The following is a 70,788-nucleotide window of genomic DNA, read 5'->3' as shown; positions in this document are numbered from 1 at the left end:
GCTGACTCTTGTGTATTCGAGCTTATGTATTCGAGCCCTCGAGGCCCCTGGCTTGTAATATAAGGATTGTATTATTTTAATTTGTGTCTAGAGTTGTGTTGTGATACCTTCCCGTGAGTCCTTGATCTTGATCGTACACATTTGCGTGTATGATTAGTGTATGATTGAATCAAGGGCGTCACACCCATCCCACCCATCAACCGCCGCCCTCCTCCATCACGCCGGAGTCGATACCCCGACGTCGTCGTCCACCGCAACCTCAACCGCAACACCCTCCACGGCTAGTAGTTGAAGCTGAGGCCGAGCCGTCCGTACCCAAGCCAGTTCAACCACGCCGTCCTGCGCCTCACCGCTGCCGCTCCAACTTCGCCACCCTCCACCGCACCGGAGTTATTCCTGCTACGCCGTCCTTCGCCGCCTCGGATCTGCTTCCCCTCCGCCAATATACGGCCACGGCAACACAGTCAACAATTTGGCCATGGGTTTGTCCAAGGATCCACTGTTCTCCAAAACATCGGTTCCCCGGGAGAAAAAAGAAGATCGCCGCAACATATGGAGGAGACCACACTGGCAACCGATAAGGGTACTCCTCTTCCCTTATTCGTGCAAATCTTACGTGTCTGCTTGCACGCTATTCATCCCACAGAAGACACTAGTTGACCGCTTCTTCTTGATACTAGATGTTCCTAGTAACTCGCGATGCACAAGGTTTCTCCTCATATACTATTTCACCTTAGCTAGAGGTCCGTCGCCCCCCTGAATTTCAATTCCTGGTCAGTTGATTCCCAATTAACAGAAGCATTCCCCGGCGTAACAGGCGCTAGTCCGCCTATTACGCCGGGGAAGCAGCGCCTTGGTGTTTATCTAAGGGGCGTGTGGGGCCTAGAGCTACTGGCGCCCGATCTGGAGGTCAGCCGGGATTAAAGGGATGGCATGGGGGCGCTGCCAAGCACGGCGGTGGTGTGAGGTCGAGGGGAGGGCGGGGCGGCGGAGGCAGGGGTCTGGGCCGGTGGTCGCTGGCGGTTCGAGAAAGATCGTCAACAGTGACTGGCGGGAGGTAGTCGAAGGCCATCTGCCCGTTCCTTATAGATCGGGCGGTTCATTAAAAAAATTGACTGACCTATTTCAGTCGACTGTTATCTTGATATGACCACATGTGGTGGTGTGCTGGAGGAGTACCTGCATTTCCTGTGCTCATATATTACAAAATCATACGGAGTAGAATCTAGTAATTTTGTTTGCCATGCAATGTTGTAGAGCTATCATATGTCTCCTGTCATTTATTTTTCAGCCACCTGCTATCTGCTACTTTTACAGTGCACTAGTTCTGCACGCACTTCACCCATACTCTCACTATTGTGTTTCTATGCAAGGGTATTTCAGAGTCTGCCTCGAGAGAAGCAGAAAAGAAAAGACAGAAGTTGCTCCAGCTTTCTACGCGGGTAAGCACGGCACGTTACAGCGCTATAAAGGGTGCAGTGTCAGCAGATGGAGACGATAAATGTAGCTCTGGAGTTGATGACCTCGCTCGCAATGAACCACCATCCCAGGTGTTTGCTTTAACTTCGCGGTGTCATATGTGGTTGCATGTTCCATATGGTGTCTAGCTTGTATTCGAAAGGCCGAAGTCGGTCTTTATTAAGATAAGGGAAGATATTTTTTACATGAACCACCATCCCGTGAGCACCAGAAGACAAATAGCTAGTCAGGGCACTGGCCAAGCCAGTGACAAGCCCAGCAAAGACAGGCATCACCTGGAAGCCAACTAAAAAGCCGCGATGATGGCGAAGCAGCCCGCCTCCCATCAGGCTCTCAGGTCCTAGATGATCATGCTCACCACTCCAGCCGGATGTCTAGCTTGTATTGCTTCCAATTTGGTTAAATTGCATCTGCTTAGCTTACACATTATACCTTTGAATATGACATGCCTTTCTGTTTTTGGTACATACTAGTACATCTGTGTATTAACCATGTTCTTACATCAAACTAATGTTCTTGTGTATCCCTCATCAATCACTTATGATGAGGTAGTCAGGAAAGTGGACTACTCCTCATTTAAAGAATGCAGCGTCAGCCTCCCGACATGATTCTCAAGAAACAGCAAGGCTAGATGAAGATAGTGAATGTAGCTCTGTAGTTGATTACCGCATTTCCCCTACACTAGCATCGCAGGTGCTTGCTCTAACTTGGCAGCGTGATATGTGGTTGCATGTTGCATATGGTGTCTAGATTGTAATTCTTCCAATCTGGTTAAACTGCATATGTTATTCTGATTAGCTTATACATTATACCTGTTAATGTGACATGCCTTCCTGTATTTAGTACATAGTACATCTGTCTATTAAGCATGTCCTTACATAAAACTATTGTTTTTTTTTGTATCCCGCATCAATCAATATGACGAGACACCTTTAGTATATGCAGTGCGATATTAGTTGCATCTTTCATATGATTTATAGCATGCGCTGCTTCTAATTTGTTGAAATTCCATTTATGATGGGACGCTTTTAACTTGGCAGAGTCATATTGGTTGCATCTTTCATGTGGTGTCTAGCTTGCATTGCTTCTTATTTGTTGGAATGGTTTCTGCTTAGTTTACACAAGCAGTTGTAAACATGCCACGCCGTCCTGTTTTTCGTACATATTCCATCCTGGTATCATGTGTTTGCCTTACATCAAAGTAGTGATTGTCAGTATCATGCATGAATGAGTTCTGAAGAGAGAATGTTATTGCTTTTTCTTGTCGGTTTTACTTGACAATTCAAAATCAATAAAGCGGAAGGAAGTTAGCAAGGCAGTGGATAAAGGTGCTCCTTCCAAACGGAGGGCCTCTATAGTTTCTACTCCTCCATCCCCCCAAGATGATTTCCAAGACAACACATGCATAGACACTCAACGTAGCTGTGTTTATCATGAGCGCGTCTCCCCTAGTGCACCATCACCGGTGCTCCCTCTAACTTGGCACTGTTATATGTGGTTGCATGTTATGTGTGATGTCTAGCTTGTATTGCTTCTAATTTTGTTGAATTCCATCTGCTTACTTTACACATTATACTTGAATAAGACATGTGTTCATGTTTCTAGAACATACAATATTTGTCTATCACACCATGTTCTTACATCAAATTACTACTGTTGTGTAACCTGCAACAATCACTTATCATAAGACACATTTGACTTCGGAGTGTGATATAGGTTACATCTCGCATTCTTTTCTAGCTTGTACTACTAATTTGTTGAAATGGCACTTATGACGAGACAGTTTTAACTTGGTAGAGTGATATTCGTTGCATCTTTCATATGGTTTCTAGCTTTCATTGCTTCTAATTTGTTAAAATGCCTTCTCCTTAGTTTACACATCATAAGCTGTGAATATGCAATGGCACTAATGACGAGAGACCTCTAACTTGGTAGTGTGATGTTCTTTGCATCTTGCATATGATTTATTTCTTGTACTGCTTCACATTTGTTTAAACACCATTTATGATGAGACACTGTTAACTTGGCAGAGCGATATTTGTAGCATCTTTCATATGGTGTCTACCTTCCATTGCATTGCTTCTAATTTAGTGAAATGTCTTCTGCTTAGTTTACACATCATAGTTCTGGTTATCTCTTCCATCCTATTTTTCGTACATATTACATCCTCCTATCATGTTGTTGTCTAACATCAAAGTTCAGTTCGTCTGTATCATGCATCAATTTGTTCTGAAGAACTAAATTGTTATTCGTTGTTCTTGTCGGCTTGACTTAACATGGCACAGAGAAAGAGGAAGAAACACAGAATGGCAGGGAATGGGAACCGGAAGAATCCTGCATATTCTGCTGGTACTGATGGTGCAATAGAAGGTCAAAGTCCAGCGGAAAATTCTACAAATAGGGTATCCCATGCTACACGAGCTGCAAAAAAGCCAAACAGAAACAAATAGCTGCCACCAAACAAGCAGAGACAGCCCTAGTTCTTGCAACACCTTCCACAATACTACCAACTTCACGAGTTAGTCGTGCGTCAACTGAGCTAGCAGCATGTTCCCAAGCTCCCTTGCCACCTGACACTACTTCCCAAGCACTCTTGACACAAGACGAGTTGGCAAGATCAGATGAACCTTGTGAGCTTCAACAGCAAGAAGGTAGTTGTTGGAGTCAAGTTACAGTTGCATGCTTCTTTATATGTAGTCTCATGGTTTGATGTACACTAACACTTCCTATGTTCGTTGTTGGACTAGCACCTAGGCGCAAGAGGAAACAAACATCAGGGATAATGCTCGATAGGTTAACTAATTCTAGAGGAGGAAGAATGGAGATCCGTTTTGAGGCAGGTTTAAAAAGGCCACGTGATGCTACAGAGTCAGCCAAGTTAGTATCAGAGGCAGCGGTTGCCGTTAGGTGTCATGTACGTATCCTCCGAACATGGATTCAGTACAGGAATGACAAAAACGAAACCCAGTTCAACACCTTCCTCGACCATTTATCTGTAAGTATGGTTATGTATGGAAACTAGTAATATCGTCTTGCTCTGTCCCATACTTTCTAGGTTGCTGATAATGAGACTCCCATAATTTTCAACAGATGAGGTTCAAGTTGGATAGCCAAGATGATGCAACCAGACAAGCTTGCACCCATGTTTTCAAGTCTGCTCTGCGACAGTATCGGTATAACTTGAGGAAAACTCACTTTGAAGGCAAGGCTAACAGTGAACTTTCCCAAACATCTCCAGTGGAAAATATATCGAATGAAGACTGGAGGGGCCTCGTTAAACACTGGTCTGATCCGAAGTATCAGGTACATTATATATATGTGATCAGATCACATGTTGAAGTCCTATTTACGCATGTGCCACACAAATCTATCTTCTTGTAGGTGAACTGTTCAAAGAACAAGGCCAACCGTACGAAAGTGAAATTCCAACAGACGACAGGATCTCGTAGCTATATTGCACACTGCGAGGCTATTGTAATTAGCTGTTGTTTCACTCTTTTCGATGTACCATATTATCAGATCTATATTGACTTGTTCCAAATGTAGAGGAAAGCCCGCAAGGACCAAAAAGTACCTGAACCAAATGTTGTGGAAATCTTCAAGGACTGTCACACCAGCAAGAAGAAGGGCATGACTACACCAGTCAAAGCCGTTGTTGTAAGTCCTTAATCTGCATGCCTTTTAACTACTACTTACTCTGACTTGTGCCTTGAACTGCATGGTTTGCAGCCAATGTCTATTACTCTTTTCAATTTTATACACAATTGTCTTAGCGTATCATTGCACCTTACAAGGTTTAAAAGAGAGGAGTGATGTTCCTTTGATCTTGACCTGTAATCTAGTTCCGTGCTGGACTTGCCCACACAACGTTACAATTGCCTGTTTGTCTGTTCTCAGTTGTTTTGTGATATGAATGATGTCATACTATGCTTACGGTATTATAAACTTCGTCTCTTTATCCTTAGCCCTCAATACAATGTGAAGAAATAAACAATACATTAGCGATGGTACATGGTCATATGTTTGGAACCTAGTTTTATTATGTACTTTGCAATAAAATACAACTAATATTTTACACGGGTTCACCAGAATAAGTTCTGTATATAGACCAAAGCTATTTTGTTTGGTTTTGCTGCCTCCTTAATATCTTCTGTTCTGGTACTACTAATGTAAAACCTCAACTTTTCAGCGAGCTATGGAAAAAATGCTGGAACCGCCACCTTCTGAAGGTGGCGAGGAAACTATAACCGCAATGTCAGCTCTTGCTGTAGTGGGTCAGTACCTGTCCACTAACAGTGCCAAAAGCACGTTCCTGCGTAATACTGGGTTGGTTGTTAAGGCAATCTCGTCCAAACTGCCTCATGATCAAGATATGCAAGCTCAAAACAATGTTGTATCTGCGCCAGACACAAGTCCATTCCCTAACAGAGACCCTTTGTGAAACAAGGAGAGACATTGTTCGATGTTGTCAAGATATGCATGGTTTTGAAACCAGACTATCAGACATTTGCTATGTTGTTCAGGAGCCTAGGATAACTGAAGGCAAAGGTTATGGTGCTCCATCGGACAATACAGCGTGAAAACGTAACAGTCAGGTCAAATGAACTGAGCTTCTGAACTTCTGGTGGTGCATTTATCTGCTAGACTGTTAACTTTTATGCCAACCTTCCTTTTGTTTTATAGTTGTAATTTGTTTTGGTGCGATACAAAATTTGTTCTTAACGTGCAGCCACCGGCTGAAGAAAACAGCAAGCCATTTTTGTATAGTGTAGGGTGTTCCCTATATTTGCACTGGTGGCGAACTTTGATGCCCAGTGGATGTAATATGTGTAATAGCCGTGATAGCCTAGCGTAAGTTGCTTGCTTATTTATTTCCTTATTGTCTTGTTTATTTGTTTTCTTGTAGTCAGTGCAGTTCTTTTTCCGCGGTTTGCTAGTGGCCGCAATAACCTATTTTTTAAAACTAGGCCACAATAACCATGGGCTACATATTTACTGTAGTTAACATGGGCCTCCTACGGGCCGTAGAAACAATGTGCCTTCTAAGGGCCATAGAAACAATGGGCCTTCTACGGGGCGTAGACACAATGGGCCTTCTATGGGTCGTATCATCAATGGGCCTTCTACGGGCCGTATGAGCGGTTGGCCAAACATGGGCCAATAACAGACCACATTATGGTCGTAAATGGACTAGAGTTGAAATCGTCCGTTCATGGGCCGACCATAACGGGTCGTCGTTAATCGGCCGTATTTGATGACGCTATGAAAACGGCCCAACGTATTAACGGGCCACAAACGGGCCGACTGTAACCACGGGCTGAATTTGGCCCACAAACAGAAAATGACAGTAACGGGCCGTAAGTAAACGAATGCTGGAAATGAGCCCAAGAATAAATGGGCCCTGAGAAGGCCGAAAGATAACATGGGCTGGAAACGGCCCAACCGAATAATGGGCCGTTAATGGGTATAAAGTGAAACACTGTTCATTACGGGCCAGTTTTACCACGGGCCGTTAATGGGCCGAGAGTTACTAAGGGCCTCATATGGGCCGAAAGACGTCATGGGTCATACATGGGCCGGAAGTTAAAACGGTTTGGAATTATATAGGACGGCCCAAATGACGCTACTGGGCCTAATTCGGATAGGCCGTAAACGGGCCCTGGGTTAGGGGGCTGTAAATAGGCTATATGCGAACAGGTCGTTAACAGGCTTGCCGTGGGCCGGCCCTCCACCTTTTTACCAAGTCAAACGGGCCGGCCTTTTCACAGGAATGGGCCTCTGTTGGGCCGTGCCACGTGTCGACGTATCATAGGCGCTTTGGGTCCAATGAGTGGATGACATCTGTCCCAACGGTGAGCCGACACGTGTTTCCTCCAGCCAATGATGATTTTACACGTGGAAAATGTTGGAAATATGCCCTAGAGGCAATAATAAATGGTTATTATTATATTTCTTTGTTCATGGTAATTGTCTATTATTCATGCTATAATTGTATTGTCCGGAAATCGTAATACATGTGTGAATACATAGACCACAACCTGTCCCTAGTAAGCCTCTAGTTGACTAGCTCGTTGATCAACAGATAGTCATGGTTTCCTGACTATGGACATTGGATGTCATTGATAACGGGATCACATCATTAGGAGAATGATGTGATGGACAAGACCCAACTTAAGCATAGCATAAAAGATCGTATAGTTTCGTTTGCTAGAGCTTTTCTAATGTCAAGTATCTTTTCCTTAGACCACGAGATCGTGCAACTCCCGGATACCGTAGGAGTGCTTTGGGTTGCATGTGATGTTTTCCAATGTCAAGTATCTTTTCCTTAGACCACGAGATCGCATGTCAAGTATCTTTTCCAATGTCACTATTTGATTGCATGTGATGTTTATCATGTTTTTGCATCTTATTTGCTTAGAACGACGGTAGCAAGTAGGATGATCCCTTATAATAATTTCAAGAAAGTGTCCACCCTAACTGTGCACCGTTGCGAAGGTTCGTCGTTTCGAAGCACCACGTGATGATCGGGTGTGATAGATTCTTACGTTCGAATACAACGGGTGTTGACGAGCCTAGCATGTACAGACATGGCCTCAGAACACACGCAATACACTTAGGTTGACTTGACGAGCCTAGCATGTACAGACATGGCCTCGGAACACGGAGGACCGAAAGGTCGAGCATGAGTCGTATAGAAGATACGATCAACATGGAGATGTTCACCGATCTTGACTAGTCCGTCTCACGTGATGATCGGACACGGCCTAGTTGAACTCGGATCATGTTTCACTTAGATGACTAGAGGGATGTCTATCTGAGTGGGAGTTCATAATCAGATGAACTTCATTATCATGAACATAGTCAAAAAGGTATTTGCAAATTATGTCATAGCTTGCGCTTTAGTTCTACTGGTTAAGATATGTTCCTAGAGAAAATTTAGTTGAAAGTTGGTAGTAGAAATTATGCGGACTGGGTCCGTAAACTGAGGATTGTCCTCATTGCTGCACAGAAGGCTTATGTCCTTAATGCACCGCTCGGTGTGCTGAACCTCAGCGTCGTCTGTAGATGTTACGAAACATCTGACATACACGTTTTGATGACTACGTGATAGTTCAGTGCGGTTTAGAATTGTGGCACCAAAGACGTTTTGAAACGTCGCAGAACATGTGAGATGTTCCGAAGACTGAAATTGGGATTTCAGACTAGTGCCCACGTCAAGAGGTATGAGACCTCTGACAAGTTTCTTAAGCCTGCAAACTAAGGGAGAAAAGCTCAATCGTTGAGCGTGTGCTCAGATAGTCTGAGTGCCACAATCGCTTGAATCGAGTGGGAGTTAATCTCCCAGATGAGATAGTGATAGTTCTCCATAGTCACTGCCACCAAGCTAGTAGAGCTTCGTGATGAACTATAACATATCAAGGATAATCATGATGATCCTTGAGCTATTCGCGATGTTTGACACCGCGAGAGTAGAAATCAAGAAGGAGCATCAATTGTTGATGGTTAGTAAAACCACTAGTTTAAGAAGGGCAAGGGCAAAAGGGATACTTCATGAAACAGCTAGTCGTTTGCTGCTCTAGTGAAGAATCCCAAGGTTGAACCCAAACCCGAGACTAAGTGCTTCTGTAATGAGGGGAACGGTCACTGAAGCGGAACTACCCTAGATACTTGGTAGATGAGAAGGCAGGCAAGGTCGACAGAAGTATATTGGATATACATTGTATGAATGTGTACTTTACTAGTACTCCTAGCAGCACCAGGGTATTAGATACCGGTTCGGTTGCTAAGTGTTAGTAACTCAAAATAAAAGCTGCGGAATAAACGGAGACTAGCTAAAGGTGAGATGACGATGTGCGTTGGAAGTGTTTCCAAGGTTGATCAAGCATCGCATGCTCCCTCTACTATCGAGATTTGGTGTTTGCGTTGAACATGATTGGATTATGTTTATCGCAAAACGGTTATTCATTTAAGGAGAATAATGGTTACTCTGTTTATTTGAATAATACCTTCAATGGTCTTGCACCTAAAATGAATCTCGATCGTAGTGATACACATGTTCATGCCAAAAAGATATAAGATAGTAATGATAGTACCACATACTTGTGGCACTGCCACTTGAGTCATATTGGTATAGAACGCATGAAGAAGCTCCATGTGGATGGATCTTTGGACTCACTCATTTTTGAAAAGATTGAGACATGCGTACCATGTCTATTGGTATATATGCATGAAGAAACACCATGCAGATGGATCGTTTGGACTCACTTGATTATGAATCACTTGAGACATGCAAATCATACCACATGGGCAAGATGACTAAAAGGCCTCGTTTTCAGTAAGATGGAACAAGAGAGCAACTTATTGGAAGTAATACATTTTGATGTATGCAGTCCAATGAGTGCTGAGGCATGCAGTGGACATCGTTATGTTCTTACTTCACAGATGATTTGAGTAGATGCTGAGTGTATTTACTTGATGAAACACTAGTCTGAATTATTGAAAGGTTCAAGTAATTTCAGAGTGAAGTTGAAGATCGTCGTGACAAGAGGATAAAATGTCTGTGATATGATCATAGAGATGAGTATCTGAGATACGAGTTTGGCACACAATTGAGACATTGTGGAAAGTGTTTCACAATTAATACCGCCTGGAACACCATAGTGTGATGGTGTGTCCGAACATCATAACTGCACCCTATTGGATATGGTGCATACCATGATGTTTCTTATCAAATTACCACTATCGTTTATGGGTTAGGCATTAGAGACAACCGCATTCACTTTAAAAGGGGCACCACACAATTCCGTTGAGACGACACCGTTTATAGAAACCTAAGTTGTCGTTTCTTAAAAGTTTGGGGCTGCGATGCTTATGTGAAAAAGTTTCAGGTGATAAGCTCGAACCCAAAGCGGATAAATGCATCTTCATAGAATACCCAAAAACAGTTGGGTATACCTCCTATTTCAGATCTGGAAGCAAAAGTAACTGCTTCTAGAAACGAGTCCTTTCTCAAGGAAAAGTTTCTCTCGAAAGAATTGAGTGGGAGGATGGTGGAGACTTGATAAGGTTATTGAACCGTCGCTTCAACTAGTGTGTAGCAGGGCACAGGAAGTTGTTCCTGTGGCACCTACACCAATTGAAGTGGAAGCTTATGATAGTGATCATGAAACTTCGGATCAAGTCACTACCAAACCTCGTAGGACGACGAGGATGCGCACTACTTCAGAGTAATGCGTGATCCTGTCTTGGAAGTCATGTTGCTAGACAACAATGAACCTACGAGCTATGGAGAAGCGATGGTGGGCCCATATTCCGACGAATGGCTCGAGGCCATGAAATCCGAGATAGAATCCATGTATCAGAACAAAGCATGGACTTTGGTGAACTTGCCCGATGATCGGCAAGCCATTGAGATAAATGGATCTTTAAGAAGAAGACGGACGTGGGCGGTAATGTTACCGTCTATGAAGCTCGACTTGTGGCAAAGAGTATTTTCACAAGTTCAAGGAGTTGACTACGATGAGTTTTTCTCATCCGTAGCGATGCTTAGGTCCGTCGGAATCACGTTAGCATTAGCTGCATTTATGAAATCTGGCAGATGGATGTCAAAACAAGTTTCCTTACCAGTTTTCGTAAGGAAAGGTTGTATGTGATACAATCAGAAAGGTTTTGTCGATCCTAAGGATGCTAAAAGGTATGCTAGCTCCAGCGATCCTTCGATGGATTAGAGCAAGCATCTCGGAGTCAGAATATATGCTTTGATGGGGTGATCAAAGTTTTTGGGTTTATACAAAGTTTGTTAGAAACTTGTATTTACAATAAAGTGAGTGGGAGCGCTACAACATTTCTGATAAGTATATGTGAATGACATATTGTTGATCCGAAATGATGTAAAATTTCTGGAAAGCATAAAGGGTTGTTTGAAAGGAGTTTTTCAAAGGAAGACCTGGATAAAGCTGCTTACATATTGGGCATCAATATCCATAGAGATAGATCAAGACGCCTGATGATACTTTCAAAAGACAGCACACCTTGACATGATTTTGAAAGAGTTCAAAATAGATCAGCAAAGAAGGAGTTCTTGGCTGTGTTACAAGGTGTGAGTATTGAGTAAGACTCAAGACCTGACCACAGCGGAAGATAGAGAAAGGACGAAGGTCGTCCCATATGCTTTAGACATAGGCTCTATAGTATGCTATGTTGTGTACCGCACATGTAGTGTGCCTTGAGTTGGTCAAGAGGGTACAATGGTGATCCGGGAAAGGATCTCATGACAGCGGTCGAACTTATCCTTAGTACCTAGTGGATTAAGGAATTTTCTCGATTATGGAGGTGGAAAGGAGTTCGTCGTAAAGGGTTACGTCGATGCGAACTTTGACACTAATCCGGATGACTCTGAGTAGTAAACAGGATTCGTATAGTAGAGCAATTATTTGAAATGGCTCCAAATAGCGTGTGGTAGCATCCACAAGATGACATAGATATTCGTAAAGCACACGGTTCTGAAAGGTTCAGACCCGTTGACTAATAACCTCTCTCACAAGCATAACATGACCAAACCAGAACACATTGAGTGATAATCACATAGTGATGTGAACTAGATCATTGACTCTAGTAAACTCTTTAGATGTTGGTCACATGGTGATGTGACCAGTGAGTGTTAATCACATGGTGATGTGAACTAGATTATTGACTCTAGTGCAAGTGGGAGACTGTTGGAAATATGCCCTAGAGGCAATAATAAATGGTTATTATTATATTTCTTTGTTCATGGTAATTGTCTATTATTCATGCTATAATTGTATTGTCCGGAAATCGTAATACATGTGTGAATACATAGACCACAACCTGTCCCTAGTAAGCCTCTAGTTGACTAGCTCGTTGATCAACAGATAGTCATGGTTTCCTGACTATGGACATTGGATGTCATTGATAATGGGATCACATCATTAGGAGAATGATGTGATGGACAAGACCCAACTTAAGCATAGCATAAAAGATCGTATAGTTTCGTTTGCTAGAGCTTTTCCAATGTCAAGTATCTTTTCCTTAGACAATGAGATCGTGCAACTCCCGGATACCGTAGGAGTGCTTTGGGTGTGCCAAACGTCACAACGTAACTGGGTGACTATAAAGGTGCATTACGGGTATCTCCGAAAGTGTCTGTTGGGTTGGCACGGATCGAGACTGGGATTTGTCACTCCGTGTGACGGAGAGGTATCTCTGGGCCCACTCGGTAATGCATCATCATAATGAGCTCAATGTGACTAAGGCGTTAGTCACGGGATCATGCATTGCGGTACGAGTAAAGAGACTTGCCGGTAACGAGATTGAACAAGGTATTGGGATACCGACGATCGAATCTCGGGCAAGTAACATACCGATTGACAAAGGGAATTGCATACGGATTGATTGAATCCTCGACACCGTGGTTCATCCGATGATATCATCGTGGAACATGTGGGAGCCAACATGGGTATCCAGATCCCGCTGTTGGTTATTGACCGGAGAGGCGTCTCGGTCATGTCTGCATGTCTCCCGAACCCGTAGGGTCTACACACTTAAGGTCCGGTGACGCTAGGGTTGTAGAGATATATGTATGCGGAAACCCGAAAGTTGTTCGGAGTCCCGGATGAGATCCCGGACGTCACGAGAGGTTCCGGAATGGTCCGGAGGTAAAGATTTATATATGGGAAGTCTTATTTTGGTCGCCGGAAAAGTTTCGCACTTTATCGGTATTGTACCGGGAGTGCCGAAAGGGGTCCGGGGGTCCACCAGCCCCGGGGGGCCACATGGGCTGTAAGGGGTGCGCCTTGGCCTATATGGGCCAAGGGCACCAGCCCCAAGAGGCCCATGCGCAAGAGATAAGAAAAAAGGGAGAGTCCTAAAGGGGGAAGGCACCTCCGAGGTGCCTTGGGGGGGAAGGACTCCCCCCTGGCCGCACCCTTCCTTGGAGGAAGGGGCAAGGCTGCGCCCCCCCCCCTCTCCCTTGGCCCTATATATAGTGGGGGGAAGGGAGGGTAGCAACATCTAAGCCTTGGGCGCCTCCCTCCTCCCCTGCAACACCTCTCTCTCTCGCAGAAGCTTGGCGAAGCCCTGCCGGAGACCTGCTACATCCACCACCACGCCGTCGTGCTGTTGGATCTCCATCAACCTCTCCTCCCCCCTTGCTGGATCAAGAAGGAGGAGACGTCGCTGCACCGTACGTGTGTTGAACGCGGAGGTGCCGTCCGTTCGGCACTCGGTCATCGGTGATTTGGATCACGGCGAGTACGACTCCGTCATCCACGTTCATTGGAACGCTTCCGCTCGCGATCTACAAGGGTATGTAGATGCACTCCTTTCCCCTCGTTGCTAGTAGACTCCATAGATGCATCTTGGTGAGCGTAGGAAAATTTTAAATTATGCTACGATTCCCAACAGAAAATCCCCATTGGTCGGGGCTGTTAACGGGTTATCGGATCCAAAACCAGACCCGATAGCTTACCGGCGTTCTGTTACGGTGGATGCCACATGTAGGTCACCCTTGACGAAAGCACTTCTGTGACGCGCGATTTATCGTCATGGAAGTGGACACTTCCGTGATGATAATTTTGTAATGTCATGGAACACTTCTATGACAGCACAGGTATGACTATCTTGATTCTGTCATAAAATTGTCATGGATGTACATGCATGACAGAAAACGTGACCTACTGTGACAAACACGCATCATCACGGAAGTGTATTTTTTTGTAGTGGCGGAAGCATACTCACCCCTATTGCACCCTTCCTACTTCCCCGTCCTTCTTCTCCTACCTCTCCTCCTCCCTGGATCCTCCTTTGTCTCTCTTTTCTACAAGAAAAATCGAAGCCCCGCCATGACCTTGAGCTCCCTCTGCCAACCATGGAGGCCCACCTCCACCTGAAGGACTTCGCGCTGCTGCGCCGGATCCGTCCTTCTTCTGCGCCCGCTGGATCCCGCGGCCGCAGTTCTTCATCGAGCAGATGTGTCATCCCCAGCTGCTCGAGCCGCCGCGTTGACCTGATCCAGAAGCTACTTTCGAGCGCCGAGGCGAGGGCGGCGAGCGGGCAGAGGTGCGGCTGCGGCGGTGGGCGCATTGAGGTCGGCCGTGGCGGCGAGCGGTGCGGCGGCTAGGGGGATTTGGCTCGGCCTGGGCGCGGGTCAGGGTCGAAGCAAGGAGGCAGATGCGTACAATTATTTTTTCCAGTGAACCGTTTTTCTGGCAGATTAATGATGGAACCCGACGAAAAAAACCGACGAAACTGGGAGGTGGGATCGTTACTGCGGGGGAATTGGGAGGTGGGAGGGAGGACGAAAAAAACAGGAGAGGTGGGACGAAAATTAACCGTGGAACGGAGATTACCAACTGAGACATTAGGAGTAGAGACTATTCACAATTAACTACAAGGAGATTGAAGAAGGAATACATGCATTAATTCATTTTATCAAAACATAAACCTACACAAATCATATGGAGAGCAATTGTACTAGAGGCCTGCCAGTTTAACGCAAAGGGCGGCTTGCTTCCCCATCGCTCATTAGAGGGGAACCACTGCCTGATGCTTCAGCTGGAGGGGAAGGGTCCCTACCCTGGACGAACCAAAGTTAGTTCTTGGGTAAGGGGACGACGGTGGCCGGCAAGAGGGCAAGACACCGGCTGTGTACGCGGTGATGCCTCGGCGGTGGCCTTCCTGGGACCCAAGCGGCGGCGGCCTCTCGTATTCTACATCTGCTCGATGATGGCGGACGTGTTGGCCGCCACCTCGTCGCCATCCGCGTAGCTGGCTACTTTCTCTGCGTGCATGGCGTGGCTACGCACGCGTCGGCATCGGATAGCGCGGTCGAAGGCCCTGGAGGCGTCGTCGACGGCGGTGATGATGCACGTGCCGCCGTGCTCCCCGCTGTGCCAGGATGGAGCAACTCGCCACTCCTCCGCGAGCTGGCTTCGAGCGGCGAGTTGTTGAACCACGCATCGGCTTGCGGTGGCAACTTCATCTGTTGGGCTAGGCGAGGGAGGTGAAGCAACGAGCTACCTTGCTCGTATCCGTCGGGCTCGGCGGGCCACTCAGCCGGCTTTTATGCCGGAGAACTGCTCTTCCAGCTCGTCGGATGCCATCGAAAGATTGGAGAAAATGGTGGAAGGAGGAGATGGAGAGAGGCGAAGTGGTGCGATTCTTGCCCGGCGTCTGCCCTTGTTTAAATAGAGGGCGGACGTGAGGAGCCTGCCCGACATTGTGTTTAATGCCAGCCCGCTCGTGAACGGACGTCTGGCCAGAGTAGATTTTTGGGCTTCCATGCAGGTTCAATAGAGGTGTTTAAATGCGGCGAGGAGGCGTGTTCAGCCGGGTATGCAGCAGGCGGCGCCCTCGGCCGGCGCGCCGCTTCAATGGCGGAGGCAGTGAGAGGTCGCATCCATCCTGAGCCGCCTACAATGTGGAGCGGCACGCTCTACGGCGGCATGAATGCGGGCAGCTGGACGACGGGTGGAAAGCATGAGCGGGCGGAGTGAGAGGTTTTTGGTGGGTCGGGGCGGTCAGAAGCGGGCGTGATAGTGATCCGGACTTCCGTAAACCTCCATGTTTCTCACCGGTTTGCGGAAAAAAACGTGTTCAAACCGTGTCGCGGACCGATACAGAATAGCGTTGGATGGCTTTCACGGTCCAACGGTTGCAGGAGGTTTGCGGGTCAGCGTTGGAGATGGCCTTAGAACAAGGTCTTTTATTGTAGCTCCAATGTTGTCTTTTAGGAAGATTATACAATTAGGAGGACTTATGCACTTTTCTCCTGCCCGGCGGCGCATCTGGCGTGGTTGGAGCTACAAGATGGAGCCTTTGACGATGTCGCGGTGTTAAAAAAAAGACCAACCCAAGGGCTAACCCTTGTTGGCATTTTTATAGGAGAAACTCCACGAGCTCCGCGTGTTCGAGCCAGGACTCGAACTTGGGTGGGCTCGCGGCAACCTTAGCTGCCCAACCAACGGGTCGACACCCCGTCCTCACGATGACGCAGTGTTAAGGGAGAAGAGCCGACCAGAGATGGGTTTGGGAGGTTTAAATCAGGTAAACATTTTTCCACAACAATATTACTATTAGCGACTATTTCAGCTCTCTACTTTCTCCATCCTCAAATTCACCGGTATTACAAAAATCAATATCTACTATCATTACTACGCTTTTATCATCATCTCTTCGCTGAACTAGTGCACATATATAAATTACCATTATATTTGATGTATTGGGGACACAAGAGACTCTGCCTTCAGTTCGCCCTCTCTGTGGTGCAACGATGTCTAGTAGTTCTCGGTCGTTAGATCGATCATCATTTTGAGTTACCGCTCTCCGGGTCAAAGTGGGGGAGGGGATGGGGCATAGGAAAGATGGGTTTCATTTGGATTCTACTAACAAAGCTTATCCAGCTCACTCCTGTGTTTGTGGTTTATGAATCTGATTGTAATTTTTTTTATGACAGGTCATGAATAGTAAGCAAAGAAATTAATAAAAAGGGATTCTGTTACAAATTATTCTTGCATTATCGGAGCTTGGGAGGTAAAAAAAATACCGATGTACACATGAACACTGCCTGATGCCTCAGGACCGAAAATGTTAGTTGTTAGAGCATCTACAACTGGACTTGACAAATCCGTCCCTCTATACGCATGCGGACTCGTTCGTGGATAATGACGGGTTGCATCTTTTAAGTTTTTCTTCGCACAACCGGACACCTTAGTTAGCAAACCTTAAATCCATACAAAACACATGCAATGTACGTAAACGATGCAACACACATCATCCGGTTATTACATCATGACATACCATCGAACTATCAAACTTTGGCATGTTCTACCTACATATTAGCTATGGAGAAGCTCATCCATGGTTGCCCTTGCCCTTCCCGGCGCCTTGCCATCTTTATCCCGGAAGTACCGGCCAAAGACGCCAATGGATCCAACCGGAGTTGAGTGATCCGTCGATGTCTTCCTTCTCAACTTTCGGGGGCAGTCCAGCCATGACACAGACCGCCCGGTTTTGCTCTCGGAGAACTTCCTCATATGTAGAGCGCGCGCCGCCGCATCTGCTGCCGCCATATCGACAGCGAGGCAAGCCTCGGGCTTATCCTCTTCTTCCAACGGCCCGGAGATGGGGAGGCTACCGGACCGCGAAGATCCTACCCCGGTAGATCGAGTGTCCTCTGCTTCGACACAATGGATTCGCACCGAAAAGATCCCCCGTCGGTCAGGCGCAGTCCTCCCAGGAGCGCCAAAGGGCAATGCGTACGGCCATAGCATCCTCCAACCCTCACTGGACGACACACCCTAGTCGACGGATCCAGACTACTTGAAGTCTGCTGGAGAAGGCCGGACGGGAGCTTGGGTGGCAAAGTGGAGTGGTTAGGTTTTGGTCTGGGAAGAGAACAGAGACAAATATATGTGTGGTTGAGGTGAGCCAGAGTAGACCGCCACTGATGTGGTCCCGAGCCACTCCATATTCGCACTAAATTTGGACTGAATACGAGGGATGCCAATCAGCCCCGAGCGTTTGAGGCAACCGTCTAGATCACTTTTTTTATTGGTCACTGACAGCGTAGGGTTGAGGCAGCCGACTGTAGATGCTCTTAGGAGGCCGCAGGGCGAACATGACAGGAAACAGTGACCTCTTTCTCTGCAAACGAGCCTGCGTACGTGCAACTTGTCCTGAGCACTATGCAGCATACGACTTGAGACACTCACAGATTCAGAGCCATGCCAAATAAAAATGCTGGAATAACCAGATATTCTCTTTCAAAGCACACTCTAAATAAGTCGAGAATTCAACAGAGGCAACCACCAAAATTTACTTGCATGACTCCAATATAACCAGAAACACGTTATAGTACAGTTGGCCAAAAAGGAACAGATCCCAACCCACAGAACAAGAGTAAAAAAGCACAAACAGGTCTTGAACAAGAAAAACGCCTCAGGGAGCCGCAAGCGTTCTTCTTATTCTCCGAGTGTCAAAATCAACCTCAAATAGATAAAGACATGTTCCCACGCAGTTCCAAGTGTCCAGGTGCCTCTGAAGGGAATACTGACCGCCGCAAACCCTAATCTCTGCTTTGCCTCAAAGGTATTACACGGAAGAGGCTATTCCCCTCCCAGCCAATCACATGAAGTCGAACTCGTCGGGGTCATCAAAAGATGCCCCCGGTCGGGCCACAAAGTCCTCCTCTCCTTTCTCTATATGGAGCTGCTTCTTTTTTGCTCCTGCAGATTTATGGCAAACATCAGCACAGAAGGCATATGATAGTAACAGCATTCCCATCATAGGGCTACATATTATGTTTGGCCAGAAACAGAAAGGGCCTAGATTAGGTCCAGGAATCTCACCTCCTTTCTTTTTGCCTGCTGCAGCTTCTTTCTCAGCTTTGATCTTCTCATTAGCAATTGCCGTGACGGAGGAGGATATTTCTTTCGCATCCGCACCTTTCAACGGTGTCATGGAAAGTCTCATGACATTCTTAAGTAGACCCATGTAGTGAAAGCTTTTCTGTATACATGAGCCAAGGATGTCAGTTTCTGAAGGAAAGGGAGTCCCAATACAAACCAAACAGAGAGCTCTGCAAAACGTTGAACAGACCTCATAGGGGCGAATTTTGTTTGCGATAAGCTCAGCATATTCCGCAAAGTCGCTCTCAGACTTCGGGATGAAAGTCTCTAGTGACTTTTCACTGCCGTCCTTCTTGGCAAAAAGCTCTGCTGTTGCCTTAAAGTCAGCTTCTTCCACTAGCCTGTAATAAGTAACGCATCAGAGTGAACAAACTGAATGGTAGGCACATCATACCAGAAGTCCACGGCAGGAAAAGAAATAGCAATACCTTTGTTGGCGAAGCTTCTCTGAAATAGGATCATCAAGAACATCATCGTCCACTACTTCAGTACTCGTTGAGGGCTGTTTGCCTTTTTTCACAGCAGCTTTAGCACTAGGTTTTGGAGCAGGCTTTTCTACAGGTTGTGGCTTAGGTTTCTGCATTGTATGTATTACAGAACCAGTGTTGAATCAATGACAATTCAATTAGTAGCACATATCCAAATAAAAGCTTACTACTGACAGCATAGCATAAACATGAAGTTTTGGTAATTAATTTGCACATCAGAACCAGTCATACACAAAAGAGCATATATGGTCACTGTTAAACAATTCACCAAACATATACTTGTTGAGGCAAAATGAATAGACCGCGCGAACAGACAGAACATAATGCAAGGACACAGCAGTTTGATTTGCTAGAGATTCATCTACATATTAAAGTGATATATTTGGAAATTCATGGCGACAATGAACACCAAGGATTACTTGGCGAATTTCCAGCACCAGTACAAAATCATTGGGGGTGGAATTAATGTTTGGCAAGTGGGCACATGCCACACATGTCCCTGATAACCCTCAGATTGGATGTTACTTTCTAGTTTCACATATTTTTTCTAGTTTCACATATTTGCAGTGTTAATAATGCCCAGAAATAAATGACAAATTCTGAAAATAACCAGGTGATTCCCTTTTTAAACTTTCCATAAAATGACGAGCTACAAAAATGTGGGCCAGGGGGAAAGGGGGGTTATGTGCACTAAAAAGTGTGCAAATCTTCCCAGTACCTCTTCCTCCTCTTCCCATGATTCTTTGACATCATCTTCATCCACATCTTCATCTTCCCAGTTACTTTTAAGAGGTTGAGCTTTCACAACAGGTGCGATTGGTTGAAAATCATCATTCTCTGTAAATACCAAAAAAAAAAATATTAAGTGTCAGAACAAACAAGCACCATAGATTCAATAAAAAAAAGTTACGATTTCAAGGCTTCCTACAACTTGTTCTGATAATGCACTAAAGCTGTCTTTAATAAAATGTTGCAAGCACCATCAGATACCACTCAACCTCCCAAAATAAATAAATTGTACAAACAGGAATTCGGCCAAATTCACCTGCAACATCGCATTAACCATCAAAATACTGTGTGTGCAATGATTTGGCTAACAAGTCCAAACTACACGGAACACATTTTGTAGCACAACTAAGAACAGCGCAGGCCATCGCAATAACACAACCTATCAATAGCTGTTCTAAGCAAGCATAGTTGCACATGCAAATTCAAATGTCTAGATTCTACGACGAAAATAAGAACCGCCCTAAATGCTCTACAGGTCTTCTAAATTACCGACCGATAAAAGCAGCACAAAATACTTCACCAAAGCGCGAAATCATTACATTGTACTAGTAGTACTGAAACAGAAACATGCAGAGGTCTAACTGATTAAGGGCGTGCCAGGGCTCAGAAAACAACACACAGCGTTCGCTTATGACTGATCCATGTACTCCACAGACCTTACAAACAAGTATATCGTATACAAATACCAAAAACCCAAATTCCTAGCGATTGCGCCCAGAATCCTAAACGCGCTGTGTTTTCAGCAGCAACGTGCCCCGATCTCACGCACAATCGCAGCGCCCAAAATTCGCGATTACCATCGCACGCAGGCGGCCCACTAGGCCCGCCAATCGCCCGACGGACTGGGCGCGCCGGCGAAACAACCGACGCCTAAGATTCGGCGGCTCGAGGGAGGTCCGTCGCAAAATCGAACTGCCCGCATCGGCTCCGGCGGACCGGAACCCACGCAGATCGGGAGGCGCGCGCCCGAGAGAGAGAGAGGAGGGAGGGAGGCGCTCACCCCAGTCCTCCATCGCGGGCGGAAGTCCTCGAGATCTGAAGCGGGTGGCGGTGGCGGCGGCGACGGGGCGGCGAACGGACGGGGCGGACGGGGGAGGGGTCTAGGGTTTCCGCGGCGAGGCGGCGGCGGCGGCTGGTGGCGGGGTAGGGGAGGGGAGGGGGCAGGAGGGTTCTGGAGGGGAAAGGATTGACGGGTCGGGCTCTGCCTAGCTGGCTCTGCGTGCTTGCCTGTTTGGGTCGCCTTCTCGGCCTGCGTGGCTCGTGGCTCGTGGCTCGTGCTGCGTTGGGGGAGGGGAGTGGCGGCTTTCGCACCGGGCGATGCGTAGCGTATATACGACGCGGGCGAGGAGACGAAACGGAACGGATGCGGTCACGAGGGACGTCTTTGGTTGCGGTAGTTATTTTTGCGTGCATTGTATGTCTCAACTGTGCCTGATTGAAAAAAAAAAATCACATTTGCATGTTGTTTGATTGCTTGTACATACTCTAGCCTGCCTAGGATGAAATGAAAGATATGCTGTTTGGTTGCCGAATATCCATTTCTGAGCCCAATCTCATTTGCACCCGTCAAGAGAAAATTCCAAAAAAAATACTTTTTCTTTTCCAAATAATCCTTTTTTTGCATGGCAGATAATTTGAAGCGTTAGGTGCGCTCTAAATTTCAGATCATTTGGTCATATGAGTAGCTTTTAGCAACAAGACACATTGGGTCAAACAATACATAAACGGTAAGCTTTTTATAGACTCCAAATTTGTCTTTTCTGCCAAGAGCTACTCAGATGTCCAAATGATCTGAAATTTGAAGCGCATCTCATGCACCAAATTATCTACCATATAATTTTTTTGGAATTTTTTTAGTATTTGTTTTGATTTGTTTTTCTTCATCGCAGGTGCAGATGAGCCTGGGCACCGAATCGTTGCTCTCGTTTGGTTGCCCGCTAGTTTAGACGGAAACACAAACCATGGTGTTTGGTTACATGCAACGCATGTTGTTTGGTAACCTCCTCGTGAAGGTGGTGTCGGTGTATAAAATTAGGGGCACTCCTTTTTACCCCTTTACTTGTACACGGACAGTCGGAGCCGCGCCCACGCCCACACTAAGCAGGGCAGAGGAGGGAAGCCGAAGGCACAAGACAAACAAGGCGACGCCAAGACCAGAAGTATAAAAGAGCAAAGGGGCGAGGTGGACTCCCCCGGCAAGACCCTTCCCGGGGCGGCCTCCGCGGCCCCGGCAAGAGCCTTGCCGGGGCAACTTGCCCAACACCAGCAGAGTGAGCCACCCTTAAGCCCACGGGTTCCAACACCACCAACTATCCACATTGGAACCAAGGCTCAGGAGGCGCCTCTGTGGTGGCATGCAGATCTTCGTCAAGATCATAAACATGTGAGATCAGATGAGGGCCAGAAGACGGCGACCCTCGGCGGGATCCTAGCCGAGGAGATCCACAAGACCCCCCGGCAAGACCCTTGCCGGGGACGACTGCAACGCCCCGGCAAGACCCTTGTCGGGCCCCCGGCAAGACCCTTGCCGAGGGCATCAGCGGGGCCACAGCCAGGCCCGCGACTGCCAAGACTCCACCGCCGTCCCCAAGCAGCTGCTAGCTCAACCAGCTGGGCAGGCACCTGCGTGGCGACGGATGGCCTCTACACCGACTCAGCAAGCACCTGCGTGGTGGCATGCAAATCTTCGTGAAGGCCCTGCCACCACGCCACCTCAGCAGCCTGCCTGCCTACATGGCGCTGCACACATCGCTGGCCTGGGCGCGTGTCGAAGCGAGGCAGAGCGGCGATGGACGGGACGGGCCTCGTTCCCGTCCCCGATAAAGCTAATGGACACCTAAGTAGCGCATTTAATGTGCTTTGTCCCGTAATGCCGGGCGATAAGCTCGCGCACTATACACCTTTCCACCTCCTGTGTGCCACTGTGAGAGCCCCTTTCTACTATAAAAGGAGGCCCGGGGCTATCAGGAGAAGGATTCGGCTCTTTTGAACTACACAGCCTCCATAGCTAGTTCGAGAGCTCAAGAACTCTCTCAAATACACACACTAGTAGAAAACGAAGCTTTATCACTGGTTCGTAAGGGCCTTTAGTGCCGGTTCTGCAACCGGCACTAAAGAGTGGAGACTAAAGCCCCCCCCCTTTAGTACAGGTTCGGCACGAACCACCACTAAAGGCCCACCACGTGGCGTGAGCTCGCGCTGTGGTATGGGGGACCTTTAGTACCGGTTGGTGTTACCAACCGGTACTAATTTTTTTTCGATTTTCAATTTTCTGAATTATTTGATGATTTAGTCTCTAATCACCCCTCTTAACTACTCAAGTGTGGATCACTCATTCCAAGTCTGCACTTGTTGTTTTCCTCACAAATGTAAGCTGACAATCCTATTAACCCTCAACAGTTTAGCTTGAGCATTAGGTCACACGTTTCACTGTTTGAGTTTGAAACTATTATTCTAAAAAGCAGTAATTATTTAGTAACACTAATATTTTTTGAATAAGTTTGACCACAGTTTAACCATAGTTTGACCACAGTTTGACCATAGTTTGACCAGATTTGACCAAAATTCAAAAAATTGAAATAATTATTTAGTAACACTAATATTCTTGAATAATTATGTAGTAACATTAATACTTCTTGAATAAGTAGTTTGACCAGATTTAACCAAAAAAACTGAAATTTGAGCATATCTTTTTTTCCTTTTGGAATTTGAGGATTCTAAAAAATTGCAAACAAGCCATAGGCTGTCAAAATCATATGCGGATTTTCGTGCTGAATTTTTTGATATATTATACGTCTTTTTCTGACATCGTATGCAAAAGTTATAGCCGTTTTACATTTTCCCTACACTTTTTGCAAAACATGTCCAAATTGAAGTTTTAAAATTTTCATAACTAGTAGGTGTAGTAATATAACTACCTCTCGAAGGATTTTATTTTTTGAAGTTTTTATCATTTTCTTTTGATTTTTTCAAAACTGAAATGGCGATACACTGGGGGGGTAGAGTTTGAAAATTGCCCTATAGTCACGGTTTGTGTGTCCAACCGGGACTATAGGTCAGACCCCTTTAGTCCCGGTTCATGGCACGAAGCGGTACTAAAGGTTAGCCCTTTAGTACCGGTTTGTGCCACGAACCGGTACTAAAGGTGATCGTGGGGCCCCGGCCTGACGCCAGCCTGCCACCACCCCTTTAGTACCGGTTCGTGGCACGAACCGGTACTAAAGGTTCAACACGAACCGGCATTAATGCATAGTCGTTCGAACCGGCACTAATGGTGTTGGAAATATGCCCTAGAGGCAATAATAAAATGGTTATTATTATATTTCCTTGTTCATGATAATTGTCTATTGTTCATGCTATAATTGTGTTATCCGGAAATCGTAATACATGTGTGAACACATAGACCACAACATGTCCCTAGTGAGCCTCTAGTTGACTAGCTCGTTGATCAACAGATAGTCATGGTTTCCTGACTATGGACATTGGATGTCATTGATAACGGGATCACATCATTAGGAGAATGATGTGATGGACAAGACCCAATCCTAAGCATAGCACAAAAGATCGTGTAGTTCATTTGCTAGAGCTTTTCCAATGTCAAGTATCATTTCTTTAGACCATGAGATCGTGCAACTCCCGGATACCGTAAGAGTGCTTTGGGTGTACCAAACGTCACAACGTAACTGGGTGACTATAAAGGTGCACTACGGGTATCTCCGAAAGTGTCTGTTGAGTTGGCACGGATCGAGACTGGGATTTGTCACTCCGTATGACAGAGAGGTATCTCTGGGCCCACTCGGTAATGCATCATCATAATGAGCTCAATGTGATTAAGGGGTTAGCCACGGGATCATGAATTACTGTACGAGTAAAGTGACTTACCGGTAACGAGATTGAACAAGGTATTGGGATACCGACGATCGAATCTCGGGCAAGTAACGTACCGATAACAAAGGGAATTGTATACGGGATTGATTGAATCCTTGACATCGTGGTTCATCCGATGAGATCATCGTGGAACATGTAGGAGCCAACATGGGTATCCAGATCCCGCTGTTGGTTATTGACCGGAGAGGCGTCTTGGTCATGTCTGCATGTCTCCCGAACCCGTAGGGTCTACACACTTAAGGTTCGGTGACGCTAGGGTTGTAGAGATATTAGTATGCGGAAACCCGAAAGTTGTTTGGAGTCCCGGATGAGATCCCGGACGTCACGAGGAGTTCCGGAATGGTCCGGAGGTAAAGAATTATATATAGGAAGTCCAGTTTCGGCCACCGGAAAAGTTTCGGGTGTTATCGGTATTGTACTGGGACCACCGGAAGAGTCCCGGGGGTCCACCGGGTGGGGCCACCTGTCCCGGAGGGCCCCATGGGCTGAAGTGGGAGGGGAACCAGCCCCTAGTGGGCTGGGGCGCCCCCCTTGGGCCTCCCCCTGCGCCTAGGGTTGGAAACTCTAGGGGTGGGGGGCGCCCCACTTGGCTTGGGGGGCAAGCCACCCCCCTTGTTCGCCGCCCCCCCCTCAGATGGGATCTCCAGGGGCCGGCGCCCCCCCCCCCAGGACCCCTATATATAGTGGGGGGAGGGAGGGCAGCAGGACCCTAGCCCCTGGCGCCTCCCTCTCCCTCCCGTGACACCTCTCCCTCCCGCTTGCGCTTGGCGAAGCCCTGCCGGGATCCCCGCTACTTCCACCACCACGCCGTCGTGCTGCTGGATCTCCATCAACCTCTCCTTCCCCCTTGCTGGATCAAGAAGGAGGAGACGTCGCTGCTCCGTACGTGTGTTGAACATGGAGGTGCCGTCCGTTCGGCGCTCGGTCATCGGTGATTTGGATCACGACGAGTACGACTCCATCAACCCCGTTCACTTGAACGCTTCCGCTCGCGATCTACAAGGGTATGTAGATGCACTCCTTCCTTCTCGTTGCTAGTAAACTCCATAGATGGATCTTGGTGATGCGTAGAAAATTTTAAAATTCTGCTACGATCCCCAACAGTGGCATCATGAGCCAGGCCTATGCGTAGTTACTATGCACGAGTAGAACACAAAGCAGTTGTGGGCGTAGATGTTGTCAATTTTTCTTGCCACTACTAGTCTTATCTTGTTTCGGCGGTATTGTGGGATGAAGCGGCCCGGACCGACCTTACACGTACGCTTACGTGAGACAGGTTCCACCGACTGACATGCACTAGTTGCATAAGGTGGCTAGCGGGTGTCTGTCTCTCCCACTTTAGTCGGAACGGATTCGATGAAAAGGGTCCTTATGAAGGGTAAATAGAAATTGGCATATCACGTTGTGGTTTTACGTAGGTAAGAAACGTTCTTGCTAGAAACCTATAGAAGCCACGTAAAAACATGCAACAACAATTAGAGGACGTCTAACTTGTTTTTGCAGCATGTGCCTTGTGATGTGATATGGCCAAAAGGATGTGATGAATGAGATATATGTGATGTATGAGATTGATCATGTTCATGTAATAGGAATCACGACTTGCATGTCGATGAGTATGACAACCAGCAGGAGCCATAGGAGTTGTCTTTATTTTTTGTATGACCTGCGTGTCATTGAATAACGCCATGTAAATTACTTTACTTTATTGCTAAACACGTTAGCCATAGAAGTAGAAGTAATCGTTGGCGTGACAACTTCATGAAGACACGATGATGGAGATCATGATGATGGAGATCATGGTGTCATGCCGGTGACGAAGATGATCATGGTGCCCCGAAGATGGAGATCAAAGGAGCAAAATGATATTGGCCATATCATGTCACTATTTGATTGCATGTGATGTTTATCATGTTTTACATCTTATTTGCTTAGAACGACGGTAGTAAGTAAGATGATCCCTTATAATAATTTCAAGAAAGTGTTCCCCCTAACTGTGCACCGTTGCAAAGGTTCGTTGTTTCGAAGCACCACGTGATGATCGGGTGTGATAGATTCTAACGTTCGCATACAACGGGTGTTGACGAGCCTAGCATGTACAGACATGGCCTCGGAACACACGCAATACACTTAGGTTGACTTGACGAGCCTAGCATGTACAGACATGGCCTCGGAACACGGAAGACCGAAAGGTCGAGCATGAGTCGTATAGAAGATACGATCAACATGAAGATGTTCACCGATCTTGACTAGTCCGTCTCACGTGATGATCGGACACGGCCTAGTTAACTCGGATCATGTTTCACTTAGATGACTAGAGGGATGTCTATCTGAGTGGGAGTTCATTGAATAATTTGATTAGATGAACTTAATTATCATGAACTTAGTCTAAAATCTTTACAATATGTCTTGTAGATCAAATGGCCCACGTTGCCCTCAACTTCAACGCGTTCCTAGAGAAAACCAAGCTGAAAGATGATGGCAGCAACTATACGGACTGGGTCCGGAACCTGAGGATCATCCTCATAGCCGCCAAGAAATATTATGTCCTAGAAGCACCGCTAGGTGAAGCACCCATCCCAGAGAACCAAGACATTATGAACGCTTGGCAACCACGTGCTGATGATTACTCCCTCGTTTAGTGCGGCATGCTTTACAGCTTAGAACCGGGGCTCCAAAAGCGTTTTGAGAAACACGGAGCATATGAGATGTTCGAAGAGATGAAAATGGTTTTCCAAGCTCATGCCCGGGTCGAGAGATATGAAGTCTCCGACAAGTTCTTCAGTTGTAAAATGGAGGAAAATAGTTCTGTCAGTGAGCACATACTCAAAATGTCTGGGTTACATAACCGCTTGTCTCAGCTGGGAGTCAATCTCCCGGATGACGTGGTCATTGACAGAATCCTTCAATCGCTTCCACCAAGCTACAAGAGCTTTGTGATGAACTTCAATATGCAGGGGATGGAAAAGACCATTCCTAAGGTATATTCAATGCTGAAATCAGAGGAGGTGGAGATCAAAAAGGAACATCAAGTGTTGATGGTGAATAAAACCACTAAGTTCAAGAAAGGCAAGGGTAAGAAGAACTTCAAGAAAGACGTCAAGGGAGTTGCCGCGCCCGGTAGGCCAGTTGTCGGGAAGAAGCCAAGGAATGGACCCAAGCCTGAGACTGAGTGCTTTTATTGCAAGGGAAGTGGTCACTGGAAGCGGAACTACCCCAAATACTTAGCGGACAAGAAGGCCGGCAACACCAAAGGTATATGTGATATACATGTAATTGATGTGTACCTTACCAGTACTCGTAGTAGCTCCTGGGTATTTGATACCGGTGCGGTTGCTCATATTTGTAACTCAAAACAGGAGCTGCGGAATAAGCGGAGACTGGCGAAGGACGAGGTGACGATGCGCGTCGGGAATGGTTCCAAGGTCGATGTGATCGCCGTCGGCACGCTACCTCTGCATTTACCTACGGGATTAGTTTTAAACCTCAGTAATTGTTATTTAGTGCCAGCTTTGAGCATGAACATTGTATCTGGATCTCGTTTAATTCGAGATGGCTACTCATTTAAATCCGAGAATAATGGTTGTTCTATTTATCTGAGAGATATGTTTTATGGTCATGCCCCGCTGGTCAATGGTTTATTCTTGATGAATCTCAAACGTGATGTTACACATATTCATAGTGTGAATACCAAAAGATGTAAAGTTGATAACGATAGTCCCACATACTTGTGGCACTGCCGCCTTGGTCACATTGGTGTCAAACGCATGAAGAAGCTCCATGCAGATGGACTTTTGGAGTCTCTTGATTACGAATCATTTGACACGTGCGAACCATGCCTCGTGGATAAGATGACCAAGACTCCGTTCTCCGGAACAATGGAGCGAGCAACCAACTTATTGGAAATCATACATACTGATGTGTGCGGTCCAATGAGTGTTGAGACTCGCGGTGGCTATCGTTATGTTCTCACTCTCACTGATGATTTAAGTAGATATGGGTATGTCTACCTAATGAGACACAAGTCTGAAACCTTTGAAAAGTTCAAGGAATTTCAGAGTGAGGTAGAGAATCAACGTGACAGGAAAATAAAGTTTCTGCGATCAGATCGTGGAGGGGAATATTTAAGTCACGAATTTGGCACACACTTAAGGAAATGTGGAATCGTTACACAACTCACGCCGCCTGGAACACCTCAGCGAAATGGTGTGTCCGAACGTCGTAATCGCACTCTATTGGATATGGTGCGATCTATGATGTCTCTTACCGATCTACCGCTCTCATTTTGGGGCTATGCTTTAGAGACTGCCGCATTCACTTTAAATAGGGCTCCGTCGAAATCCGTTGAGACGACACCGTATGAATTATGGTTTGGGAAGAAACCTAAGTTGTCGTTTCTAAAAGTTTGGGGATGCGATGCTTATGTGAAGAAACTTCAACCTGAAAAGCTCGAACCCAAGTCGGAAAAATGCGTCTTCATAGGATACCCTAAGGAAACCATTGGGTATACCTTCTACCTCAGATCCGAAGGCAAGATCTTTGTTGCCAAGAACGGGTCCTTTCTGGAGAAAGAGTTTCTCTCGAAAGAATTAAGTGGGAGGAAAGTGGAACTTGATGAGGTGATAGTCGCCCCTTCCGAACCGGAAAGTAGCGCAGCGCGGGAAGATGTTCCTATGGTGCCTACACCGACTGGGGAGGAAGTTAATGATGATGATCATGAAGCTTCGGATCAAGTTACTGCTGAACTTCGAAGGTCCACAAGGACACGTTCCGCACCAGAGTCTTACGGCAACCCTGTCCTGGAAATCATGTTGTTAGACAACGGTGAACCTTCGAACTATGAAGAAGCGATGGCGGGCCCGGATTCCGACAAATGGCTAGAAGCCATGAAATCCGAGATAGGATCCATGTATGAAAACGAAGTATGGACTTTGACTGACTTGCCCGATGATCGGCGAGCCATAGAAAATAAATGGATCTTTAAGAAGAAGACAGACGCGGATGGTAATGTGACCATCTATAAGGCTCGACTTGTCGCTAAGGGTTATCGACAAGTTCAAGGGGTTGACTACGATGAGACTTTCTCACCCGTAGCGAAGCTGAAGTCCGTCCGAATCATGTTAGCAATTGCCGCATTCTATGATTATGAGATATGGCAAATGGACGTCAAAACGGCATTCCTTAACGGCTTCCTGAAGGAAGAATTGTATATGATGCAGCCGGAAGGTTTTGTCGATCCTAAGAATGCTAACAAGGTATGCAAGCTCCAGCGCTCCATCTATGGGCTGGTGCAAGCATCTCGGAGTTGGAACATTCGATTTGATGAGATGATCAAAGCGTTTGGGTTTACACAGACTTATGGAGAAGCCTGTGTTTACAAGAAAGTGAGTGGGAGCTCTGTAGCATTTCTCATATTATATGTGGATGACATACTATTGATGGGAAATGATATAGAATTCTTGGAAAGTATAAAGGCCTACTTGAATAAGTGTTTTTCAATGAAGGACCTTGGAGAAGCTGCTTATATATTAGGCATCAAGATCTATAGAGATAGATCAAGACGCCTCATTGGTCTTTCACAGAGTACGTACCTTGACAAGATATTGAAGAAGTTCAATATGGATCAGTCCAAGAAGGGGTTCTTGCCTGTATTGCAAGGTGTGCAATTGAGCACGGCTCAATGCCCGACCACGGCAGAAGATAGAGAAAAGATGAGTGGCATCCCCTATGCCTCGGCCATAGGGTCTATTATGTATGCCATGCTGTGTACCAGACCTGATGTAAACCTTGCCGAGAGTTTGGTAGGAAGGTACCAAAGTAATCCCGGCATGGAACACTGGACAGCGGTCAAGAATATCCCGAAGTACCTGAAAAGGACTAAGGATATGTTTCTCGTATATGGAGGTGACGAAGATCTCGTCGTAAAGGGTTACGTCGACGCTAGCTTCGACACAGATCTGGATGACTCGAAGTCACAAACCGGATACGTGTATATTTTGAATGGAGGGGCAGTAAGCTGGTGCAGTTGCAAGCAAAGCATCGTGGCGGGATCTACATGTGAAGTGGAGTACATGGCGGCCTCAGAGGCAGCGCAAGAAGCAATCTGGATGAAGGAGTTCATTACTGACCTAGGGGTGATTCCCAAGGCGTCGGGCCCGATGACTCTCTTCTGTGACAACATTGGAGCTATTGCCCTTGCCAAGGAGCCCAGGTTTCACAGGAAGACCAGGCATATCAAGCGTCGCTTCAACTCCATTCGTGAAAGTGTTTAGAATGGAGACATAGATATTTGTAAAGTACATACGGACCTGAATGTAGCAGATCTGTTGACTAAACCTCTCCCTAGAGCAAAACATGATAAACACCAGAACTCTATGGGTGTTCGATTCATCACAATGTAACTAGATTATTGACTCTAGTGCAAGTGGGAGACTGTTGGAAATATGCCCTAGAGGCAATAATAAAATGGTTATTATTATATTTCCTTGTTCATGATAATTGTCTATTGTTCATGCTATAATTGTGTTGTCCGGAAATTGTAATACATGTGTGAACACATAGACCACAACATGTCCCTAGTGAGCCTCTAGTTGACTAGCTCGTTGATCAACAGATAGTCGTGGTTTCCTGACTATGGACATTGGATGTCATTGATAACGGGATCACATCATTAGGAGAATGATGTTATGGACAAGACCCAATCCTAAGCATAGCACAAAAGATCGTGTAGTTCATTTTCTAGAGCTTTTCCAATGTCAAGTATCATTTCCTTAGACCATGAGATCATGCAACTCCCTGATACCGTAGGAGTGCTTTGGGTGTACCAAACGTCACAACGTAACTGGGTGACTATAAAGGTGCACTACGGGTATCTCCGAAAGTGTCTGTTGAGTTGGCACGGATCGAGACTGGGATTTGTCACTCCGTATGACGGAGAGGTATCTCTGGGCCCACTCAATAATGCATCATCATAATGAGCTCAATGTGACTAAGGGGTTAGCCACGGGATCATGCATTACGGTACGAGTAAAGTGACTTACCGGTAACGAGATTGAACAAGGTATTGGGATACCGACGATCGAATCTCGGGCAAGTAACGTACCGATTGACAAAGGGAATTGTATACGGGATTGATTGAATCCTCGACATCGTGGTTCATCCGATGAGATCATCGTGGAACATGTAGGAGCCAACATGGGTATCCAGATCCCGCTGTTGGTTATTGACCGGAGAGGCGTCTCGGTCATGTCTGCATGTCTCCCGAACCCGTAGGGTCTACACACTTAAGGTTCGGTGATGCTAGGGTTGTAGAGATATTAGTATGCGGAAACTAGAAAGTTGTTCGGAGTCCCGGATGAGATCCCGGACGTCACGAGGAGTTCCGAAATGGTCCGGAGGTAAAGAATTATATATAGGAAGTCCAGTTTCGGCCACCGGGAAAGTTTCGGGGGTTATCGGTATTGTACCGGGACCACCGGAAGGGTCCCGGGGGTCCACTGGGTGGGGCCACCTGTCCCGGAGGGCCCCATGGGCTGAAGTGGGAGGGGAACCAGCCCCTAGTGGGCTGGGGCGCCCCCCTTGGGCCTCCCCCTGCGCCTAGGGTTGGAAACCCTAGGGGTGGGGGGCGCCCCACTTGGCTTGGGGGGCAAGCCACCCCCCTTGGCCGCCCCCCCCCCTCAGATGGGATCTCCAGGGGGCCGGCGCCCCCCCCAGGACCCCTATATATAGTGGGGGGGAGGGAGGGCAGCAGGACCCTAGCCCCTGGCGCCTCCCTCTCCCTCCCGTGACACCTCTCCCTCCCGCTTGCGCTTGGCGAAGCCCTGCCGGGATCCCCGCTACTTCCACCACCACGCCGTCGTGCTGCTGGATCTCCATCAACCTCTCCTTCCCCCTTGCTGGATCAAGAAGGAGGAGACGTCGCTGCTCCGTACGTGTGTTGAACGTCGAGGTGCCGTCCGTTCGGCGCTCGGTCATCGATGATTTGGATCACGACGAGTACGACTCCATCAACCCCGTTCACTTGAACGCTTCCGCTCACGATCTACAAGGGTATGCAGATGCACTCCTTCCTTCTCGTTGCTAGTAAACTCCATAGATGGATCTTGGTGATGCGTAGAAAATTTTAAAATTCTGCTACGATCCCCAACAAATGGCACCATTAGTACCGGGCCAAAATCAAACCGGGACTAATGTGTCTCACATTAGGTCCTTTTTCTACTAGTGACACCAAAGCAGGACTATGGTATTACGCATCCTTGCGGCCCGAACCTGGGTAAACGATCTTTGTGCTAGCTCTTAAACCTGCTCTTCTCTCAACCCCGCGCCCGCCAACCGTAGAAGGGATTCCAGTGATCCTATAGGTGTCGTTTCCCCGACAGGTGGTGAGGTTAACGGCACACTAGGTAGACAAAACAAACCAAAAACACACAAATAGATAGCATATACACATAGTTTTAAACCAAATCAAGCAGTTTTCAACATAGTACGACACTTAAACCAATCAATATGGACGACGGCGAGGATGACAAGACGATGCAATGCATTCTACGGTCGAGCTGGAAGACAACTACAAGGCCAAGGGCCCCCGCACCTCCAAGCGCCTCCAGGGTCGTCGCGACTAGATTTTACCGCTACTTCGTAAGATTAGCCCCAAATTCTTATTCCCCTTGTACTCAATTCCGATCGGAACCCTAAAATCCAACTCTACTTGGTACTCATGAAGAAGCGCTGATCAATAGTATGACTATTTACCCCGGTTTTCCATTCCCCTAGAACGCTAATCGAATACGCGGATTGAATCTAAACGCAGATCGAATACAAAATTGTAAGCGAAGAGGTGAAAATAGGGCTTACCACCATTGCAGAAGTGTTGCTGGTGAATGTTGGTGATATCGGTGTTGTTGTTTCTTTGATCCATTGATCGTCGTCGCCGGTGTGAGAGTGGGAGAGATGAGAGAGGGGAGAGAGAGCAGCGAGGGAAGGTGTGGGTAATTATTACGGTATTACTTGTTAGTTCTTTATATAGAATTTCGAATTATATATTCCAAATCAATATCCCAGCTGTTTGGAAGATCACTGTCCCTCCTATGATTCATGTTTTCATCTGGCTGTTAGCTCATAACAAGCTACTCCCTCCGTTCCTAAATATAAGTCTTTGTATAGATTCCACTATAAACTACATACGGATGTATATAGATGTATTTTAAGTGTGAATTCATTCATTTTGCTCCGTATGTAGTCCACCTAGTGGAATCTCTACAAAGAGTTGCATTTAGAAACGGAGGGAGTACTTACTAAAGACAATCTTTGTAAAAGACAAAATGTTGCTGATACGTACTCCCTCAGTTCCAAATTACTCGTCGTGGTTTTAGTTCAAATTTAAACTAAAACCACGACGAGTAATTGGGAACGGAGGGAGTACATGACTTGGGTGGAGCTAGCTTTGTTCTAGATTGATTCTTTGACACGTTCTTCACGTCGTTGCCATTGTGCCGTACGTCGTGGACGCCCCATCCGCCAAACTCTGCGGGGGCTGAGTGCGTGCGCGCTGGCGAGGAGGCGAGTGGAGCTCGGGGGCGGGGGGGGGGGGGGGGGGCAGCGATGCTCGCGGCGACGGTGGCCGGGCTCGTTGCTACCCGTGGACAAGACAACGAATGACCTGCATTTCCGTTTATATGTATGGCAGGATAAGGAAATACAACTATTCTTAACTTTTCTCTGAAAAGGGGACATGGGCAGTTGGATTTAATCGACTGAGCGGGGAGCACGGATGGGAGCACTGGGAGAAAGCAGACAAGCCCCGTCCTTAAACCAGTGGGAAACCCTGCTAAATGCAGACCGAAAGGCCAAGTTGGGACGTTGGATGATGTGGTGGAAAATTTGGAAGCACCAGCTCGCAAGCCGCCCTTGTTGCTTTGGCCGGACCCCGGCTAAACAGGTGTGTGGTGAACTCTAGCAAGACATGTATATTATATTATTGAAAACTATATTCAAATACTAATCCAATGATATAATTTTTGTTGACATGAATTAATATTTTATTAGTTGAATGTTTGGTTAAGATTTGGGGCAAAGGGGACCAATAAACCCGGACGGAGGTAGTCTGATGTGGCCCCCTTTACTACGTAGTATCTGTCCAGGTTTATTGGTCCCATTCGTATTTTGTTTTAACCGTAGATTTGACTAACAAATTATAAGTTTTTGTCACAAAACTTATATTGTTGGATTCATGTTTGAAAGATGTTTTCAATGATACTATATTAGGGTATATAACTTATTTTTTTATAGTTAAACCAAAGGTCAAAGTTTGACCCAAACTACAAGAAGGACTAATAAATCAGGATGGAGGTAGTAGTATGGAGTAATATCGTTGTTAGGTGCTCTGGGACTTCGAATTTGATCTATAGGCCTCTGTACTTTTGGTATTAGTCTCGGGTTGAATGTTTTAGCTGGTCCCAACGCTTGGCTGGCTCCTGCGTGCTATAAATCAGGTGGGATGATGTTGATTTCAGGCAATGCAATGGAATCGGGGCGAGGCCCTTCTGGTCTAAAAAAGATGCGATGTATTTTGAGTACATGACGCGTCTTGGCGTGATAATCTCTTTGTGCGACTCACTTCGCCATTGTAACATAGTAGTTCTTTTGACTAATGATATTCAGGTAGGGAACAACTCCTCCACTCTCCTATGATTGCCTCAAAAGAGCTTGGAAATTTTGGTGGTATCAATAATTACACTTGTCAACAACCCCATTGAATTCAAGAGGGTATATGCCATTGCAATCTAGTGAATTGTTTTTCGTATTGTCATACTAGGGGCATAGCCCCGTGGCTTCTTCAATCGATCAAATGCATAAAAATACTAGGAGGAGATGATTCGATTCCAAAAAAAGAATTACTAGGGTGAGGTGCAAAGCAACAGTGCAAAGCTCACTATTCCTAACATAACATGACATATAAAATCCTTTGTCATGCCATTCTTGTGATCATAGCTAGGAATAGTGCCGCCTTCATCACCACATGCAGGAGGATTGCGTGCATTCAGACATAACATAGCAAGAAAAATCTCAAGCACAGAAGAAGAACCAAGATGATTTCATCTGCAAATCTAGCACTATGTTTCTCTTTATCTCCAAGGATCTAGCCTAGCACCAACAATCCAAATACAACACAAGAAAAATAAAGCTCTTCGTCGATCACATCAGACTAACGCAACTATCGGTCTTCCAAACTAAAAAGGGCCTAGACTGCCTGCTTATTTACACACCCCCAAAAGAAAACTGGAAGGAATTAACAAACTTAATGAGGTTACCGCACACCAACTACCCTAAGACGACTTGAGGACCGCGCCTTCCGTTATCTTCCACCCTCCTAGTCCGGTGAAGGTCATCTCATACCGGGTGGTGTACTTCGTGTCGTACGAGTCGTTGTTCTTGGGGTCGGTTGCGTCGATGAGCTGGCCTGCCTCCTCGATCGTTGCCTCCACGGTCGCCCGCCGTCCGTCCAGGGAGACCGTGATGCTGTCGATCGCCACGTCAGACAGTGTGTAGTCCCAGAACCAGCCTTTGCGCCCGATCTCCGCTGCTCGGTCCGTCCATACCTTCAGCATGTTGCCATCAAGAACCTGTGGGCATCAGGAAATGCCGGTTTTCAGTTAGCATCGTAAGGGAGATAAGTTGGCAGTGGAAATAACTCTCGAGAAATTATGCTGAAACAATAGAAGTGTTAAATGCAAACCCAGATAAGCAGGGCAAGTATACTTATGAACAGTGAACCTATTTGACTATCTAAAAGTGCCTATGACTGCATAAGGTATCTCGTGAGTGGAAGTACAGACCAGCAACAGAGGACAGTCGGCCAAAGTTTTGAACCTCACCTCTTGCAATGATTCCACAGAATGATCTGATCCCAAGGCCTTGGTTTTGATACTCTGCCACTTGCGAACAATATCTTCTGCCAGCTTCGCATCCATTCTAGGAATCTGTATTGGCTCATCTGGAGCATCATCTTCAATAAACAAATATGTAAGGATTTTATTGGGTATGACGTGAATTATAAAATTAATACTCCCTCCATTTCAAAATATAATATAAGGTGTATTAGTTTTTTCCAAAGTCAAACTTGTGCATGTTTGACCAAGTTTTTAGAAATAAATATCAGTATCTACAATACCAAATCTGTATCCTTTTTTTCAAAACGGAGGCATCAGATTTGCCTCATCTATTAATTAAGAAGAGAATATAGTTTGTGATACACGATCCCTCGATACGAAAAGTTATACTCTCCCATTATTATTTTCCCTAATTTATTTGCGCCGCGGTAACCCAGAGCCTTGCCTCGAGCTTTATGATCTTGAGAAAGATTGGAGGTGGAGTACTCTTGTGACAGATACCCTGGCAGTTCCTCTCGTTCCAAATAGTCCAACTGATGAGCATGGTTAGGGATGCCATCACTTTTCTATTGGCCACACACTTGGCGGAGAGGCTAACCCACCAGTCCTTAATTGAGAGCTGCAGTTGCCAAGAGGTGGTGTCCAATTGCCCAAGGTGAACCCATTCATTCGCCAGGTTCGGTGAAGTGGCATTTGAAGAAAAGATGCATCCCGGACTCTTGTTCTCTTTTACATACAGGACAAAGGCCATAATTTGGCCAACCACACTTAGCCAAACTATCAGCGGTCCAAATTCGGTCTTGAATGGCCAACAACGGGAAGAATTTAACTACAGGTGGCGCCCAAGCCTTCCAAGCCATGTGCTCCATGGGGGAGTAAATGATTCCCAAGAATTGCGCCGAGTAGGCGGAGGGAGCCATGTAGTGGCCATTAGTCGTGTGCTTCCATGTGATGTCGTCTTGGGCCTTTTCTTCAAGATGGAAGTCGCCAATGAGCGCCCAAAGAGCAATTAATTGCTGGAAGTGAGCTATGGAGAGCATGCCAGACATCTTGATTTTGGAAACCCTAGTGTTCCCATGTAGCACCTCCCGCATCTTCCAATTCTTGCATGTTGATGCCTCATAAATGAGCGGTGCAATCTCCTTGGGCTTACGGTCTTGGTGCATCCCAGAAAGGGGTTCTCGCACCATCGCCAACTGTGATAATTGTGGAGGCATAGAAAAGGTCAAGATCCATCTCATCACAAGGATTGCTCATTCCAACCAACGATTTGGTCGGATCTTTCCATTCGTACCATGCCCACCGCAATCTTAGTGTCCTAGCAAACTTGTCGGTGTTGAGCACCCCAACGCCTCCACGGTATCCCAATTAACCTTGCACTTGGCCCCAGCGTCTTGTTAAATCCGATCCATAGCAACACCCTTTCGAGCTTGTTTGTGTTGTGGAGGGTGCTTGGAGGAACAATGAGGGGAGCGATGTTGTAAACCGCTTGGGCGGAGAGCACGACTTGACAAGGGTAATGCGGCCGATGGTAGTGATGTTGTTTCCATCGCAAGGAACTAATTTGGCCGCCACCTTGTCCTCAAGGAATTGAAGGTTCATATACTAGGGGTTTTTACTTGAGTTGCAATACCAAAAGCGGAGGACCCAAATGGGGACCACCGAGCTCGGAAAGGAAGCTCCCATGGCTGACAAATTTTGAAGCATAGGCTCAAGGTTGAGAAGACCGCACCAAATGGGGACCACCGAGCTCTTGTTGAAATTGGTAGCAAGGCCCCAAAGTATCTCAAGATGGTGGAGAGATTATTAATGTCTCTCTTGATGGGTGTCATAAGCACCGCCGCATCATCCGCATAGAGAGAAGTTTGCATCATGGCTCCCCGACTCCTAATCTTGAGGAGAAGCCCTTTCCTAGTTGCCAATTCGAGGAGTTGTTGGAGGGGGTCGATAGCAATGACGAAGAGGAGTGGAGATAAAGGGTCTCCTTGCTAACGACCTCAATCGTGCTTAATGTGTGAGCTAGCCACACCATTCAAAAGAATCCTGGACGAGGAGGTGCAAAGCAAGGCGGTGATCCAGTCACGGAACTTGCTCAAGAACCCTCTTTTTTGGAGGTCAATGATGTATTCCCACTTCGCCGAATCGAAAGCTTTACGGATATCAAGCTTGAAAAGGAGGGACGATATCTTGCTCTTGTGAAGTTTACGCGTGAGATTCCGAACATACATGAAGTTGTCGTGTATACTTCTCTTTATGAAAGCGCTTTGGGCGTTGGAGATGAGGTCATTCATGTGAGGACCAAGTCGAGTAGCAAGCACTTCTGGAATAATTTTTGCAACCGCATGGATGAGGCTTATAGGTCGATAGTCCGAGATGCCCTCCGCCCCTTCCTTCAATGGCAATAGCAACATTAGTCGCATTGAGCCAATGAAAGTTGGCATTGTGCAAGTTGCCAAAAAGGTGGATGACCCTCATGATGTCATGCTTGACGATGCCAAACACTTCTTGAAAAGAAAAACCTGTGACGCAATCTGGGTCGGGGGCCTTGTCGCATGGCATATCATCAATGGCCGCCTTCACCTCCTCCTCGGTGATCAGCTCCTCCAAGCGACTCAAAGTCATGCGCCTCAAAGTTGAGCTCCTCCCAATTAAAATCCTTCGCACTTGGGCTCCCTTTTCCCATGACCTCGTGAAGTAGTCATGAATTATATCTTTTTTCATGCTCGGTGACCTAACCATGCTTGTGTTTGAGCCTACGGATGTGGGTTTTTTTCTTCTTCTAGCATTTAACCGCTGGTAGGAAAATTTGGTGTTAGCATCACCATCCTTTAAGTTGGACATTCTTGCACATTATTTTTTCCTTGTCCTCTCAAGAATCGATAAGCTTATGACCCTTCTTTTGAGACTCGCAAGAAGGTCATGCTCCTCATCGGAGAGTTGGCTATCTTCTTGGGCAATGTCAAGATGGAGGATGACAAGGAGGGCGGCGTGAAGATGGACTTTTGCCTTGGAGAAGAGCACTCGATTCCATTCGGAGAGCCTAGTCCCGGTCAACTTGAGCTTGTGGTGCAACACTTGGTAAGGCTCAACATGGTTGGAGGGTTCATTCCACGCTTTGTGCACGGCCTCTTGAAAGCCCGGAAGCGAAGCCCAAAACTTTTCAAACTTGAAAGTCCGCGGTCTTCTAGGATCCGTATCATCGGCGAGCAAGAGGGGACGATGGTGGGAGGGCGAGGTTGAAAAGGCATGAAGGACATGAGTGTTGAATTGAGCATCCCACTCGGAGTTGCAGAAGAAAGTATCAAGCTTGCACAGAGTAGGGTTGACCCTCTCGTTGCTCCAAGTGAAGCGCCGGTTTTGAAGGTGAATTTTGAACAACTCGCAATCATGAAGAGCAGCCCGAAAATGATTGATGCGGCTTCTATTGATGTTTCTTTTGTTTTGTCCCACGCACAGTGTATTTGGTTGAAATCGGCTAAGACGAGCCACATGACCCTGCATGGCGGTTTTTGGCCAACAAGCTAGGCAAAAAAGCGTCTTTGCAAGAAGGATCAGTAGGCCCATAGACCGAAGTGAGCTTGTAACATACGCCAGTGCCACGAACGTGTTGTTAAGCTTCATGCACTAGCCAACGCAACCAAAAGTTTGAACTGATGGAAAGGGCTAGGCAATCCACATATAAACTTCAACACCCCCTCTCACGTGTGACGCGGGAAGTCAACACTTGAATAGACTCAGAGTTATGGCTCAAGAGGCATATACGTGGACACATAGGGGGGCAGCAGCAATTTTTTGATAGATTGCGAAAGCCAGGACTTGAACTCAAGACCTTAACCTCTAATACCATGTTAAGCTTCATGCCCAAGCCAACGCAACTAAAAGCCCGAACTAATGGAAAGGGCTAGGCAATCCACATATACACTTCAACGTTGTAACATGGTCGAGAGACCGTAAGAGGTGGTGCTGATGTCCGAGACATCCACCAGTATTTTCATATTTTATCTATTAGGTATTACAGATGTTGATATTTTACTCCACAATCTTGGTCAAACATACAAATGTTTGACTTTCATGAAAATTGATGCACTTTATATTCTAGAAGGGAAGGAGTATATAAGTACTATGATTCCAGAAATAACTCTGTATATGGATCAAACAGTTGGTACAGCTTTGTTGAAAACGTCAATCCAAAGCTGCTATATCGAAAATGTAATGTCATTAGATATCACGCATGCCCAGTAGTAAACACATGATCAGAGCTTTTTCCTTTTTTTTTACTAGTTGGAAGTAAAAGAGTGTCTACTTACCATCAACTGAGTCAACAACATTAGCAACTGTCATGGACTCATGCTCGCTTCTGATAGCAGGGAGCACCTTGTTACGAGGCAAGTACTTCAGGCCTATTACTGTCAACAGAGCAAATAATGCACTGGCACAGACAATCTTCAGGGCAGCGTTTTTGGAATCGTGGATATCAAATCCCATAATATTTTTCTGGTCAAATTTACTGACAGGTTCCTCAAGGCCATCATTAGGATTCTCCATGGCTGATCGATCTAGCTGTTCTATCAATGGAAAAATCTTGTTGAATGCTTGGACAGCACTTGATTTCACGGTACCGAGAGCAGCTGTAGCTTGAGCACCGAGTTTTGCTATAGCAGCAGCAGCAGCCAAATGAGAAGCACCACCACCTTCCATCATTTCTAGGTAGCTTAAAACCTTCGGATCATCATAGTAGTCTCCAAGTGTAAACTGCATGCCTCGAGTATCTCTACTCCTAGGGAAAACCTCTGAGACAAGCCATGTCTCCAAAAGCTTACACAGGCCTGGAAGAAGATCATTCTCCTGCTGGTCGATGGTAGAGTTGTTCACAATAAACTCTACAATTTTGGGGTCTCTATGTGCTGAGGATTCATTATCAATCGCAAGCCAAATTCTGCAGTTGCTAATGTCTCCCACAAGTAATGAGCAAAGTGCCCTTTCCAGCGCAAGATCCATCTCATTATCATAAGCATATTGAGAACCTATATTGAACTTCTGGAGCTGTTCGAAAAGATCATCTGCCATCATGATGAGCTCTGGCCTTTTACTTACAATTGCTTGAGCAACATTTGCAAGTGCCACGCTATAGATTTCAAACCATTCAGGCGGTATGCTATTCGGTGTTTTTGAAAAGAAATCCATCTGTGATTTGTAATACAAATGAATCAACACATTCTCAAAATATGTGCTACAGCAACATGAAAAGGCTACTGCCTCATGAAAACTGGTGATAATTACAAACCTGCTCCGCTGATGTCATCTGCAGGAAGGCTTCATTCATGTAGGCTTCACGCGAAAATCCTCCTCCAACAGTAGCAATACCTCCTCTACCAACACTCCACAAAATGTTTCTCACACCACGAAGACCTTCTTGGCGTTCAATCTGATGTTTTTCATCAAGAGGAAGGGCAAGAAGCTCCAAAACACAACGAGGTGTGATCTCCTCCAGAGTTTCATCAATTTGTGAAAGCAGACCAGGTGCAAGGTTGATTGCCCCATCCTCCTAAAGAATAACATATATCTTAGTACTGCTTCCAGAAGATCTTTCTTAGCAACATACAGCACATGCATTCATGCTGGTCTTCACATATTTATCTAAATCTATCCAATTCGAATATCGTCCCAGTGAAAATATAAATGCAAAGACCATTGTTTATTGGAGTCGCCTTTTATACATTTATCTTGTATAGCTAGACTTGTACATTTTATTATACTACTTATAAAACTTTGTTAGTAGGATCTGTCCCTGCTATTAGACATGGAAGCAGAAGTTTGACACTACATCTTAACTAAAAGAAATCACATACGGCAATACTAAAGGAAAAGGAGCTGCATCTTAGGTTTACCATAAGGGGACTTACTTAGCCAAATGAAATCATAATTAATACTCAGCATTAATACCAATTAGATCAATCAAGACTACATAGTATATTCAGCAGTAAAAGAAGAAGAAGAAAATGTTTTAACCTAAGTCAACATGTAACACTTGGATTAATAAATAGGTGTTTGTGTAAAGTCACCATACACATGTTAAATCTGCAATACTGTCTGATGGTAAAAACAGCTGACCTGCAAGAGCTTGAGAGCCCTTTCAAGCACCTCACAGCAGCGGATTACATCTGGAGGGCTAGCCGCCATTGCATCCCTTGATATGTCCACATAAGCGAGCGCCATTGCCAGCACCACATCCTGCTTGAACCGCTTGGGCGGGCGGTCCTCCAGTAAGTGCTCTCCAATTGCAAGCACTGCCTGTGCCTCCCCAGCCTCCTGAAGGGCACATAGCACACCCGGAACCTGCTTGGCAAGACATCCAATAGAGACAATAAGTACATGCCAGTGCTATCTGAAATCCTACAGGATCCAAGTGCACCGTTTACTGCCCCTACAGCCTTACCTTGTCCCAAGCAACATCCAGTGTGAGCGCCGCGTCACGGTCCTCAGAGAGCGCGCGGTCATACTCGGTGCGGGAGCTCTGGTTTGTGAGAGTATCATGTGCAAGCTGCAGTATTTGCCGACGGCCAACAAGGGTATCTGTGCTGTAGCCGTACTGCGGTGGCTTGGCCGCCCGCGCCTCGAATGCCCGCCTGACACCGTCGCTGAGGAAATGCGGCTCTGCCCCGAGAACCTGAGCAGAGCAAGCCAAGCAATCATTTACCACACTAATAGAAACATCACATCCCCAGTTCACTTCTCAGATAAAACAGGTCATACTTTCATGGCATGGCAAGCCAAGCCAAGCAATCATATTCCAAACAAATCAAATGTTCCAGAAAATTCATCCGTAGTTCATTCATCAGGTAAAAATGGGAATTGTTTTTGTGGGATTGACTTGAGTATAGACTAGAGAAAATTCTTTAAAATGGACACCCTAAGCACAATGCTGGATGATACAGGTGTTGTACGACAAAGTATGGTAACATTTCAAGGACAATGCATTTCCCCTCTGTCAGATGGATATTGCTAGGTTCAGTTAAATCACGCGAGATACGTACCTTGTAGAAGTCGACCTGGACGGGAAGGGACCGGTCGGCGGCGTCGGGGAAGAGCGGGACGCAGGGCGCCGCGGAAACGCCGGCTGGGGCCGCGGCCGGCGGGTCGGGCGCGGCGGCGGCGGCGGGGAGGAGGTGGAAGTCGGCGAAGAGGCGGTCGGCCCAGCGGCTGGCGGCGCGGCAGGCGAGGGCGGAGGCGGGCGGAGGCGGCCTGCGGCGCGGGCGCGGGAGGGAGAAGGCGAGTGGCGCGGAGTTGGGGCGCGCGAGGAGGTTGTGGAGGCCCTCCATTGCCGGCGGCGGCGGCGGGGCCGCGGGGAGAGAGGGGGTTTAGAAGGGGAGAGACAGCGGCGTGCGCCCCGCGGCCTGCCTGTGTCGTTGTCTTGTGCCTGTCCTTGTTGGGTAGCACCACACCGTAGTTCGGATCCACTGAGGTGACTGATATTGAAGGCCCTGAGCTCTTTTTACACATTGCAAGGCTCACGTGAAATAGCTGTGGAACTGAGGCTAAACGCGCGCTTCGTCACGCCGTTCTTCATTTCTAGGATTAATCTTTTGTCTCTACTAGTAGTAGATTATTGCGATCGGTTGTATCACTTTGGCTTTATCTACACTGGCTTGAGTTTTAATTATGTTCATTCCCATATCATGATGGACATTTTTTTAGGCAATTTGCATCAAAACATGTTGGGCTGCCGTTGAGGACGATATCTGTTAGAGCATCTTCAATAGCAGCCCTATTTGTTAGTACGCAAAGTTAGTGAAGTATAAAAAAGTTAGACATGAAAACTGAATTTATTTTTTTGGCACGGACAAAAGAAATTCAACTTCAAATCCGCAGGTGAAATTAAAATGCAAGTCGTAATCATAGTGATAACCAACATAAATAAATGTGCATAAGACCAACATAGAGAAAAGAAACATGGTCTCTCAACCGCTTGACGCCACCTCCTCGAGGCTTGGGGGTGGCAGTAGTGGGCTTCTTCGACCGGCCGCCTTCCTTTCTGGCTGCGGTAGCCGGTCAGGGGGCTTCAAACCCAATACTGCGGCCATGGGTGGCGGCGATGGCAGATGGAGCTTTGGTGACGGCGGCATTGGGCTACTTCGGCCGGCCGCCTTCTTTTTCGGCTGTGGTAGCCGGTCAGGGGGCTTCAAACCCCGCACTGCAGCCGTGGGCGGCAAAGGCAGGGCCTCCGCCGGCCGTCGAGAGGAGGGCGGGAGCGGCGGCAAGCGTATCGGGGTCGACGGCGGGGTCATAGGAGCCGGCCATGGCGCGTGCGGCCGGTCGACAAATGATCCCAGGGTTTCCGGCTTCGGGCAGGAGACAAAGACCCGCGCGCGTCCGGATGCAGCCTCGCATTTTTGCGGCAGCCGCCCGGCTGCCCTATATTTGCTACACTTGGAGCCCCTTTTTGGGGTTGCCCAATTTTTTCCTCAAATTTTTAGAATTGGGCAGTTGTTGAGGCTGATTTTTGTCATGTCGTGCCTAAAATAGGGTTGCTATTGGAAATGATCTAACAAGGAGAGTGAAGTTATTAGGTGTGTGGTTGCGGAGTTCTTGCACGTTTTGGCTTCGGTGTCAGCATGTGGTGATTGTGTGAGATCTTATTTCAGGTTGAAACCATGAAATTGTTGTTATAACGCTCATTTGTGCTGGTCCATGAAACTCTCGCTGGCTCAGCTCAGCTCCTGCTTCGCTTGCTCGCTTAGCTTTTCCTTGCTCGCTCCATTGCTAGCTTAGAAAAAACCGACCATTTGTATTATTATTTGAAGAAATTTATTAAATAAAAAAGCTCATGGATTTTTAAAATCTTGTATTTTAAAAAATGTTCTGAATTAAAAAACATGAAATAAAAAAACTTTAAGAATTTAAAATTATTTTTGGATTTCAAATTAAAAAATGTTCATGAATTAAAAAAATATAAATCTAAAGAATGTGTATAGCCTTTTAAAATGTTCATTGCTTTTAATAAACATTCATGAATTAGCATGTGAAACAATAAAATGAAAAGAGAAGAAAAAGAGAAAACAAACAGAGAAAGAAAAAGCATGAAAAAAGCAAAAAAAAATATTAAAACATTGGACAACACATTAAGAAATCAAGGAATACCTTCCCACACCGGAAAAAACGACCGACCCAATGACACACACGGTTACAGACGGGTCATAGTGCATGATTTAGTACAGTTATTTTGAATACATTTTTGTAATCGACAAGTGCATGATTTAGTACAGTTATTTTGAATATAGTTTCGTAATCCACAGGTGCATGATTTCGTACAATACTAGCTCCTGTGCGGCAATCCATAGCTCCGGAAAATACGAGAATCTGCAAAGCATCTGTTTGTCCACTCCATTATTTTTAATTGCAACTCGACCTGCTCCGAGAGTGGAGTCTTGGAGTGGAGGGACTCCGAACAGGCCCTAGGACCTGATGATTTAGCCAGCGCATCTAACTTATGAGCCACCGTGTTACTTCCTCTACCTGTGAACTAGAACATCTAATTCACAACAGGACACAATCCCTCATCCCGTCCTCGTGGAGAATTAAATGCATAGAACCATTACTTTCTTGTCACGATTAGTGTAAAATCATCACTTTGCATTTCGTGACATTTTGCACCGAACAGAAAATTTGACAGTGGCCAAAAACACTGGGCCATTTTTTTAGTACGTTTTGACGTGTCTGATCCCTCGCGGTCCGACAGCGGTGACGGCGTGCCGTCAACGGCCGTTAATGGCTCTGTCCGAATTGACTGGGCCGGCCGAACCCGAATGCTCCCTCGCTCTCCTCCCTTGCTCTCCCTCCCTCTCCTCTCTCTATCGTGGGCATGGTTACGGGGGCGGCTCCAGATCCATCGGCGAAGGAGTGGTGGGGACAAGGCGTGGTGGGCAGAGCCGGTCACCATGGCTGGCCGGCATGGCAGGGGCGCCCGCCACGAGGAGGAAGATTGATGCACCCACAACATATTCATTTCAGAGTATTTCATCGTCGCCATCTGCCGCCGCGCCCTCACGGTGGTGGTCGAGCCCCTAGGCAAGCTGCCTGCTTCTCTCTATTAGCAAATGTCGTTGGTGGAATTCTAGGGTTCCAGATTTAGAAACTAGGGTTTGCTGGAATTCTAGCAAATTTCGTTGCTGGACCTAGTTAACTGAATCTTGCTGTTGTTGTTTGTGATTGAAGGTTCATATCACGTTTCCCTGAATTTCATGACTCTGAATTAACTGAATATTCATGTCCTATTTGACTGAATTTTAGGACTCTGAATTAACTAAAACCTATCATGTTTGAGTGAATTTTAGGGTTCTAAAATGGAGTTTCAGTCTAAAACTAGAGTACTCATCTAACTGGATGCCCTCAAATGGTTAATTATTCTAGGGTTAGTTACTTTGCAGTGATATAGTTTGCATTTGAATTTGAATTATCCTTGTGCACTGAATGCAACTGACACTAAATGTCACTACTGAAATTTGAGGGGTGTTGTGCCGTGGATACATGAGTGAAATTTGGTTTGAGTGATGCAGTGAACAAGTTGACCACAGAAGGAGTGAGTCAGTGTACATGGTTTTAAGTGATTTGACTAATGTGAAGTGTTAATATGTGTGCTCAATTTAATGTTCAAACTGGTTTCAAAGTTGTGTTGATTAAAGGCAACAAGTGTACCTAACTAGGAGATAACTTGCAAAAGTCAGACTGCAATGTTCAGACTTTATTCAATCAAACTATATTACAAAATAGAAGAATTCTATGTTTCATAACATTTTATCTTTGCATTAACACCTAGAGCACACCTATAGTTCCATAGTAAGCTGACTGGAAAAAAAATCTAGACATGTTCTTTGCATTGAAACCTAGAGCACCAAAGTTTGACACTTAGATAATATGAGCACCAAAGTTTGACATTTATAATGGATAATATGAGCAACGATGTTCAGTTAATATGAGCAATGTCATTCAGATAATACGAGCACAAACATTCAGATAGATAGATAAATAGATATCATAAATAGATGAGTTCCCTAGATAGATAGATGCACCATTTAGATAGAAATCACACATAGTTCTTCAGGCACAAGCGCACTATTAAGTTTAGAAACTAACTGAACCCATATATTGGCTCAGATTTTGCAGAAACTAACTAAGACCTAGGCGCTGTATCAAACTCACTCTTGCTGCAGCTTCAGAACAAGAGTGATTGACGAACTGGGCCCATGATGCGGAGCTGCTTCTCTTCCTCCTGGTGCTTGTGCCAGTCTCTACCTCCATCTGCTGCTGCTCCACCTGCTGCTCCATCCGCGACAGCTCCATCTTCATCAGAGCGATGGGCAGCACTGGCACCACCCTATCGAGCTCGTAGTCCAGGCAGAGTTGGCCGCGGTTCTGGTACATGTACCGGCATGACCGCTAGAATGGATCCGGCGAATCCCCGACCTCCTTCTCCGCCTAGACCAAGTTCTCGGTTGATGAGTGGGCGGTAGAGGTCTGGCATTAGTGACCTCTCCTCATCCGTGGCGCTGGCCCTCACCGCGCGCATGATTCTTTAGGATTGCAACGCTGTTGTAACGGGTGCTCACCTCAGACGCGTAGGAGAGCTCGGTGATGACGCCGTCGAAGATCTCCTGCAGAGCCAGGTCCCATCAACAACAAACGGCATGGCGCGATGGAGGTTTTCTTGTTGGTTGTGATTTCTGTGGAAGAGGGAAGTTGGATGGAGAGCCCGGTGGTTATCTGTGCGAGAGGAGGGTGAATGAATGCAACGTGAAGAGTGGTGTTTTATGGAAGGAGAAACCGAACGGGCGCGGTCAATTGATCGAACGACTGCTTGATTTTTTTTAGAAGAATTGAACGAGCAGAGCGAACGCGCCGACCCAGTTTACAAACAACCCATCCCAGTAAACGGAAACGAGCGAACGCGCCGGTCCCGACCTAGCAGCTTTGTCCAGTGCTGTCATCACTGCCCGCTTGCTCGCGATCAGCCACGTCAAAACGAGCTCAATTTTTTGGCTCAATGTTGTTTTGCCACTGTCAAATTTTTGATTCAGTGTAAAATGTCGTGAAACATATAGTGGTGGTTTTCGGATGTCGCGTGGTGGTTCTGTGCATTTAACACGCTGGTATAAGATGGAGCTCTGAGCAATAGCTATTTCGTTTTGCCGGCAAATGAACACAAAAACCCTGCAAATTCGTTTTTTATTTACTCGTGACAGCAAAACTTCACACTCCAAAGTCAGCTACGATCTTATGGACAGAGAGAGACGAATCAGACAACCCAGAGCTCGAAGACCTTACGACGATCATGGCCTGCTTAGGTGGAGCTCATGGCCAGTTGGTGAACTCGAAGACCTTGCCGACGATCTCGAGCCCCGTGGGGATCTGCCAGATGAAGAGCAGGACGTTGATGGTGTTGAGCGCGATGTGCAGGCTCCTGGCCGTCTCGTTCCCCTTCTGCATCGCCGGCACCAGCGCCGCGGCCGCCGCCCAGAGCACGGTGATGGCCGCCCCCGCGAACAGGTGCGGGCCCGGGAAGAGCTTGCCGGTGCGGAGCCAGGTGTTGAGCGCGCCGCCGACGGACTCCGTCACGCCCAGGCCCAGCAGGATCGACCCCGCGTTGAAGTGCCGGTCCCGGAACCCGCCCTTCACCAGCTTCTTCCTCTCCTGCGTTCGCCGGAGCAGAGCACATCAGAGCAATCAAATAGCTAACCCACATGGCGCCATTGCGAGAATGACAAGTCGAAGGAGATGAGCTGGAAGGCGATTGTTATGCTGGTCACTTACCTCGGTGAGCTCGTTGATCTTGATCTCGGTGGGGGACTTGGCGGCGGGGGGCGGGGGCGGGGCGGAGTCCCCGGCGCCGACCGCGGCCGGGGTGGCGGCGGCGGCGGGGCGGACCTGCTTCTTGAGCTCGGTGATCTCGTCCTGGACGGTGCGGACGCGGCGCCACTGCCAGCCGAGGTAGCCCGCCCAGAGCGTGTAGGCGAAGAGGCCGCCCATGATGGCCGGGTGCAGCAGCGCGACGGTGCGGCCCTCGATGATCCCCAGCTCGCCGCCCACCGCCATCGCGTCCGGCGGCGGGAGCGCCGCCAGCAGCGGCACCGCCCCCGCCAACGCCACCGCCGTGGACCTCAGCGACGGCACAGCAGGCGGCGAAGACGACGACGACGACGACTGCTTGGGGTTCTTGGCAGAGGAGGAGGAGGCGGAGCAGGAGACGGGGTGGACGCGGGCGGCGCGGGCGACGGCCGTGAGCGGCGAGGCCATGGGCGCGGCCATGGGCGTTCGAGCTGCGTGCGTGCGTGCGTCCTGGACTGGTGGTGGGGGTGGAGGGTGGAGGAGCAGGAGAGGAGATAAGGAAACGAACGGACGGACGAGCTGGCGAGAGCTGAGCGAGCGTGAGCTCGGTGTTGGTTGGGGGAGAGAGACGACAGGCGGCGTGGCGTCCACGCGCGCGGCAAGCGCTTTTGGCTGGGCCTGGTTTCCGGCGTCTTCCGGGCCGACGGCGACGGGTATCGTCGTATCAAGGCGTCGCTGTCCGTTGGGCTTTTCGGGGCCGATCGAGCCGACGGGGAAGCGAGTGGTGCGTGGGACTGACACGTTTTAGGACTGGTCGGTCTACAGTCTACGGCGCCATGGTGCTCGCCCAGCTCAGTCGCGCGAATCCCTTCCTTAGACGCTCCTCTTCGTTCCTTTTTGAGTTTCGCCTCGCTGTCTCACCCTTCTACACCAATTTGGTATTAGTAGTATGAACATTGTATGATATAAAGAGTACGTCAGTGATCTAAACGTTCTTATAATTTTTATGGAGGGAGTAGATTTTATGGATACAGAATGAAGCATCAAAGGATATAGACAGTCATAATAGGCCGACACTAGGCGCCAGTTGACCGATGCAAGCGGCCTCAAGAGCCGTATGATTGCCTTGCACGCAAACCATTCGATTCACCCGGATCCATCATTGTCATCAACCTCTCTACCGGCTGATGACGTAACGCTAACTGGATTCTAGCGATGAGACTTGAGAGAGTCGAGGGCTCTTCCACACCGCTGGAGAAACCATCGGATGCACGTTGAGGACCATACCATGACTTCTAGAATCTCCAAACCCATGTGAAATTATTCGTTAGCTAGGGGGTATTCTCCTGAAATCCAAGGGAAACAAAGATTTCCCCATCATCCTAGGGCAAATCCCCTGGAGTATACAATAGGGAAATCTTGCCCACTAGGGTTTTGTAGTGAAAATCCATAGCTAGACACGAGAATATCTAAAAATAAAATAATAGTAAAAAATCTGAAAATTTTATACATCGAAGATGAACAAGTTTTCTGTGGGCGTGCAAAGTTTCATGGCAATGTGACATGGGAGGTGCTCGGCGAAAAAACAAAATTAGTGCACCAAATCAAGAAAATTGAACCTTTCTCAATACTATGTTTTTTTTGTCCTGAGCTCCTATGATGTCATATCGCCACCATTTTTTGCATACACCTAGAAAACTTGTGCAACTTTTGTGCCAAAAAATTTCGAAATGTTTTAAATATTTTTCTATTTCTCTTGATTTTACTGTTCATCAGCAGGATCCGAGCTCCCCAACACTAAACGCCTTCCTCGGTTTTTAGCCTTTTCCTTAGGGTATCTGGCCACAAAAATTGCCAATATAGCTTGTATTTAAAATACAATTTTCGACAGTGCAGAAGAAATTGAACTTTTTTTTGTACATACACAAATACATATATAACACATTTGATTTTTTTGCAATATAAGTTCATACGTAGCCTAGACAAAAAGTCAAATACATACATGAAAATGGGCCAACTTTTTTTTGTTGTTGGGCCAGGATCTTTTTCCATAGCTTGCAAATCATAACATTTTCTGACAAAAAATTGCAAATCCGTCGCGAATATGTAGTATAACTTTTCACAGGATTTTTTATTTTTAAAAAACTTGGAAATATCATTTGACATTTTTTTTGAAATAAGTTCACTCTCTATCTGGCCATGGCTCCTTGCAGTGCTGCTTCCGGTCACTACTTCGAGCAATATTACGATGTAGATCTATGCATTCTTTTCTAACAGTTTTGCACTCTAAATGTTAGATAAAAGTATTGAACATTTTGTGGGGGTTGGACATGCTACAGCTTGACTGTTTGTCAAATAAAAAAGGCATAAGTTGTGATGCTTTTGGGTGAAAATTGGATGTGTTCATGTCATAACAGTACCCACAGCTACTATTCTTTTGTTAACAGTTTCAAAAAAACTTCAGAAGCCCTCAACTCAATGTTCCGCAGATGGAATAGCTTTCTTCCTCAATCAATCACTGAATTAATTCTGACAAGTCAACCCATCTAACCTGTTTAAGGGCGCAGATCCGTGAAGCACCTTATCTTTTGGACTAGTGATAAATAGTTGCTGACAATATGGGAGCAAGAGAGAGATAATTCTCCTATCCACGTCTGCTGTACTCCATCAGTAAAAGATATCGCCAGGGACATAAACATGTATCAAAGCTACCAATTGGTATCTTTATCAACGTATCGTATATTTTCGCTTCACTTTGTTCTCCTGATGAGCTTTTGAGCAAGGTCTTTGAGTGCTTGTCTCGACACCAGTGCAACTTTGTTCCCAACCTCAGGAAGCGCATCGATCGCGCGCGCTGCCAGTTTTGCGTGTTCAGTAGCAAGCAACCTTGTCCTCTCGATTCCCTGGCTTTTCGCAAGGTATTCAAGGGCCTGAAATGTAAAAGTGAGCACTCCTGGCATTGATCATTTCAGAGCCAAATGTCTTCATTGAAAGAAAAAAAAAGGAGTTTTAACACTGACAGTAGCAACATCTGAAGGGTCATTGAATCCATGCTCTACACTCCCACGTAGCTCAGGGAACTCTTCCATTGCGAACAACACAGGAGCGGTCACGATTCCCTGTACATATAAAGGCATATCTATCATCTTTTGCATGTTCATATCTGGAAAAAAACATCCTAAAAAGGAGACATCTGAAATTCAAAACTCGAAACAGTTGGCAGTTTCGTTTGTGCTAACTAAACAATAATGCTTTGAGGAACACCAGCAAAACAGCTCAAGACCTGTGCTTCCATGAGCCCACTCTAGTAATAACATGATAGCTCAGGTGGAATAGTCACTCAGTAATTAGAAAGTTAAGCAAATTTCAGTGTGGAAGTGGCCAAGAGAAATGCTGTTACTTGATGGATATCAGACAAGGAGCCTTTGCCTAGTGAAGCGGATGTGCCCGTGAAATCAAGGATGTCGTCGATCAGCTGATATGCTATACCCTGTCAGAGTGACAGGGGATAGTAGTCAGCTGATATGCTATACCCTGACAGTGACGGGATGGTAGAAGATAGGTTGACTTAGTAGCTCATGGTTAGCAAGCAAGATAAAGTATTCCGGGCACCGAAAATTCAACTAACCAAGTGCCTGCCATACTGATAAGCAAGGCCTGCAACCTCTGCTGTTTGGCCAGAAAGAACTGCAACGGCTTTGCAGCTATTTGAAATGAGTGCAGCTGTCTTGTAGTATGTCTTCTGCAAATAGTAATCCATGCTGTGCGTGCAGGTGAACAAGACGTCAGGTGTCAAATTAACTAAGAGACCAGATATGAGTGTTGGATGGACCCAACTTAAGTAAATACTTTAGCACCAGTGATCCATTTAAAATATGAATGTTACAGGTATGAGAAATTATTCCACTCTCTTTTGAATTTGCTTGTGTCTGATACATATAGATAATACTACAAAGAAGTTAGGCACTCATATTGACGTTTGGCGTTCATAAGCAGCGTTCTCATTCTTGCTAGAAAAACAGCTCTTAAGGAATATGTTGATGCTAGATAACAAATAAAATTGGACTGGGCAGCTACCTGCAGCGTTGTGCTGGAGTTACGGTCATCTGCATAAGCTCACCTGTCACAAGGTTATTTAGAGCTGTTGCTAGTAAAGATACAACCTGCAGCGTAAAAAAAGAGGAAGATCATAGGTATTATAATTCTATGAAGCTTTGAAATATCCATTGTGAAAAACAACTGATAAAGTCTGTTGTTGAAACTCGGTAGAGGTGGAGAAAGTCACAGGATGTCATGAGAGGTGACATGCTAAAAGAAAACTTCCTTTTCTCCTTTGTGGATGTCCTTGATTGCATTAGCATTCACAGTTCACTTTATCCTATCTAACATCGTTAACAGAATTAAGCAAGGAATTATTGGGATATGAAAAAAATGGATAAACATCACACCTCTGTATTCTCTAGAGATCCGGCAGCAGAAAATGCCCTGAAAAGTAGGAAATCACCAGCCAATGCCGCAAGCTGCAAGATAGCATCAGTTTTCCTAATTGTTTGGAAGGCACCGTAGATATGAGAAATAAACATAATTTCAGTTGCAGGCCACAAAGTAGACAGGCTGGCTCTGTATCGTTCAAATAGTATATTTAAGCACAGAGTCTGTATTTATGAACATAAGCTGAACATATGTAAGACTAAAAGAGATTGCTACAATGTTTTTGTATTTTGAGAACTGCTAGGTAGCTAAAATGAAGTAGTTCAATCAAAGCTACTGAACATCAGCCTTATCAAGTTTAATTCCCACGGTCCCACCTGATTACTCGCCCATAATAAGGCAACTTTCAGATTTCTTACTCCTTTGAACAACAGCAAAAAGTAGCCGATTTATTGCCATACCATTCCCGGTAAAACTTGATCGGAATATCTATAGACCATACGGCGAGTACGTGTTTTATAGGAGACAAATTGCTCGACCCATGGAGCAGAGTGACGATACAATGAATGATAGTGCATTATTTTTCTTCTATCCCACAGCTCCGTGGCAACGCACGGGCACCTTACTAATAATACATAAAATGCTTGGTTACCTTGTTTCCCACCGCAGAGTTCAGGGAGTCCATACCACGTCTGGTATCAGCAGCATCCAGAACATCATCATGGATAAGGCTTGCTACCTAAAATGGGAAAGAAGAAGACAAGTCACTGAAATAAATAATCATGTTATCTTATAGAGAGCTCAAGGAAATAAGAAAGGATTATGATGTGTACATGAATCATTTCAGTTATCTCAGCAATGCGCATCTGTCTTGCACGAAGCTCGTTCCTTGAACCGACAACCGAGTCAGGAGTGTCTGTTCTTATAGCCGAGGCCATCAATAGTAGAACCTGACATGACAATTATCAATAACTTAAGATGATGCAATAAGGACAGGTACATACATCATATATACTCCAAGAAATGAGCAACACGTGTCTTGATGTAATGACAGGATATTCAATACCACCCTGAGGTCTGGACTTACAGTGGGGCATGTTCTTTTCCCTTCAGCTCCAGCTCTGAAGAAATATCAAGCTGCTGCTGTCAATTCAGGTACCTGCAGCCACAAATATATGTTAAGGTTAACAAAGCACAAAACACACACGGTGTAATTCAGGATAAGGGTGCAGTTTAGGGCATGCACCTCCGATACCACCGTCAAACGCAGTCAGTTCGAGACTTCGGACACTTCATCTTTAACCAGTGCAAAGGGATCTAGCATCTCCTCTTATGCAGAAAAAGAAGAGGTTTCTGTTAGGAGAACAGAGTTTTGTGAAAATATGCATGAACTGTCTTCATGTTCATAATAATGCTCAATAGGATAAAAATCCTTCATATTTCAATCCAAGAGTTTGTTTATCTCTACCTTAGCCGTTGACCCTGCTCCTCCACAAGTCTGATGCCTAATGCTGTCAGAATAACATGAACTTGAAAGGAACCTTTCTCTGACATTCTGTGAAGCAAGAAGGCGATTTCAGCGCATTATGCTATACACGGAGTTAATGATTTTTGTGACACCTAGAAACATCATTACACCTAGAAAGAAATCCAAGAGTGCACGCATACATGTGAGTAGATTCAAGCACGAAATCAAAGGGCATTGTGAAGAAAACGAATCACAAGTTAACAGCAGCGTGATCTGCAGCACAGAAGTGACAAATTCTAGAGGCATAGTTTAATAAGCAGAAAAGCAGGTCTAGAACTAGGTAGCAAATAACAGGTTTAATTTCACATTAAAAACAGCATAGTGCTAGGTAGCAACCGGAACTGCAGATCCAGATCGTTCAGCATGATGAACAGATGAAAGGTTGACCAAATCATGAGCTATGAGGAGCAGTATCGTCTCACCTCTGCCCTTGGGTAAACGGTGGAGGAGGTGGAGATTGAGCGCAGGAGGCTGACGGCGAGAAGACGCCTCGGAAGCATCACGGCCGCAACCTTGGGGCACCGCCGCCGCCGTCGAGATGTGTTAACTGGAGCTGGACTGGCGGAGCGGATCGGTCTGAGGAAGCTGAGCCAGTGGCAATTTCAGAAAGAGAAAAATTCACTAAAGGTCCATTTACTTGCGTGGCGTTAGCTTTAGTCCCTGTGGTTACAAATACCCGAAATACAGTCACTCAACTTGCTCTAGGGGGTCATCTACGGTTCATTATATGGTTTTGTGTACGTATGCGATGAGCTGGCTCGAGTCAACCGATGCCGAGTGTGCATTGACTGCCACATGTGCCCGGCTCGCTCGAATACGCATGCACGCAGGTTTTTTTTTGTTGCAAAACTGGCAGTTATGAAAAGATCCCCCACCTGGTCGGATCGAGCCACCTGGTCGGATCGAGCCCACCCGCTCCGACCGAGCCCACCCGCTGCCGAACCGAGCCACTCCCTGCTTCTCCCTTCTCCCCTGGTTCGTCGTCGCTGCTGAGGTGGTTCATCGTCTCCGGCGTCGGCAAGCGTGGCGACGACACCATGAGCTCGTCGTCGGACGCTGCGCCGCCGCCTTCCGCGCCATTTGGGAGGGGCCTGCGTGACGTCCCTCTCGCACCGTCGCGTCGTGACGACCATGCCTCGTCGCCCCTCTATGGTACGTCACCGTCGCCGGCAGGTTCTGTGCTCGATCTGTCCATGAAAGCTCCGGGGAAGAGCTTGCGTGCGAGTCAATTGCACACAGGTGCTAGGGTTTGGGCTATTTCTCTCCCTTTTTGCCACGGATGGTGTAGGGTTTAGGGTTTTAGCAGGGGACGTTTAGCAGGGCCACAGATCAAAGCTAGGGTTTCTAATGTGCTATGGATCTTGTATTTAGAGATGGTCTAGGGTTTGCATAGCAAAATTAGGGTTTGATTTTGGAGCATGTTAGGGGGAGGCCATGCTCGCTTCTCCCCTGTTTCTTTGCTTTATATGGCCTGGTTGTTGATCATGATATGAGATGATCGTTTTGCGCATGAGATGATCATTTTGCCCATGAAAGATCATATATTTGGTCAGTGGAGGCCATGAATTCGTGCTTTGTTTCTGCAACATGTATGAAATTTGCTCTGTAAGATAACCGAATTTATATGTGTTAACCTGTCTGAATATTGAAATGTCTGAACTTGATTTAGTACAATAACTGAACATTGACACTGAGCATTGCCACTTTGCTTGTTTTGGTCCAATTACATTACTTTACTGCTTGCTCAGTACCCTTGGTTAGGTCCTGCTTAATCAGTTAACTGAGCTACTGGTGGTTTGATACAATAACTGAACTTTTGGAGTTAACTGAATATTTTCAGCTTGACTGAACATTCATAAATGTCTCTGTTTATCTTGTCTGAACATTGCAACTTTGAATGTTTTGCAGGACCCCTAAGCAACCATTTCTCTGTTGAGATCATACATGGTGGCTATTTCCTTTGTGCAGGCAAGCATAGGGGTTACCACAAAGGCCACTGTGACATAGATAACCGGACACCTACTGTTGTTGCTAGTCTGGTTGAGGAAATTGGATATGAGTTTGAGGGCAGGATCAGGGCTTATTGGTGTGTTCCTGGATTGATAGTGTATAGGAATGGATTAAGAGAGATTAAGATATGGGACAACACTATGACAGAAAACATGAAGGATTGTGTTCTGAATGGCAACCACTTCTAACAGATTTTCCTTGATCACGATGAGAGCATGAGATCATATATTTCTCTTGTTCAAGTTCACTCCGATGATGAGGATCCTCCAATTGTCAGGTTTAGTGGCATTAGGCCAAAGAAGAAGGCTGATCAAGAGCATGAGGACCAAGAAGAGCAGACACAACATCAGCAAGAGGAGCAGGCTGAGCTCACTCTAGTGGAACAGGAGCAGGCTGAGCTCCCTCAAGTGGAACAGGAGCTGCCTCAGCATGATCAAGAGCATGAGCCTGATCAAGAGCATGAGCAAGATGAAACAGAGTCAGAAAGTGGAGCAGAGTCAGAAGAAGAAGATTTCATACCAAGTCCACCCCAGCCAGGAACTACTTACCTTTCATCTCAGTTTGGGTTTAGGGCCAGGAAATCCTCTAGGTGTTTGAACATGGATGCAGCAGACACAGTTGGTTGTTTAGTAATGCAGGATTCAGATGAAGATTACATTCCACATATTGTTGATTCAGACATTGATCTGCAAGAGGATGATGACTTGTTTGACAAAAGTGTTGATTGTGACAAAGGCAAAGGTAAAGCAGTCCAAGAAGAAGCTGATGATCCTACTGAAGATGTGGACATGTGCTTGCCTTCATCTGATGAAGATAAGGTTAAGATGAATTTCAAAAGTTTCAGAGAAGAGGACCTGGCTAGACCAGAGTTCAAAGTGGGTCAAACATTTGCTAGTGTTGAGTTACTGAGGAGGGCTATCAAGGAGTACAGCTGTCATGAAAGGGTTGACATCAAGTGCCCTAGAAATGATAGGAAAAGAGTTAAAGGCATTTGTGAAGATGGGCGTCCATGGTATTTGTATGTATCATTTGATGGGAGAATCATCTGCTTCATGATCAAGAAGTATAACCCAAATCATACCTGCATAAAGAAATGGAGTGTCAAGTCATTCACTGCTCCCTTGATGGCAGGAAAGTATCTTGATTCATTCAGAGCAGATGAAAACATGAACATGAAGAATTTTTCAAGGGTTGTTCAGAAGGACTGGAACATGACAACAACAAGGAGCAAACTTAGAAGGGCCAGGAGACTAGTGAAGAAAGTCATTGAAGGAGATGAGTTAGAGCAGTATAACAGTACGTGGGATTATGCAGCAGAATTCAAAAGATCAAACCCAGGCAGCTCTTTCTATGTAGGTGTCAATGATGGCATATTTGGAAGTTGTTATTTCTCTCTGGATGCCTGCAAAAGGGGTTTCATGCAAGCCTGTAGGCCTGTCATTTGTTTGGATGGATGCCACCTGAAGACAAAGTATGGAGGTGTTATGCTGTGTGCTGTTGGCATGGATCCTAATGACTGCATTTACCCTCTAGCTTTTGCAGTTGTTGAGGTAGAGAACACTGACATATGGAAATGGTTTCTGTCAAACCTGAAGAGTGACTTGGGAATTCTGAACACAGAGCCATGGACTATAATGTCAGACAAGCAAAAGGGGCTGATCAAGGGAGTGAGGCAGCACTTTCCTGATGCAGAGTACAGACACTGTGTTAGGCATATATGGCAGAATTTTCAGTAAACACACAAAGAAGATGTTCTTAAGAACCAGTTATGGAAGTGTGCAAGGAGCACAACACCAGAGCTGTGGGCTGCAAGCATGGAGGAAATGAAGGTCATCAGCCTAGAAGCATACAAATGGCTTGAGCAGCTACCACCCAACACTTGGGTTAGGGGCTTCCAAAGAGACTTGGTCAAGTGTGATATCCTTCTGAACAACAACTGTGAGGTTTTCAACAAATATATTCTTGAGGCCAGGGAGATGTGAGGGAGTCCTGGATTAGGGGGTCCTCGGACTGGCGGACTATGTACTTTGGCCGGACTGTTGAACTATGAAGATACAAGATTGAAGACTTCGTCCCGTGTCCGGGTGGGACTCTCCTTGGCGTGGAAGGCAAGCTTGGCAATACGGATATGTAGATCTCCTCCCTTGTAACCGACTCTGTGTAACCCTAGCCCCCTCCGGTGTCTATATAAACCGGAGGGTTTAGTCCGTAGGACAAGAACAACGATCATAATCATAGGCTAGCTTCTAGGGTTTAGCCTCTACGATCTCGTGGTAGATCAACTCTTGTAATACTCATATCATCAAGATCAATCAAGCAGGAAGTAGGGTATTACCTCCATCGAGAGGCCCGAACCTGGGTAAACATTGTGTCCCCCGCCTCCTGTTACCATCCGCCTTAGACGCACAGTTCGGGACCCCCTACCCGAGATCCGCCGGTTTTGACACCGACATTGGTGCTTTCATTGAGAGTTCCACTGTGCCGTCACCATAAGGCTTGATGGCTCGTCTTGTTGTCAAGGACAACATCACCTCTGGGGGAGCCCTGGCTGTAGGCCAAACTATCCGACTAGGCGGCTTCGTCATGACCGCCCGTTCGACCGTTGCGCCGACGATGACTTCTCGGGTCATCAAAAACAGCCTCCACGTCGGCTCGGACTCGCCGAGTAGATGGATCCAATGGAGCTCTCTTCCTTGAACGAGCTCTTGGATCGCATCGCCGCCCTGGGAGTCGCTACGGACTATGATCGGATCGGGCTTAAACCCGACAAAAGGGAGATTAACTCTCCCCCGGTCACCCATCAGATAGCAGTGGTGGAGGAGCAACGCAGCGATTCTTCCTCTATCTTGAGGACGAACTATGTTCGGATTCCCGAGCTCTCCGAGCCGGATACCCGTCTATGGAAGGACATGGCCCAAGCTTTGAACCTAGAATCAGACAGCGGGCCAGATCTACTGGGCAACATCCCGGAGCCCGAACTGCCAAGCTCGGAAACTCCTCCGCCCTTGGGTCTCAGATCGGGTCAGGGTTCAGACCTAAATCTACCCACCCACCCAGATATAAGTGATCTTTCCCACATTAGACAAGAGCCCCAAGAGACAGTACATCACTATTGGGCCAGATTCCTCCTTGTAATGAGCAAGGTCAAGGACTGTCGTGAGGAAGACGCAATTTCATTCTTTTGCAAAAATTGCACGGACAAGGGAATCCTCAACGCCATAAGTCGCCGTGACATAGCACACTTTGCTGACTTGGCGGCCATAGTACAGAAGTACTGTGCGATGGAAAGCGCCTGGAAAACCCAAACAAAATTCTGGGATCCTCCGGCCCTCACTAAAACCCCCGTCCGAACTAAAAGGGTGTACTCTCGTAAGTCACCCGATCCAATTACAAAGAAACAAAAGCCCACTACAGGGCGTGGAACCGTATTGGAGGGATGGCTCAATGGGCCATGCAAAATTCATAGTACAGCGGATACCATGCCAACACATAGCCTTAGAGCATGATAATCTGGCAGGTGGCCAAGAGCGGCGAGGATATCCTCATCAACAATACAACAGAGCACCATCCCGTCGAAAATAACAATACAGTATTAACAGTCTTCGTGACCTTCGCCTCAAATAATAGGCGCAAGAGAGCACTCTGCAGCCTTGCCGAAGTCTGCCACGTGGCAACAATAAATCCATGGAGCGATACAGCTATAACCTTCAATGCCAGTGACGAACCTAAATTCTGAACAACCCGAGCACCAACCGCCTTGGTCCTTAGTCCAATTGTGGACGATTTCCGGCTTACTAAAGTGCTCATAGACGGTGGCAGCGGATTAAACCTCATCTATGAGGAGACTCTTCAAAAAATGGAAATAGAAAAGAGCCGCATTGAACAAAGCAGCACAACCTTCAGAGGAATCATCCCTAGTCGGGAGGCACGATGTGCGGGAAAAATCACACTAGATGTGGTATTCAGCACGCCGGAGAATCATAGGTCCAAAGAAATCACATTCCAAGTGGCCCCGTTCAATAGCGGATACCACGCCCTTTTAGGGCAAGAGGCATTCACGATCTTCCAAGCTATACCCCATTACGGGTACATGAAGCTCAAAATGCCCAGGCCCAATGGAATCATCACTCTAGCTAGTGATCCGGACATAGCACTCCGCGCCGAAAATAAAACCGCCGCACTAGCCCTCGAAGCGTTATCCGAAGCCCTTGCGGCCGAAGAACTAACTACGCTGCGCTCAACAGTGGACAAGGACGACGTGATACTCGACAAAAGACCCAAGTCCACCTCTTTTAAACCAGTAGACGAAATAGTCAAATTCCAGGTCCACCCAACGGACCCTACAAAAATAGCATCCATCGGGGCACAGTTAAACCCCACAGTAGACGCCGCTCTGCGGGAGTTCTTGCGCGAAAATTGGAACATCTTCGCCTGGCATCCTTCAGACATGCCAGGAATCCCACACAGGCTGGCCGAGCATAGCCTTAACATTCTAAAGGGGTTTAAGCCGGTCAAGCAGACTCTTCAGCGTTTCTCTGAGCCTAAGCGACAAGCCATGGGAGAGGAGCTAGCCAAGTTACTCGAGGCCGGATTCATTAGAGAAATAAAACATCCGGACTGGCTAGCAAACCTGGTGATGGTACCAAAGAAGGAAAAATCCTGGCGCCTATGTGTCGATTTCAAGGACCTTAACAAGGCCTGCCCCAAGGATCCCTTCTGTAGGGGAATGCAACAGAAAACGAAAATTTCCGGTATAGCGAGCACGCCCAGGACCACTATGGAGACTGCATACAAGGTTTGATCTGATCCGTACCGACTCGAAGCACAGCGGAAGAAGAGTCGGTGGAGATCCCCGCAGCTAGGATTTACAACCTCCCAACCGCGAGGATGTACTCCCTCTCTGGACAGCTCTTCGGGAGGCGGTCAGACAGTCCCCCGGACGATGTCGCGGACAGCCCTTCGGGAGCACCCTCTAAACTCGGACGAAGACTCGGACAGCCCTTCGGGAGGACACTCGAACAACCCCTCGGGCAAAAGATCGAAACTACAATCTCTCTACGGGGTTGCACACATACGGTGTCAGCTATCCGGCAGGGCTTCGCCGTCCAGAACTAGTTCCTGCCGGAACCCAGACAGCCTTACGGCTCTATGAAACTCTTTTCGTGGGAGGGAGAGAAGAAGCCAGATAATGCATGACATGTGTATGAGAGCAAGGGATGAAGAGATGGCAGCCCTCACCTCCTCTATTTATAGGAAAACCAAGGGGTAGTGTGCCTCCACAAATTACCAAAAAACCCCATGCATTAGGTCACACATGAGGGTGTTAAGGACAAAATGGGATGCCATGTGGAGCTCCAAGGAGCTCCACCACCCATGGCCGGCCACCCCTAGCCCCCCCCCCAAATGGGGTTCCTTCCCTTGTAAGCCACTTCCTTCTAGAACTTTGACCAAGTCAAAAAGGTGGCTCTCCATAATTATCCCAAAAAGCACTTTCACTATTCAAGACGACATTTTTCAGCGTCCGTTCGAACTGAAAATATTTATGTGGCCTTAGAACATTTCCAGTACCCACTAAAATAATTTTCAACGCGTTCCGAAACAATTCCGGTTTTAGTGATTTTCATCTGCGAAACGCATCTGAAGTGGCTCCGACAGCTCCGGAACATTTCCGGTTTTTATCTCAGAAAATTCCAAAAAGCTTCCAGAATGATTCTGTCACCCTCCAAGAATTATCAAGCATTTGCCGAAACCAATCTGACTTAATGGTATATCCCGAAACAACTTTTCGGTACCATCGAAACTTATCCGATGACCTCTCTCTGCGGTACGATTCCGCTGTCCGAAACCTTTCCGGTGTCCGAAACTTTTTTGGTGATTTTCTCTCATACTCCCTGTCTAGTATTCAGCAGATAGATGACCCTTAAGTGTGTGACCCTATAGGTTCGGTGAAGTATAGACATGACCCGGAACCCCTTCCGATCAATGATCAACATCGGAGCCGTGGACACCCATATTGACCCCTATACCCACACGAATGAATATTCGAGTGAACCTCCAGTTGTAGTGAGCTATTCCTATTGCTTCACGATATGTCACAAACACCCGAGGCGAGATTTATTGCATCCCCGTGGACGAACAATTTGTCCACAATGCAAGTTACCTCGTTACCGGTTCTGTTCTCTTTTCTCTTTTCCGTGTTCCGGCATCCCAGTGATCAAATCACAAGGTGTCTGGCCAGACGATTATGGATACCGTAACACCGAGAGGGCCCGAGAATATCTCTCCATCGTCGGAGGAGCAAATCCCAATCTTGAGCTATCTCGTTACTTGCCATACTTTTCCGTGAACCCGTAAGCCGCCGTAATAGCCACCCAGTTACGGATGACGTTTAACAAACCCCAAAGTTCACGAAGCAAGTACGAAGGAACTCGATATTCTCATGGTCTAAGGAATTATGCAAACATTAACTATCTCTGTGTTATTAACCATAAACTTGTGACGAAAAGAATCTCATAGCATAACATCAATTTGGGTCGATTCAACACAAGTGTTCTACCAACATCGCGCCTTCAGAATTGCCAGCATAGACATGCCCATGATAAGGAAAATAGGATCATCATGCAATACATGAGCCAGTCTTAGAGGCAAGACTAGGAATACATTTTACCGTTTAGTATACCACACGTGCACATGAGTTTCCCTTCGAGCCTCGTGGATATTGCAGACTCGAGAATCATTGCAGTTATAGCATGGAAGCTAAACATTCATTACAAACTTTGGAGATACAAAATAACTGTTATTACTGCCTCTAGGGCATATCTCCTACAGACTCCCACTTGCACTAGAGTCATAATCTAGTTACATGGCTTCCCTAACACCAATGGCTATCCGGTGCTGCTCATGCTTTGCTCGTGGTAGAGGCTTTGTCATCGGGTCTGACACATTCAGATCCGTGTGAACTTTGCGTACTTTCACTAAACCCTCTTTGACATGATGTCGAATGAGTTTATATTTGCGTTGAATATGTCTTGTCTTATGGTGCGAACTTGGCTCCCTTGCCTGAGCCACGGCACCACTATTATCACAATAGATCTCCACCGGGTCCTAGGCACTAGGAACCACACCAAGGTCTTCAAGAAATTGCTTGATCCATACCGCCTCCTTGGAGGCTTCTGAAGCAGCAACATATTCCGCCTCCGTCGTAGAATCCGCCACAGTCTTTTGTTTGGAACTTTTCCAATCAACTGCGCCGCCGTTCAATATGAAAACATAGCCTGATTGAGATTTGAAGTCATCTGGGTCAGTCATGAAGCCTGCATCAGCGTAACCACTTACAATGAGCTCTTCATCACCTCCGTACACAAGGAGTAAATCCTTGGTCCTTCTGAGGTACTTAAGAATACCCTTGACTGCGGCCCAGTGTTCCAACCCTGGATCACTTTGGTACTGGCTGCTAACACTTAGCGCGTAGGAAACGTCCGGTCTTGTACATAGCATGGCATACATAATAGAACCAACTGCCGAGGCATATGGAACATCATTCATTTGCACTCGCTCATCGAGAGTCCGAGGACTCTGATTCTTGCAAAGCACTGTGCCAGGTGACATGGGGAGTAGGCCTTTCTTGGAGTTCTCCATGTTGAACCTTTTCAACACCTTGTCAATGTACGTGCTTTGGCTAAGCGCTAACAGGCGTTTTGATCTATCTCTATAGATTCTGATGCCTAATACATATGCCGCTTCGCCTAAGTCTTTCATTGAAAAACTTTTCTTCAATGAGTCTTTTATTTCGCTAAGAAAATTTACGTCATTTCCAATTAATAATATGTCATCCACATACAAGATTAGAAATGCTTTTGCGCTCCCACTAAACTTCTTGTAAACACAAGATTCTTCGTCATTCCTGATGAAGCCAAATTCTTTGACCACTTCATCAAAACGAATGTTCCAGCTCCTTGACGCTTGCTTCAGACCATAAATGGCTTTCTGAAGTTTGCATACCTTTCCAGCATCCTTATGAACGACAAAACCTTCTGGCTGTATCATGTATACATCCTCTTTGAGGTTTCCATTTAGGAAAGCCATTTTGACATCCATCTGCCATATTTCGTAATCGAAATAAGTAGCAATTGCTAGTAATATCCGAACAGACCTAAGCATAGCTACGGGCGAGAAAGTCTCGTCGTAGTCCACTCCTGGAACTTGTGTGAACCCTTTCGCGACAAGTCTAGCTTTGTGGATAGTAATGTTACCATCCGCGTGTGTCTTCCTTTTGAAAATCCATTTACAACCAATCGGCTTTACGCCTTCAGGAAGTTCTTCCAAGTTCCAAACTTGGTTTTCGTACATGGATTCCATTCGGATTTCATGGCCTTGTGCCATTCCTTTGAGCTGGGCCCCGCCATCGCTTCCTTGTAGTGCGCAGGTTCATCGTCTTCAAGAATGAAGATTTCATTATGAAACCACTCAGGTGGCTGGATAGCCCTACCTGATCTGCGCGGTTCAGTTACAACATTGTCTGAAGTCTCCGCATCATATGCGACAACTTCAGGCTCAGTTGCAGGGATAATTAGCGGAATTTCTTCCGGTTCCTTAGCCATATCAACTGTTGCCGAAGATTCACTAATCTCATCAAGTTGTACTGTCCTCCCACTTAATTCTTTGGCGAGAAACTCTTTCTCAAGAAATTGTCCATTTCTAGCAACAAACACTTTGTTATCGGACGGGTGGTAGAAGGAATACCCAATTGTTTCCTTGGGATAACCTACAAAGTAACATTTGTCTGATCTGGGATCTAGTTTGATAGGTTGTAAACGTTTTACGTATACCTCACAACCCCAAATCCTGAGATGCGACAAACCGGGTTTCTTCCCGTTCCATAACTCGTATGGTGTCGTCTCAACTGATTTAGACGGTGCTCTGTTAAGTGTGTGAGCAGCAGTTTCCAGTGCGTGACCCCAAAAAGATATCGGAAGATTTGTAAGAGACATCATCGACCTTACCATGTCCAACAAGGTTCGGTTACGTCGTTCCGATACTCCATTTCTTTGTGGAGTTCCGGGAGGCGTAAGCTGTGAAACGATTCCACGGTCACTCAGATGTTGGCCAAACTCATGACTAAGATATTCGCCTCCGCGATCAGACCGCAGAAACTTAATCTTTTTGTTACGATGATTTTCTACCTTATTCTGAAATTCTTTGAACTTTTCAAAGGTTTCCGACTTATGCTTCATTAAGTAGATATAGCCATACCTAGTCAAATCATCAGTAAAAGTCACGAAGTAGAAATACCCACCCCGTGCGCCTGTGTTCATTGGACCACATACATCACTATGTATTATTTCCAATAATTCACCCGCCCGTTTAGGATGACCCGTGAACGGCGTCTTGGTCATTTTCCCCATCAGGCAAGCTTCACATGTGTGAAATGACTCAAAATCAAAAGACGGTAAAACTCCATATTTATGGAGTTTTTGCATGCGTTTCTTTCCGATGTGGCCAAGCCGACAGTGCCACATGAAAGTGGTGGTGGTATCAGCCTTCTTAAGGCGTTTAGCATTCACGTTAAAGACATCATTTCCACATTCAAGATTTAGTATGAAAAGGCCCCCAACAATGGGTGCAAATCCATAAAACATATCCTTACAATAAAGTGAACAACCATTGTTCTCAGACTTGTATGAATACCCATCGTGTACCAAACATGATCCGGAGATAATGTTTCTACACAACAGTGGAACAAAATAACAGTTACTTAGTTCTAAGATAAATCCTGAAGGGAGACGTAGAGGCATAATGCCGACGGCTTGAGCGGCGATCCCAGCGCCGTTCCCGACGCGCATCATGACTTCATTCTTTGCCAGCTTGCGCACCTTCTGAAGCCCCTGTATCGAATTGCAAATGTGAGCAACCGATCTGGTATCAAATACCCAAGACTTAGAATTTTCGCTAGCAAGCAAAACGTCAATGACATTAACTTGTATAACAATTATACCTTTTCCGGTTTTCCCGGTCTTCTTATCTTCCAGATACTTCTTGCAGTTTCTCTTCCAGTGTCCTGTGCCCTTGCAGTAGAAGCACTCAGTTTCATTCTTGGCTCCGCCTTTAGAGTTGCTTTGGGAGCCGGTCTTACCGGTGCCCTTGCCCTTCTTTGGCTTGCCTTTCTTCTTTTTGAAACTGGCGGTTTTATTCACAAGCAACACTTGCTTGCGATTTTTCCGCAGTCCTCCTTCTGTAGTTTTCAGCATGGCGAGCACCTCTTCCGGTGTCTTCTCCATCCCTGTCATGTTGTAGTTCATGACAAAACCGTCGTAAGGCGGGGGGAGTGAAGAAAGCAACATGTCCATCATATGGCCAGGTGGAAGTGGAAATTCTAGGGCTTTAAGCCTTTCAGAATAGCCAATCATTTTGACCACGTGTTCACCAACTGAACTACCCTCAGCCATCTTTCATTCCATCAAAGCCTTCATGATATCAAATCGTTCAGACTTTGCGGTTTCCTTGTACAGAGCATCCAATTCCTGGATCATATCACGGGCTTTATGGAATTCAAAACGTTTTTGAAGCCCTGGACTCATGCAAGCTAGCATGAGGCACTGCACTAAGTTGTGATCATCATCCTTAGTGGCCCAGACATTTTGTTCGTGTTCCGGTGCATCTGCCGCCGGTTTAGCTGGAAGAGCAGTTTCAAGCACGTACAATTTCTTAGTGCTCCTGAGGACAATCCTCAGGTTACGGACCCAGTCCGCATAGTTGTTTCCAGTCATAGCTAACTTCTCTTTCTCTAACATCGGGCCTAAGTTGAATGCGGTGTTGCGAGCCATTTGATCTACAACGGAAAACACAAGTTTCACTTAGACTTTTGTTTATAATGAAATTTGCACTAGTGAATAAACATTTTATTCTAAAGTGCGCTCCCACTCAAATCAATATCTCTCATAATTGATTTAGGGTGATTCAAGATCCATATTTCTATTCGATGCCATTGACGGGTTCATCACTGATGACACGAATTTCAATCGGTAGGCCAACTTGCCGATCACATCTCTATGTGATTCTTGTTCATCTTTCGATGGGTGTGTTCCGAGCTCAGGACTCTCCTGCCTGAGCGTTAAAGACAACCAAGTGATCTTGCTGCGAGGTCTGACCTCACTCGCCTCATTCCTCTCGATTCGTTCGTGCTCATGTGTACATGGCGCACCCCGAAAAGATACGAATTTCAGATGGTGCTACACTTGGGTGAACACTAACTACTTTGATATTTTAAGTTTGAGAGATCACCCTAATAAAAGCGACTACCGCGCAATCAAGAAGGGTGTATCAAGAGGGATAAACATCTCAGGCAATTCATAATAGCATGATATGGTATAGCCTCTTCTGACGGAGAAGTTAAGTATTTCTTCGTCTTCGGCATTCGCGTCGGTGTTCACCTTCGCGAAGATTGCCACCACCTTGTCGATGCACCAGATAATATCACTATCTCCATAGCAGATAAAATAAATGCATTACTTAAGGTTGACATGCAGGTCATTAAAGTGCAATCATATGGCTCCAGCCATCATGCCGAATCATGACACGCAGGTCATGTTAATTACATCATATAGTCATCTCATACACAATCAAATATGAGCATTGCTATACCACATCACATGCACATCCTGCAAAACCAAGTTAGACGCCTCTAATCGGTTTATGCAAAATTTTATTCTACGTGGCTTCTAAGGTTTTGACTTAAACCGCAGCTACCAACGTTTTATCATCAAGTATGATTATTCAAGTTGCTAGATTAACATCTCGGGGTGTATGAAACACGAGATAATTAAATCTCGAGCCCCATACTAAACTTCGTCATACGCATGACCCCCGTGCAGATCATATCTGCAATGCCCTTTCATCTGCGAATTTCATCTTTCTTTTGACTATGGCAGAACCCAAAGAACTGATAGCACTTCCATGATCAATCAGGATCACGGATTGCCAGAACTTTGTCAAATTCCACCATGCTGTCTCGAGATTGAGCAAACACAAATTCTAGGGAAGCAACAAGACCGTCGGGTAGCAGATTTCATCTGTCACCCGCATAAATAATTTCAGCAATAGATCTCATCTACTACCTAATTATTTTATGCAATACCCATACATCTCCATGTATTCTAGATCGAAACCTGCATCTACGCATAGCACGGCTCTTGATGCCACTGTAGGGGAACGCAACAGAAAACGAAAATTTCCGGTATAGCAAGCACGCCCAGGACCACTATGGAGACTGCATACAAGGTTTGATCTGATCCGTACCAACTCGAAGCGCAGTGGAAGAAGAGTCGGTGTAGATCGTCGGTGCAGATCCCCGCAGCTAGGATTTACAACCTCCCAACCACGAGGATGTACTCCCTCTCCGGACAGCTCTTCGGGAGGCAGTCGGACAGTCCCTCGGACGATGTCGCGGACAGCCCTTCAGGAGGACCCTCGAAACTCGGATGGAGACTCGGACAGCCCTTCGGGAGGACACTCGAACAGCCCCTCGGGCAAAAGATCGAAACTACAATCTCTCTACGGGGTTGCACACATACGGTGTCAGCTATCCGGCAGGGCTTCGCCGTCCAGAACTAGTTCCTGCCGGAACCCAGACAGCCTTACGGCTCTACGAAACTCTTTTCGTGGGAGGGAGAGAAGAAGCCAGATAATGCATGGCATGTGTATGAGAGCAAGGGATGAAGAGATGGCAGCCCTCACCTCCTCTATTTATAGGAAAACCAAGGGGTAGTGTGCCTCCACAAATTACCAAAAAACCCCATGCATTAGGTCACACATGAGGGTGTTAAGGACAAAATGGGATGCCATGTGGAGCTCCAAGGAGCACCACCACCCATGGCCGGCCACCCCTAGGGGCCCCCCCAAATGGGGTTCCTTCCCTTGTAAGCCACTTCCTTCTAGAACTTTGACCAAGTCAAAAAGGTGGCTCTCCATAATTATCCCAAAAAGCACTTTCACTATTCACGACGACATTTTTCAGCGTCCGTTCGAACTGAAAATATTTATGTGGCCTT

General features: G+C 46.4%; 4 protein-coding genes across 7 annotated transcripts; all 4 read right to left on the bottom strand.

Annotated features, from left to right (window-relative positions):
• Positions 1–18,288: 18,288 nt before the first annotated feature.
• Positions 18,289–21,482, bottom strand: LOC109752347 (uncharacterized). Its single transcript, XM_020311236.4, has 6 exons — positions 21,183–21,482; positions 20,112–20,230; positions 19,334–19,482; positions 19,096–19,246; positions 18,846–19,005; positions 18,289–18,722 (listed from the first exon to the last, which is right to left on the bottom strand). Exons 1-6 carry the CDS (start codon positions 21,193–21,195, stop codon positions 18,622–18,624), a joined length of 693 nt encoding a protein of 230 aa, XP_020166825.1. The 5' UTR covers positions 21,196–21,482; the 3' UTR covers positions 18,289–18,621.
• Positions 21,483–36,157: 14,675 nt separating this feature from the next.
• LOC109752351 (protein ACCUMULATION AND REPLICATION OF CHLOROPLASTS 6, chloroplastic) lies at positions 36,158–44,394 on the bottom strand. Of its 2 annotated transcripts, none has more exons than XM_020311245.4 (7): positions 43,989–44,394; positions 43,391–43,621; positions 43,066–43,290; positions 42,239–42,499; positions 41,262–42,138; positions 36,940–37,070; positions 36,158–36,687 (listed from the first exon to the last, which is right to left on the bottom strand). In XM_020311245.4, the coding sequence occupies exons 1-7, from the start codon at positions 44,271–44,273 to the stop codon at positions 36,391–36,393; spliced, it is 2,307 nt and encodes a 768-aa protein (XP_020166834.1). In that variant the 5' UTR covers positions 44,274–44,394; the 3' UTR covers positions 36,158–36,390. The 2 variants fall into 2 exon arrangements, with proteins under 2 accessions (XP_020166834.1, XP_040247762.1); XM_040391828.3 differs by having other exon boundaries at positions 36,940–37,058; positions 43,989–44,387.
• A 4,750-nt stretch (positions 44,395–49,144) lies between these two features.
• On the bottom strand, positions 49,145–50,410 carry LOC109752349 (uncharacterized). Its single transcript, XM_020311243.4, has 2 exons — positions 49,759–50,410; positions 49,145–49,638 (listed from the first exon to the last, which is right to left on the bottom strand). The coding sequence occupies exons 1-2, from the start codon at positions 50,251–50,253 to the stop codon at positions 49,300–49,302; spliced, it is 834 nt and encodes a 277-aa protein (XP_020166832.1). The 5' UTR covers positions 50,254–50,410; the 3' UTR covers positions 49,145–49,299.
• Positions 50,411–52,272: 1,862 nt separating this feature from the next.
• On the bottom strand, positions 52,273–56,359 carry LOC109752353 (solanesyl diphosphate synthase 3, chloroplastic/mitochondrial). 3 transcript variants are annotated; one of them, XM_020311247.4, is made up of 12 exons: positions 56,155–56,359; positions 55,673–55,759; positions 55,451–55,528; positions 55,292–55,363; positions 55,038–55,154; positions 54,857–54,943; positions 54,222–54,293; positions 53,851–53,936; positions 53,402–53,534; positions 53,174–53,263; positions 52,794–52,892; positions 52,273–52,703 (listed from the first exon to the last, which is right to left on the bottom strand). In XM_020311247.4, the coding sequence occupies exons 5-12, from the start codon at positions 55,140–55,142 to the stop codon at positions 52,524–52,526; spliced, it is 852 nt and encodes a 283-aa protein (XP_020166836.1). In that variant the 5' UTR covers positions 55,143–55,154; positions 55,292–55,363; positions 55,451–55,528; positions 55,673–55,759; positions 56,155–56,359; the 3' UTR covers positions 52,273–52,523. The 3 variants fall into 3 exon arrangements, with proteins under 3 accessions (XP_020166836.1, XP_020166837.1, XP_040247761.1); XM_020311248.4 differs by lacking the exon at positions 56,155–56,359 and having other exon boundaries at positions 55,451–55,533; XM_040391827.3 differs by lacking the exons at positions 53,174–53,263; positions 56,155–56,359 and having other exon boundaries at positions 55,451–55,533.
• Between the last annotated feature and the right edge of the window lie 14,429 nt (positions 56,360–70,788).

Source organism: Aegilops tauschii, chromosome 6, assembly GCF_002575655.3.
Source record: "Aegilops tauschii subsp. strangulata cultivar AL8/78 chromosome 6, Aet v6.0, whole genome shotgun sequence".
In the NCBI taxonomy this organism is placed as follows: Eukaryota; Viridiplantae; Streptophyta; class Magnoliopsida; order Poales; family Poaceae; genus Aegilops; species Aegilops tauschii.
This window is presented reverse-complemented; position numbering and strand designations above follow the sequence as displayed.

What these genes read in the sequence shown, in the direction of transcription:
- LOC109752347 (XM_020311236.4), bottom strand. An exon ending in CATGGGAAGAGGAGGAAGAG is followed by an intron (nt 19,483 to 20,111) that starts GTACTGGGAAGA and finishes CATACAATGCAG; the next exon opens with AAACCTAAGCCACAACCTGT. An exon ending in ACAAAATTCGCCCCTATGAG is followed by an intron (nt 19,006 to 19,095) that starts GTCTGTTCAACG and finishes TCATGTATACAG; the next exon opens with AAAAGCTTTCACTACATGGG.
- LOC109752351 (XM_020311245.4), bottom strand. Translation starts at nt 44,273, where the DNA reads ATGGAGGGCCTCCACAACCTCCTCGCGCGCCCCAACTCCGCGCCACTC. An exon ending in TCCAGGTCGACTTCTACAAG is followed by an intron (nt 43,622 to 43,988) that starts GTACGTATCTCG and finishes TGCTCTGCTCAG; the next exon opens with GTTCTCGGGGCAGAGCCGCA. An exon ending in TGTTGTTGACTCAGTTGATG is followed by an intron (nt 37,071 to 41,261) that starts GTAAGTAGACAC and finishes TGTTTATTGAAG; the next exon opens with ATGATGCTCCAGATGAGCCA.
- LOC109752349 (XM_020311243.4), bottom strand. Translation starts at nt 50,253, where the DNA reads ATGGCCGCGCCCATGGCCTCGCCGCTCACGGCCGTCGCCCGCGCCGCC. An exon ending in AGATCAACGAGCTCACCGAG is followed by an intron (nt 49,639 to 49,758) that starts GTAAGTGACCAG and finishes CGGCGAACGCAG; the next exon opens with GAGAGGAAGAAGCTGGTGAA.
- LOC109752353 (XM_020311247.4), bottom strand. Translation starts at nt 55,142, where the DNA reads ATGGCCTCGGCTATAAGAACAGACACTCCTGACTCGGTTGTCGGTTCA. An exon ending in ATCAGTATGGCAGGCACTTG is followed by an intron (nt 53,264 to 53,401) that starts GTTAGTTGAATT and finishes TCACTCTGACAG; the next exon opens with GGTATAGCATATCAGCTGAT. An exon ending in CCTTGTCTGATATCCATCAA is followed by an intron (nt 52,893 to 53,173) that starts GTAACAGCATTT and finishes TTATATGTACAG; the next exon opens with GGAATCGTGACCGCTCCTGT.